Source organism: Syngnathus acus, chromosome 3 (assembly GCF_901709675.1).
Source record: "Syngnathus acus chromosome 3, fSynAcu1.2, whole genome shotgun sequence".
Lineage (NCBI taxonomy): Eukaryota > Metazoa > Chordata > Actinopteri > Syngnathiformes > Syngnathidae > Syngnathus > Syngnathus acus.
In genome coordinates, this window is record NC_051089.1 from 14308339 (window position 1) to 14380427 (window position 72089).

The 72089-nt window shown below is 40.2% G+C and overlaps 3 protein-coding genes and 1 long non-coding RNA gene across 6 annotated transcripts in view; 3 read left to right on the forward strand and 1 right to left on the reverse strand.

Moving 5' to 3' along the window:
• glceb (glucuronic acid epimerase b) overlaps positions 1-7469 on the forward strand; it is a 14298-nt gene extending 6829 nt beyond the window's left edge. Inside the window, exons 4-5 of the mRNA XM_037247301.1 lie at positions 2450-2739; positions 3005-7469. Coding sequence (XP_037103196.1) covers positions 2450-2739; positions 3005-3736 — 1022 coding nt within the window. The 3' untranslated portion in view covers positions 3737-7469. The remainder of the gene's footprint in view (positions 1-2449; positions 2740-3004) is intronic.
• A 6094-nt stretch (positions 7470-13563) lies between these two features.
• On the forward strand, positions 13564-19934 carry paqr5b (progestin and adipoQ receptor family member Vb). The gene is made up of 8 exons (XM_037248093.1): positions 13564-13712; positions 14712-14839; positions 15488-15693; positions 16063-16189; positions 16485-16529; positions 17042-17138; positions 17773-17917; positions 19124-19934. Exons 1-8 carry the CDS (start codon positions 13659-13661, stop codon positions 19375-19377), a joined length of 1056 nt encoding a protein of 351 aa, XP_037103988.1. The 5' UTR covers positions 13564-13658; the 3' UTR covers positions 19378-19934.
• A 321-nt stretch (positions 19935-20255) lies between these two features.
• On the forward strand, positions 20256-31087 carry LOC119120900 (kinesin-like protein KIF23). 3 transcript variants are annotated; one of them, XM_037248142.1, is made up of 23 exons: positions 20256-20361; positions 20818-20884; positions 22086-22214; positions 22477-22582; positions 22666-22802; positions 22965-23077; positions 23161-23331; positions 24083-24195; positions 24491-24612; positions 24801-24903; positions 24968-25047; positions 25125-25244; positions 25508-25667; positions 26326-26487; positions 26661-26827; positions 27016-27189; positions 27272-27478; positions 27699-28016; positions 28728-28961; positions 29107-29195; positions 29412-29472; positions 30168-30208; positions 30617-31087. In XM_037248142.1, the coding sequence occupies exons 1-23, from the start codon at positions 20348-20350 to the stop codon at positions 30630-30632; spliced, it is 2904 nt and encodes a 967-aa protein (XP_037104037.1). In that variant the 5' UTR covers positions 20256-20347; the 3' UTR covers positions 30633-31087. The 3 variants fall into 3 exon arrangements, with proteins under 3 accessions (XP_037104037.1, XP_037104038.1, XP_037104040.1); XM_037248143.1 differs by lacking the exon at positions 28728-28961; XM_037248145.1 differs by lacking the exon at positions 27699-28016.
• Positions 26349-45147, reverse strand: LOC119120901. The gene is made up of 3 exons (XR_005097587.1): positions 45015-45147; positions 31945-32093; positions 26349-26432 (listed from the first exon to the last, which is right to left on the reverse strand). It is a non-coding gene; the product is annotated as an uncharacterized LOC119120901 (long non-coding RNA).
• Between the last annotated feature and the right edge of the window lie 26942 nt (positions 45148-72089).

A 72089-nucleotide genomic window follows, 5' to 3' on the forward strand; every position in this document is an offset into this window, starting at 1 on the left:
GCTATTTTTGTCACCAAAACAACACAGCAGAAATGGGATGTTGTGAAGTCCCAACCAGTTTGAAACCCTGGTCTCTGCAGTGGCAGGCTGGCCGTGATGTTGTCGTAAGACTGGGGCAATACCATGGAGCTTGTGGTAAGATAAGTCTTACAAAAAAAGAGGGTTTAAAACAAAAGGTCAATTTAGAGCAGTGGTTCTTAACCTTATTGGAGGTACCGAACCCCACCAGTTTCATATGTGTATTCACCGAGCCCCTCTTCAGTGAATTTTTTAAAAACAAATTTCAAATTCAAGACATCATTATTTATTACTGGTGCACAAAATGAGCCATGCATGAACATCACCTTGTTCAAAGAACAAAACCAACACAATGCATGAACTCAACAAATTACATACCTGCAAATTAGTGTGCCTCTGCAAGACCAGTTCAGATATGCGTCGTCACAAATTTACACAGTAAATCAAGTGTTCGGACCTCCGCAGTGGAGGCTCTGCCGAACCCCTGAGACCGACTCACCGAACCCTTAGGGTTCGATCGAACCCAGGTTAAGAACCTCTGATCTAGACGTAGCAGTGCATCACGTTGCAAAGGCTGACCAAGGTGCAACTAGTGCAGACCGGTATGTGCCGCCTGCCCGCAAACCTGACTGACGGCATCTGGGAAATAAGTTCCTCCTCCCTGTCTCTCCAGCAGCCATATATGTGTGCATCCAGAAAGCTCCTCACAGCTCCACAGATTTGGCAAAGTGCAGTTTTTGTCCTTAGTTTCCACATTGGTTTCTGGTTTCAGCCAAGAATTTTCATTTTTGATGCAATGTTCGGGCTGTAATGTTAATAACATGTTCACACCAAGTGCCTTTAACACAACAAAATATTTCAACGCAATTACCTCACACCCTGTTGTCTGGGAAACTTGGTCTTGAGACGTCCTTGTATGAGTTAAGCTCTTTTTACACCGCATTTAGTATGACTCAGCCATTCATTGTGTGTGTGGTGAGGGGCGGGGACCACGAAATGGAGCATTGCTGGGCGGTGCGGCGCAGTGAGAGGTCTGCCACCAGCGGCAAGGCGTCCAGAATAGGAAAATATTCTATTTGAGAGTGCCGGTGCCATGATGTCAGACACACGCCTCCAATGAGAAAACTGTAAAGTCCATTTTGTTTTTCTTTCAACAGTGAACGATACGTCTTGTCGAGGTGTGGTCTAACCAGCTGCACAATCTCCCTTTTTAATTCCTGGTAGGCCGCTACCTGTCATTTTGCATTGCCACACGACTTCTTCGTAATGAGCGAGTGCAGTGTGAAAAGGGCTTTAACTGCTGTCATCTTTTGATAATGTAGCCATCGCCTTTGAGTCACTTGACAATACTCAATCCATCTGTCTTGAGCACAGTCATGCATGAATACAGTGTACATTGACCGTTGTCAGTGAGAGCCTCTGCATACTTGCAACTGAATTTAAAGTGGATAGTTTAACAACATGCCATCCCTGTCACCTCCTTTGAACAGCCACATTGAAGGGACACACAGAAAAGGTGGAATCTCGTCTATATTCTTTACCCATCCTTTATCGATGGCCGAGTAATCACAGGGCCAGAGTACAAATCCACTGAGTCTCTGCATTCCCTTAAGTAATGGATTTATGAGTGCATTAAAGAGCTGGAGTCATCCAGAGGCCCCTGCCAGACTGTCTCTCTCTCCTTCATTTCTCCTCCTGACGACTGTCTTTGTGTCTGCGGTCTTCGTCCTACCAACTCGGAGTATGCTACTATGTGACAAATAATCTTTCTGCTTGTCAACTGCCTTCTCTCTTGGCTCATTTTCTCTCCTTTTGCTGTCCGACCGCATTCAGTGTCCCTTATAAGCCACCATTCCATTACTTATCCTCATTTTTGAATCCCCAACCCTCTTTCACCTCTCACCAACTTTTAAAGGGTCTTGATTCTATTTTGAACTCTTTTGGCTATGCAGAGTAAGAGGTGAAAGAAAGGATTATTCTGAGATTTGCTGGCACTTCAGGGGATTGAAGTGAATTCACAAAACCTACTGAAATAATTATGCTGAGCTTCAAAAGACTTAATTCAGAGAAAGAGGTGTTGTGGCAGACTGACAGCAAGCTGAATACTTCACTGACAAAACTGCATTACCACTTGGTGTTGTACTTTACCTATGATTCACCTCCAGTTCTTCCTTCCCTTCTTTTACTTTAAATTATGAGCAGCATGCTATAACACATGTCATGTGCATCCTGAAATAGCTTGACACTGTTGGTTGAAGATACACCGTAATAGTGAAAATTATGTTCAGACATTGTAATAAGGTGAGAGGTTTTTTTTATTTTATTTTTTTATCTTGCTCTATACACAGAGAGTCAGTTAAAAATAGTCTGATTGGCTCACTCCAGAATTGTTGAAATTCAGTCGAATGAACCTCTCTCTCTCTCTCCACAGAGTCAGAGGCAGTATCACTCCTTATAGATAACACCAAAGACTTCATCCTCAGCTTGGACATCAAGTTCACCTCCAACGGCAGCTTGTCTGTGATCCTCGAGACTACAGAGAAAGGCTCGCCCTTCACCATCCACTATGTTACCAATACGCAACTCATCGCCTTCAAAGATCGTGAAATCACCTACGGCATAGGGCCCCGAACCACATGGAGCACCCTTATGCGTGACCTCCTTACAGATTTTAGGAAAGGCGTTGGCTTGTCTAACACCAAGGCTGTCAAAGCCACTAAGGTTGGTGAGCTGCTTTTTCTGACTTGTCACGTGACGATCGTAGTTATACAAGGCTACAGTTGTGATTACTAGCAAATGCATTTGCACTTGATCTACAATTTATTACGTACAATTCCACCTATAAAGCTTCCAACAATTTTGTTCCCATTTCCCAAATGCTTATTGAGTGTTGTGAAAAGGAAGGTGATGTAACACAGTGCTGAACCTGCCCATTTTTTTCTTTGTGTTGAACATAACCTTTTAACCATCATTGTTTGCCCTTTAGATCATGCCCAAGCGAGTTGTTCGATTACTTTTGCAAGGACGGGGATTCGTTGACAACGTCACGGTCTCCACGACTGCCCACATGGCCGCCTTCTTTGCCGCCAGCGACTGGCTAAAGCGGAACCAGGACGAACGTGGCGGCTGGCCCATCATGATCACACGTAAGTTGGGTGACGGCTTCCGGCCTCTTGACCCTGGCTGGTACTCGGCAATGGCCCAAGGCCAGGCCATGTCCACCCTTGTGAGGGCCTACCTCGTCACCAAGGACCGCACTTACCTCAACGCTGCGCTGAAGGCAGTCGGACTTTATAAGGTGCCGTCGGCGCAGCACGGGGTCAAGGCTGTATTCATGAACAAATATGACTGGTACGAAGAGTATCCCACCTCACCGGGTAACTTTGTCCTCAACGGCTTCATCTACTCCCTGCTGGGACTCTACGATTTGAGCGAGACAGCCGGTGAAACGCTGGGCAAGGAGGCCAGGCAGCTGTTCAGTCGCGGCATGGAGTCGCTGAAGGTCATGCTGCCGCTCTATGACACCGGGTCGGGGAGCATCTATGACCTGCGTCACTTCATTTTGGGCACTGCACCCAACTTGGCTCGCTGGGACTACCATACCACGCACATTAACCAGCTCCAGCTGCTGGCATCAATAGATAATTCTCCGCTCTTCAAGGATGTGGCGAAGCGCTGGAAAGGCTACTTGAAAGGCAATCGCGCGAAGCACAACTAGATAGATTCGAACATCTAACGTGTGAATCGAGGCTTGAGTGAATGTGAATGTGAGTAAGCTTGTGATGTGCGTCACTCTGTAGGCGTTGAAGTGTCGAGTGTTTTTTTTTTCTTCTTTAAATCCCAAGGATGTATAAGTAGCTGCAGCTTTCAACATTAAGATGAGTGCGCTCTGTTACGGGTGTTGTGTTCTCTGCTGCACCGTTTGTAGCACGCCTTTTTGGGAGGAGCTCGGGTTATGCACAGTCTTAACTTAACATGCATTTTTTTGTCTTCAGAAACTGATTTGAAATAACTTGGAATGCATTTTTTTGTCTTCAGAAACTGATTTGAAATAACTTGAAATGGTGGGTCCATTTGTGCCATTTTTCAAATTTCATTCTAGATCAGTGGTATTTTTCAAATTTCATTCTAGATCAGTGGTTCTTAACCTGGGTTCGATCGAACTCTAGGGGTGAGTCGGTCTCAGGGGTTCTGCACTACGGAGGTCCGAACACCTGGTTTATCGTGTAAATTCGTGATGACGCATATGGTCTCGCTAAGGCAACAACGGAAGTCACACTGATGTACAGGTATGGAATTTGTTGTGAGTTCATGCATTGCGTTGGTTTTATTCTTTGAACAAGGTGATGTTCATGCACGGCTCATTTTTTGCACCAGTAAAAAAAATCTGTCTTGAATTAGAGTTATATATATTTTTTTCACTGGTGGGGTTCGGTACCTCCAACAAGGTTAAGAACCACTGTTGTAGATATATGTTGAAAACTATATTAAGACATGTTTGGAAGAGGAAATTGCCAAAAAAAAAAAAAGGTGATCACATAGTATGCATTACACTATCACACACAAACGACAATACAAATAACTTGCCCTTGATTTCCACTGCTTTTCACTGAAATGGTGGCACCTTAATTAACCAGAATGCTGCTATAGATGCAAAGGTTAGAGGTCAACATAAAAAATATAGTTGCAAGGGTTTGTGAGGCTCCCATGTTTGTTTAAAAGTTTGAAACCCTTTTTATTTTTAACTACAATCAGCATACATGGAAAGATGTATCTATTTAACAATTTATCTATTTTAGAAAAGAGCTTCTAAATTTGTTGCTTTTTTTATTTTTCCATCACCCAATTTTGTGAGCTGCCGATGGAAGATAAGGTAAATGAACACACTAGCATTTGCACTACTGGCTAAACGGATACAAACGGTCAATAATCAAGGTGGGCAATATCTGCCAAGCCTATTTTAGCATGATTTCAAATTGGTTAAGATTTGCTCAGTTCAGATTATGAGGTTCTTGCAATCAAATATGTCGGAAAGACTTAGCACGGCTGTTTCGATAAAAGGGTTTTTACGCTTTTTTTCCCCAATTGGGCGTTTTTCTTGACTGATTTGGCATGGACACTAAAAGTTGTTCTCTCATTACAACTCACCATTCCAATTTGTAAATTCGGCAGACAAATGTAGTTGGTTGAGACAATTTTCAAATATAGCGATGTGAACGTTTTAAATGCCTAAGAAGCCTGAGGGGACTTATTGAGGGTCTTAAACACCCCCAAGTAGATTCTCATTTCCCCTCAGTGTATCATACATCAAACATCTCAGCTTTTTTTAATTGTGTAGCCAAACTGAAAGTCTGAGTCTTGCCAAGAAACCTGCACTCTTGAAATTCCTGGTATAAAATTGGAATGACCCAGGGGTTATTTTACCGAACAAATTGGTCTTTTTGTGCAAAACGTTCTGAAAAGCTTCTGTCCAATTTTTTACCCTTTAACCCAGCAATGTTAAGGGTGTAACCATTCAATAATGGAATGTGCTGGAGCGCCGGCACACAGTCTGGTATGAGTCAGCAAAACATAAAGACTTTCTGAATGATGTTACTATTGACCTTGCATAATATTCACAGTCGAAGCGCGGTTATCCACTAGCCAGTGAAGCGCCTCTCTGCTTTCAACAGAGACTCTTAAGACACAAAGGTGGATTTGTTTTCTTATGGGAAATTGAACTAAATATATTCCTTATGACAGTAATCAGGAGACCGTGCAGCTAAAAATGTTGTTTTAAGTAAAAAGACCATGTCAGACTAAAGTATATTAATGCACAATTAGGATGGAAATGGCAGGAGAATAGAATATTATTGTGCTATTTTGCCTAAAATAATATCACAATACAGTGATGATGTGATAACCCACATTTGTTGGGCTTACCGAGACATTGATGTTTGCTAATGATGTGATGACTTTTAGAAACGGTGAGACGCACAATAAGCATAATTGAATTTATCGATACAATTTTGACAGAAATACACAAATGGACTTGTCATATTATTACAACAAATCTGGTTTGTTCACAGTTTTTCAGGAGTGAGATAAAACTCGCTTTTATTTATTTTTTTCTAATACATCACAGTTAGCATCATGTAATATTTATTCATGTGTGTATGTCATTTTCAACGTGCCATACTTGGAGAACTTGCAGGAGTAGGCAGCAGGTTTTTTTTCTTTCAGGTTTATTTAACTTTTTTTCCCCCAAAGGCAAAGAAATGTAATTTTCTGACCTATTTTGACCTTCAGACATCAGATTATGTTCCGCAAAATGCCCCTACTTCACTCATTAACGGACACCGTCAAATTTATCCAACTTGATCCAAGGATACCAACACGTCGTAGCTTCCAGTCTTGGCAGTTGTTTTTGATTGTAACTAAATGAAACGGGTGGCTAGTTGTACAGGAGACAGAATGTTAAAAAAAACAAAAGATGACTTTATTGGTTGTTGACAGTAAATAGAGACACTAGTCATATTAACAATGATTCAATTAACGTGGGTGAGATGGTTAAATTGAGGTTAAGTCAGTTGGTTTCCTTTCGTATTGGTGCTTTACCTTAGTCGATAGTTTTCTTTGTTGTTGTTAGCAACACGAAACAGTTAAATCTAATGAGTTTTTTTTTTTCTATGAACGCTCGTGCTTGTTTGTATTTTTGTTTGTATTTCCTTCGAGTGAACTCATTTTAAATGTCACCATTAGCACAGTAGCTCAAATTTTTTGTTTTGGTTATACCAAAGTTGCATAGTAGAGAATACTTAAATGTATATATTTTTGTGCAAAATATTTCCAGCATTTTATGGACTTCAGTCATTTCGGAAGAGAACTCCATGTGACTGTGCCTTTTAACTAATGCTTGTGCAGATTCGAGTAAAATTTGCTCTACTGTTGTTTAAAAATAGAAATGGACAAAAAGCTGTACACTCCCATGATTTCTTTTTTTTCTCAAGTTCATTTAAATGTGGATTTGGGTTGGGTCTATTTGTCTCTTTTGTTTAGAGTAATTTACAGAAGAGTTAAAGGTTTTGCTGTTCAAACAAAAGCACAAGTTCTATTTAAGATACTTAAAAAACTGTCTATTTTTGGCTTTATTATTTCTTTCCCAGACGAGGTGCAACATCTACATTAAGAAAGCTGCTGTTATTATTCAACTATACACTTTCCTTTACCCTCATTTAACTTTTTTTTTTCCTCACTATCTGCTCGTATAGTCAACCTAATTTATGCAATAAAATGTTTACTTTGGTTTGTGTCATTCCAGAGTGGTTCTATAGACTTCCCAGTCCAAGCACAATGTGCAAATGCTAACATAAATAGATGTGTTTATACTCCAAGTAAAACTTTGTGCTTCAAAACTAGTTTTATTTTGTTCAACAAATTTAGAAGGAAGGAAAATAAAGGCATTTTCTTGATCTCTGTGTCTGTTTTTAAGGCAAGAGGAGCATAACTGAATTACTTCAATCAACTGTATTGTTGACAAATATTCAAAATGTTATTCATAAGCTGGAGGAAAAATTCATTATTCAATATTCTATGCTCCTTTTCCGTCCCAGTTGAATTACATATTACTGTCCGGTAAAATTGTGGCATAGTGGAGGTCTGCGTGGTTGTAGTTAAGCTTACCCTGAAGTTATTCTTCACTAGACCAAAAACCTTTTGTCAAAAGCTCATTACTGCCATGTAATGGGCTTCATTTTAACCCCAATTGATTTCAGACTGAAATCAGCAATCGGTTCCACAAAATCAAACTTGCATATACATTCAGGTTGAGCCGCCTCCACCATGGTAACACAACTCAAATCAGAAACCCCCTTAATTGATTATTATGCTCATTCTTCACAATGATGTTGTTAAAGTTCTGCCTGGTCTATTGGCCATTATTTGAGCGACTGTGAAGGTAATTGGATCCATGAAAGTAATCTTTTGGTGGACTCGAAGAGGATAGGCTAGTCTTGAAATGGAAAGACTTGTTGACAGTTTTTTCTGTATGACCCTAATCAGTTATTCTCAGCAATGTTACACATATTCAGATATGCTTACTGCAAGTATTTCCAATGTGTGTCCTCCAATAACAGACATATTCAAGGAGTTAATAGTGTTGTAAAGCTGTATGTTGGAAAAGTGGCTGCCGTTACGCATGGCCCTTCAGCTTTGCAGGGTACCTTCAACAAGGCCGAGTGAACCGCTGCTCCATTCTGCACTGCATCACGCAAGTGAAGTGTGTATGCGTGTGTGTGTGTGTGGGTAGGCCCATTCTTTTGGGGATTTTTGAATGGCATGCAGGACAAATACAATGTATTAAGTGAGTTGACCTTGGTGAGAAAAAAAATGCTCCTAATGAATTTTTGCACTTGATATTGGCTTGCTCTTCAGCAGTTTTGTGCAATCTATGAATGGGGATTTTTATGGGTAAACAAAAAGGTGCATTTTTTTTTCTTTGCTTCATACCTTTTTCTGTTGGCGTGCATCTTTCATACATGCTTTTTAAGCATGAAATATATTAAGAGTGTGATCTACAGTGCATTGTGTCAATGAAAAAGCAAACGTGTATTTTGGCTTCTTAAAAATGGCATTTCCGTCCTATGTTCCTTCCTGTTGGTATTGGCAAAAAAAAAAAAACATTGTGGCCTCCTCCATCATTTAATTTGCCCATCGCTGCTTACATCAAAACGGCGATTGCAATACCATGAGCACGACTGATTCTGATCTGAAGGCATATTAAATTACCACGGCGGAACACAGTGGCTCAAATGTGATTGGATGAAAAATGCGACATCCAGACACAGCATTGAGAAGAGAAATGCTACAAAGTGAACAGAATAAACTGTTGCTAAGAAATGAAAACAAACAAATACTATAACTTCGGTGGTCATAGCTTCTGATTGTCAACCCTGGTGGTCCGCCACTGCTATAATGATCATAATTAAGCTCAATTGCACCTGCACCCAGGCATGGCGATCTGTCAACATGGTCCATTTATCTTCATTGAGCCTAGGTAATTGTATTTGGAAAGCATTTAGCCTTCAGGGCTCAGTGATCTTTTGCTATTTTAGCCTACTTCTGGTCAAGCTGCTTTGCATCACTCGTTCATTAATATTGAACTGTTCTGACTTTACAGCAAACAACATATTCAAATTAAATGTCTAAATGAAGAGAGACAACCCAGATTAATATTTTATCCTAATTACCCTCTTTACATGCAATGAGAAGTGCAGACACCTCAGAGGGAATGCGCCTGCTTGTATTTTTCATTACCGTCTGGCATTTTTTGCTACATAATCATAATGTGTGTAGCACAGCAACACGTTCATCCATCTCCATGCTTTCTTTCAGCTCTAATGATATTACCATCCCTCTTGACTGTTGAGTACAGCCTCCCTGTCCAATAATTATCATAAAGATGATAAGCTCAGTCTCTTCATGGCTCCTGTGCGAGCCTTCCTGTCGCCTCGGCTGCCATTCAGATGCCTTTGAGACGGCCTCTGGCTTTATGGTCTTCATAAATTCAACCACTTGATGAAATTAACACTCTCTTGAACCTTCCTCCACATTATTGACTTCCTGTACCTGTTTTGGGGAGTCTTCACGCAGTGGTCCTCAAATATTGTTACCCTGGGACCCGCATTCTCCCTTGTTGCAGAGTCGTGATCCACTTTTATCGAGGCTAAGAACAATAAAGAACAAGTTTTGTTTAAAGATATCCTCAAACAACACCTGTATATTATATTATATTTTCATAAACTGTTTAAATGTGGTTGATCTACCATCGAAAGCATACCGCTTGCCATATTTATGATGTATGTGGGGATTTGGTATACTTATGTAGTGTAGCGATAAAAACAAAATAAGAATACATGTATTTTTTTTATTAGCTGTCCACAACTCACCTAAAATGGATCCACAACCACATTTGGGTCCTAACCTACCACTTGAGAATCACCGTCTTCAAGGACCGCCACTATGGTGGAAGCCGAGAGTGGAATGACCTTCTTCTCATTTTGTATGAACAGGCTACGTTCTGTATTTTTTTTCCAGAATATATTGAAAAGAAACTTTTGAGACACTCTTCGCATACACTTCTATGTTCAATAAAAAATCCAATATTTGGCAAAATGTACAATAGTGTGCTTTGAATTGTGCAGTTACAATACATACTCTAAGTAGCCGACTAGAGAGTATACCGTCTTTTTTTTTTTTTTGTGAAAACAAAGTGTGTACTGTGTTGAACTGTAATTCACTTGTCAGCCCAAATAGATAGTATACAATTTTCTCCAGGCCAGTGACATCATGGTCTCGCTACAACCCAATTACCAGTTGTACTCAAGTCTCTACTTTGATTTAATGTTGAGACAAAGGAAGCAACATCAGCTACTATAAATGCCCTCAGGTCTCTTGAATTGTCCTCCATAAATCCAAGTTATAGAGGCTTGAGCATGGATGTGTGAACCTATTGAATCTATGATTTCTGCAACATAGGTTGCACTTGTGATCACAGAATTGCCAAAAATGTTATTTTCTCTCAATTCTTTTGTAGTCTATATTTATCTTTTAACTTGACCAACATTTCGTATTGACTCATTTTTGCATAAAGTATACAGTGGTGTGGGTGCCATATTATGTTTAATGTTTTAATTTCCTTATGACTTATATGTCTTTCTGAATAACTACACCAGAACCGTATCTAAGTTAGACCACAATGAGAAAAACAAATATTTTTTTCGTTTGTAACATTTATTAAGTAATGTCAATTTGTATTATGTCTATTGCCAAGAATTCTCCAGATTGAGTCAAAAACAAGAACGGATGAAAGTCAGCAAAGAAAAAGAAGTGCCTGTCGTGAAAATCTATTAATAATGTATCAAAAGCCTGCTGTGCATACCACTCATTTGGATACGCATATGCCGGCAACAGAAACTCAAGGGACACCAATCAACAGCAGCATTCGAATAGACATCTGTTACTTTTTGTCTCACATATGCCATCATTACAAATGGAAAATGTGTAGACATACACAGTTAATTACTATTTTTGTGGAGTAATTAAAAGGGAGGAAGCAGTAAATCATCTATTTTTATTTTCAATGCAGACATTTAATGTACAAAGTACTCCACTAGGGAATGAGTGAGTCATCATATCAGATTTTTTTTCCTCCATTGGTTTAGCTCTTTTATTGAAACACATTTCAAATGACACCAATAATTCCCACAACAGAATGTAATTTCTCATTGATTTGATCAATTTACAAATGTCTGTGGATCCCTCAAGTGCCTCAGTGCATCTGTATAAATAGTTACAATATGTACAAGTAGCCTCAAGGTAGTTATCCCTCATCTAGTACATTTTTCAAACAAATAAATTTTGGTCATCTAGTAGTTCATTCTTTGTCTAATGGTTCTTCTCTCCAAATGTACAATATTTTATTAAATTGTCAAAATTAGTCAAGGATGGGAATTTAGTCTGGCTCACTATGGTGCTCAAGACAACTCGTATGTGTCCACATTGTATTCTATTTGATTCTTAACATTTGCATTAATATGAACTTGACAGCGGCCTACTTTTAATAACACGACAATAATTCTCTTACATGCACATGACTTGACGATTTACTGTAAATTACTGTCTTAATCCTTTATTATTCTTGATCCAAAATAATAGGTTAAGGTTTTCATGCAAGCACCAACCAGTCAGTTTCATGTCATGTTCTTATTGCTTTTGCAGCTGTAACAAAAATGTTTCAAGCTTGCCACGTGAGGCTCTTGGCATACTGTCAAAAGATGCAACATTTGACCTTTTCTTCAATAGCATCCATCCATCTACTGAGCCTCTTGATCTCTCAACGAGAGGCGGTATACTGTATACCGTTGACAAGCGCAAGGAAAACATGTAAACATCACACAGGAAGGTCCAAGCCGAGATTCGAACCTAAACCTCAGAACAGTGACACAGACAGTGCAGTAAGTACACGGCTGGGCTCGTCTGCATTCCATTTAGTTTTAATGCTCCCCTCGGCACACATTAGACATCCATCCTTTATCTGAACCGCTGATCAATGAAGATTAACATCAGAAAGAGTCATAAATATGTTTCCGCCCCTTTAGCGTTTCTCTTGAAAACACTGACATCTCGTGGTCATATGAGTGTTGCCCACTGTTGTCATGGTGACCCTGGAGCTCACATAATTTTCCCGTCCGTCCGTCCGTCCGTCCATCCATCCATCCATCCATCCATCCATCCATCCATCCATCCATCCATCCATCCATCCATCCATCCACTAGGCCACAGGTGTCAAACTCAAGGCCCGGGGGCCAGATACGGCCCGCCACATCATTTTATGTGGCCCACGAAGACAAATTGTGCATCAAATTCGTGTGTCATTACTAGAATTGCAAATTGTCTTCACTTTCAATAATATCTATTTTTTAAAATATTTGACCAGTTTTTACTCGTCTGATTTAAAAATGAGTTATTTGTCAGTTTGTTTTGTAGCTTTTACTGTATATAATATGAGGTGCTCATACATTTATTTGGGTTGACAGTCATAATGGCCCTCCGAAAGAAGCTATGACTACAATGCGGCCCGCGAAAAAAATGAGTTTGACACCACTGCACTAGGCCCTTAGGTACTTTTACTAGGGTCCCAGCTGGGTGAGTGGAGCCTATGCTATCCCACCTGACTTTAAGCAATAGCCCCCATACCCTTCAATATTTGGAATTGCTTTCCTAAGGTTAATATGCTCATGATGTATCATGCAAAGAAACAATCAGTCCATTTTCTGAAATGCCTATAGGCCAATTCTGCCAGGGAACGTGGTCAGGTATCCTCGCAGAAATTACTTGTTGATGGTAACATAAAGTGCATGGCTGAGGTAGTAAGGCCTCAAATACAAATGAATCTGCCATTATCCATTCTCTGTTTTTGTTCTTGTTGTTATATGTCTTCAACTTTCTTTCTTTGACCTTTTTTTTAATCCCTTTGAGTTGCTCTCCTTCAGGAGTACAGGTAATGCATCTCTTGGTATACAAACATGCTGTGTTGCCCCGGTGTTATTTCCCCTGAGCGAGAGAGAGCAGAAAAGATGCTTGGCAATAGTGCTCAAATTAGATCTTAACATTACATTGTTGTGTTTGTTAGTAGTATCAACAAAAATAATGCTGCACAATACCTTAGCAGCCAGCACAATATGGCTTGAAGTTTGAATATGTAGCATCTCATTATAATATTGTGTTAGTAGTCATGTGTCTTTACCTAAATACTACAGTAGTAAGGTATTGAATCAATTTCCCATTAACGTTGGGGATAAAACATTAAATTGGCTACTAAGTTTGACCCAAGCAAGATCGACATGTCCTTTCTGACTTTGGCAGAATAACAAAACAGCAAGTGTGTAGTATGAATGAAGATTGAGGGAGGAGGACGTCGAGGAGGGAGTGGCACAGGTATACTGGATATTCTCGCTGGGTTTGAAGGGGGGCGGGGTGGGGCATGGAATCCACTGGGACGGCATGGCAGCACAACGCTTATAAAGACACCAGGGCACACCCCGACGGCAGCCTCAAATCAGATCACTCACAGACAGCATAGCAGCACTTCGAGGTTAAGCATGCTCAGCCTCATCAAATTGCCAAGAGTCGTCACCGTCAATCAAGTGCCCAAAGTAAGTTTGCTGTACCTTTAACGGAAACATACGGTATTCTTAATTAAGTGGGTGGGAAACTTCAAAGTAACTGTACAAAGAAGCAATGTTTACATTTGTGCTACGTTTGTACTTCAAACATGATTTATTTCACATCAATGTATGACAAAACTCAATAGAAACTTAGAGCAATGAGACGAGAACTCAAACTTGTGCCATGATTTACTGCACTTGCGTTGGGAGTGAAAAGTTCTGTGAGAATTATTTTCAATTCAGTGCATTTTCATTGTTTTCTTAAATGTAACAATATCTTGTATAATGCTGCAAGGCAATATCATGCCAAAAGAGAGTTACGTCTCAAGTAAATCAATGATATTTAAAATGACTTTTTTTACTTTTTGGTAATTCATCAATTTATTTTTAATCGCACATGGCGACCAGTCCAGAGCGTATCTCGTCTCTTGCCTGAACGCAACCGAGATATAGTCCAGCTCACCCGCAACGATAATAAGGAAAGGCTGCTTTGAAAATGGATGGCTATCATAATTATTAGTTGGTTTTGGGGCCTCGGATAAATGTATAGGCTAGAGACCAGGGCCGTATGAATCTCCCCCAAATAGCCATTAAAATATACTGTACCTTTTCCCCCCCAATTTCTTTCTTTTTTTTTTTTTTTTTTACAAAATACTATAAGATACTGATCTAACTTCAGAAATTTAAAGCAATACATCTAGTTTTATTTTGTTGAATTAGTTATCCGCTGTTCTTGTTCACTGATTGATTAACTATTAAGTCAAATACAGTATTTTACAATTATTAGGAAAAACAACAAGTTGTAATATAACAGTGAAATTTCAAACAGAAACTCATCACAGGGTATTGTTGTATTTTGTAGGCCTTTTTACTATCGAGATAAAACATCGCCTAATGTTAGAAAACTATGACAAGTCGTGCACATCTCAACCTGTACATTTTGCTTTGACAGAGAATTTATTTTCTTTTGCCTATTTTCTTCTTGAGGTTTTCCATGAGGACGGCATTATCTCTGGCTACCGCTACCATGGTAGCTCAGCCACTGACTGCATCTTAAGCCTCTTTCAGCTGACCAATGAGACCCTTAACATCTGGACCCATTTTTTGCCCACCTGGTAAGCACCTGCATCATCTTGCCGTCATGTTCCTGCGCTCATTGTTTGTTTGACATGCTCTTACACAAAGTTTGGTATTGGGTTGTTGAAACAATTTTTGTTTGCCTAATATCATGCAAATAATATTTTTAAAAGGCTGTCACAATGTCATCTAAATTTAGGAGAGAGAACATTAATTACACATGAAAAATGGCCCAAGTTTAGTAAAATCACTCAAAAGGGTCACAATCATTTAAGACTGATCCAAATGGGATTTTTGTATATCTTTTTTATGTTGTGCTTCCTAGCAACTGTGTTTCCTCGACCTGTAGCAGTCTCACAAATGTTCCTTGGCAACACATCGCCAGCCTTTAGTTTAACAATGGACACTAGTAGAATAGGAATTATTCTACGTCATTGTACAAGCAATATCAAAAAATTCAAAGCATTATTCAACAATGTATTCAGGGGACAAAATGTTTTATATATCTATATTGATGCACCCAAATTTCTCATGATTGAAGAACATGGAATGCATAGCTTTCCTCATAACTTGATGCTTCCTGATTTTGATTGCCGGTATATTGTAAGCGCTGTTTTTCCTACAATGTTGCATTTAATTTTTTTTTTGTCCGTAGCGCACCTTGACCCATTTGTTCCTCTTTGCAGGTACTTTCTATGGAAACTAGTAAGCGTGGTGCTCATCCAAACTGCATGGCAGCATCCCTTCACCTGGCCTCTGGTGGTCTTAATCATTTCCAGTTGCATATATCCACTTGCATCAAGCTGCGCTCACACCTTCAACAGCATGTCAGCACGGGTGCGACATATGTGCTTTTATATTGATTATGGAGCCCTAAGTCTCTACAGCATGGGTGAGTGTGATACGTGTCCTTACTGCAATACACTTATAAGCCAAAGAAAGAGCTCTTGCTTGGATGCAATGTAGTTGTACATCACTATCAACGAGTCAAAACCGAGCAACATTTGAAAAGGCAAAATTTCTGCTCTGTATTAAATTTTGCGGTTGATCATATGTTTTGGTCGTTCACTGTTTAAACATTATTGGACTAGTTTTATGGTTAGTTAACAAAAGTAAGCAAAGCATTTTCTTTTCACCTTATGTGCAAGACATGGTCTCATGTACATTGGTGGAAAATTACGTCATAGAAAAAAGCTCACCTCAATATAAATTTACAAACTGTTAAAAGTCAAATTTCTAAAACAAATATGTTGAAATCCAGGTTCTGCAATCACGTATTCAGCTTACGTGTTCCCAGACAAGTGGGTAAACAGCATCTTCCACCAGTGCTTCGTCCCCATTGCTCTGCTTAACACCATCATATGCACCAGCCTGGCCTGCTACTCCAGGTATGGTGAGAACTTTATCTCTTGGTATGAGTACGTCATGCTTGTCAACATACCAGCTATCATCTTGTGAATTATGTGACAGCTCCGCCTTAACTATGCAGACAAATATACAATATTTAAAATGATTCCATTGTATTCGCATCCAAGATCGGGCTGTAATATTGTGTGTGTGTGTTTGATTGATTGCCAATGTAAATCATTACACCGAGTTACTAAACACACTTGGGCTGTAGGTAGGAGATGATGTATATGTAACCGCCTCACTGTTTTTCATGCCCATCTGCCAACTTGCCAGGCTTGGATTGCCATTTCTTCATTATAATCACGAGGTTGTAAAGAGGTAAACATCTTTCACTTGTACTATTGAAATGGGTCTGAAATTATGTTAGTTTTACACCCCTGTGTGATTCTGCTTGTTATTCACCTTCAGATAGTCTTTCCAGCAGTGGCATTTTGATCTCGTGGTGTCTTGTTAATGTCACTAGAGAGAGCAACCACAAACAGCGACTTACTGCATTTGTAGTTTCATCTGGAAGTAGGTGGAACAATGAACAGAAGCAAAACTTGTTTGACAGAAACCTCATTTTGATTAAGTGAAATGTTCTTGCATTCTCTCATTTGAATGTAAAAAGAAGATGGAGTAGAAAAAAAAATTACGCGGGTGGGTGAAAGTTCTGTTGGGTAAGCTGTTATCAATAGTATCCTTTCAAACATTCAGCCCCTAAATCCGCTCATCTCCCGTTTTTTATGGGTTATTGTCTCTGTTAGTTGCCATTCGATGCACGTATAAAAATGAATGCCAAATGCAAGGAGCTTGAATATTTGAGCATGATTTATTTTCATTTATTTCAGATTCTCTGAATGCCAGCCTCCAAGGTTCAGCAAAGTGCTCCGTCTTGTTGCTTTTGCCTACCCTTACCTGTTTGACAGCATTCCTCTCCTCTACAGGGTAGGGCCACACTTGTCTCCGAAATGGGACAAAAACAAAAACAAGTTGTCCCCATGCGCATGCAATTCTTGAATTTCTACTCATTGCCCCATTGTCAGCTCATTGTCAGTAAGTTTCATCAACACACCACAGCTACAATATCAGCGGATGTGGAGAAAGTCTAGACTAAAAAACTCATTTTTTTCGCGGGCCGCATTGTAGTCATAGCTTCTTTCGGAGGGCCATTATGACTGTCAACCCAAATAAATGTATGAGCACCTCATATTATATACAGCAAAAGCTACAAAATGAAACTGACAAATAACTCGTTTTAAAAAAAACTGGTCAAATATTTAAAAATATATACTATATATTAAAAGTGAAGACAATTTGCAATTCTAGTAATGACACATGAATTTGATGCACAATTTGTCTTCGCGGGCCACATAAAATGATGTGGCGGGCCGTATCTGGCCCCCGGGCCTTGAGTTTGACACCTGTGGTCTAGAGAGCCAGAGAGCAAAATTGACATCAAGCTGGTTTTGGTTCAGGTACTGAAGTACAAAACAATAATTAATATGATAGAAAGACTAAAGGATACATTTCTTGAAAAAGTGTTTCCAGCTGCTAAAGCTGCAATGTTTATCTTTTCCAGCTGTTCCTATGTGAAGGGGAAGGCTGCACTAATAACGAAGCCAATGTCTTCCACTTTACCCACATTGCACTGGCTTTCCTCACTGGCTTCCTGTTTGCATCACATTTACCCGAGCGCCTGGCACCTGGCATCTTCGACTATATTGGTAAGACAAATGTAAGATCGGCCCGCAAAGCGAACTGTTTTATTCTTGGGTCAGACAGACTTAAGAATTGTGTTGACATTTGCATGTAAACCAAGTTCAACCAAGTCTGTTCCTTGGGCTGAATTTTGCAACCATTTGCACAGTTTAGAAAAGAGAGGATTTCATGGGAAAAAAAAAATCATGTTACATGATCTTGCATCAAAAGTTCAATAATAACAACACAAGCTAATTTAAAATGGTGATTGTGATATTTTTCTCCGCTCAACATTTAACACTATGGTGTTTGATAGTTTTTAGAATGTATTATTATTCTATCAATATGTTATTATTACATTGAATAATATTTTTTTTACAAAACCCTATTTTGTGATTACTTATTATCAACAAATATTTGTTGTTTACTTGGTATCGTTTAGTGGTAAAAAAAACAACAACTAAACAGCAATTAAGCAATATCACCTGAGAGAAACTCACCAAACCTTTTGAATCGGACTCAGTTATTAGTTCAGTCATTGGTTCACCGATTTAGAAGCAGATGTTTGCAAAAGTTTTATTTTGTTTGAACACAAAAGAAAATCTGTCTACTTTTGTGAAGGACAGAAGTTTGAAAACAATTTTTGTCGAGAGGTAGAACAGAGAGGATTTGTGCAATTTGAAGTTAAGCATTATCTCTACAATAATTTATCGATATTTTTCTTAAATCATAGATGCACATAAACCTTGCTCAATGCGCTGAATAATAATGATGATAATAATAATAATAATACAATAATGCTATATTATTTTATATGATCTATTTATTTGGTGTTATGAATTAAGAGTCAGGTTCAGCATCAGAAGGAGTTTTTTTCTGAAACCTCATAGCCATGAATCACAATGCGTAGGACAAATTTAAAACCATCCGTACTCGCACTCACATCTAGGGTCAATTTGGAGTGTTCAATTGGCCTACCAAGCATGTTTTTGGGATGTGGGAGGAAACCGGAGTGCCCGGAGAAAACCCACACGGGCACAGGGAAAACATGCAAACTCCACACAGGGAGGGCCGGAGGAGGAATAAACTTAAAACCAAAAAATGAAAAAATCTTAAAAATCTATCTGGTTGAAAAAAAGTAAAGATGTTTTTGAATCAGCGTGAAAAATGTTAGTGAAAGATGTTTTTGGTCATCTGGCATTATGAACATTGTGTCATAACTCTGTCTGCAGGTCACAGTCATCAACTTTTGCACGTCTTTGGCATCCTTGCCACCCACTTCCAGATGATGGCCGTTGAGCAAGACATGGTATTGCGACGTTCCTGGCTTCTGAACCACTCCCTACCCATCACCTTTGCAAACTCACTGGGTCTAACAGTACTTTGCCTACTGGTCAATCTGATCATCTTCCTCTTCTTTAGCCTACCCCTCTCAGCATCAGTTGGTCAGCAAAAAACATATGAGAGCCAGTTAAAAGCACATTGATACTTGTGTTATGGCTACGTCACATTGCAGAACTCCAAGCTGCTCTTTGGATAAACCAACATTTGTTATTGTGTACAGTATATAACATGTTTTTATTGGAAGCTGTCTATGTGAATGAAAATATGCCATCTGCACTGAGAGCATAGTTAGCCTTCATATCACTGTAATGACTGCTGTTGGATGTGATGCAAATTGACGATCTGCCTAAAACGCAATGGGAATAACTGTTCTAACATTTGTGTAACAATGTTTCCTGAAACCCAATGTACATTTACGCTACTAATGCTGCAACATAGCTCGATTACATTCCAAAATCCAGTGAAACAATCAAATATATTTGATGTCCCTGAATTCTAAGATAGCTGCAGATGGGAACAATGAAGAGCTTGAAGGGAACAAAAAATGAAAATACAACTGGAATACAATGTCTTTTTTTGTTTTTTACAGCATTAAAAATCGACATTTTCATCTACATAGTTCTTCATACAACTTCTGACATTTTACACTGATCATTTCGAAAATGTATTTATTCCAAATTAAAGCCTATTTATACAACGTGTCGTGATTTTATTTTTAAATGAATACACCATAATATGGTTAACTGGTGACATGAACCGTAACTTTCTCTCAGAAAACAGTTTGTGCTTGATTATCTGCTCCACCCCACAGTGGCACTTTTTATATTTATTGTTATTTATCAAGTTGTATATTTGAATTCAGTGTCAGTGTGTGTTTTCGTGCGTGCGTCACATATTTCTCAATTTGGGATGGAACGAAATAACACGCATTGCATTTGAACGCGTCATTACGTTTGAAGGCGGAACCTCTGGACTTGAGCGTTCCATGCGGCACTGTGATTGGTTAAATGTACCGGTAGTTGAAAACCTTTTGACAGGGGGGAAATTTCAAAAATAGAGACAGGGCGCATTGTTCCGCGAAGCTTTTTACCTGGCGTTAAACAGCACCAAAAATGTATAGACCGGGGTATGTATAAAATTCTGTCTTACAAAACTCTCGTGTGAGTTGTAGTTAAATTTCCATTTTCGTTGTTCCTGGGGACTAATGGCCAGATGTATTGCGGAAGATTACCAGTGTCCGTCGAAACCCATCGAACCGGGCCAACCGCATAAGGGCAGGATTGTACAAGACCGTACCTCGGTTGATATTAAATTAAAATTTTGTTTAAATTCACTCACGTATTTATGTGCGAGACTGGATCTTTAATATGTCAACATGTTATTATAGTGCAGACCATGCTATGTCAGCTCCGTCATAAATCTTCATGTGTGTTAAGGTGTTCAACCAACCGTCACTGATCCCGATTAGCAACTCAACAACAGTCTTCGCATTACTACATTTGTGAATGTAAAAACTAAAAGCTGTCACATAAACCTATGTTCAATATTCTTTGTTGTGCATTTTATTTTATTTTATCTGCAGGAAATGCAAGACTCCTCGCAGGCCTGGCATCAGAAAGGCTTCCCATACAGAGAAAGATCCTGTTGGGGTAAGTGAACACAACTCATAACCTTGGTTGATTGTTTTTTTTTTTCTTCCTACTCAATAATATTTCAGTGGAGCTCAAGTGGTTTTCTCTTGATGTAGCTCTTGGGAGGAAGAAAAAAATCCCAATGCACGACACGCAACTGAATGAAAAGCAGCTATATTGATTTTATGTACCGTTTTTTTCCATGTATAATGCGCCCCCATGTATAATACGCACCCTAGAAATGGCATGTCGATGCTGGAAAAAAGCCTGTACCCATGTATAATACGCACCCAAATTTTGACTTTTTTTAATTTATTTATTTATTTATTTTTTTTAAAGTCCCAATGATCGTCACACACGCGTCTGAGTGTGGTGAAATTTGTCCTCTGCATTTGACCCATCCCTGTGTGATTTTGATCCATCCCCTGGGGGAGAGGGGAGCAGTGAGCAGCAACGGCGCCGCGCTCGGGAATCATTTGGTGATCTAACCCCCCAATTCCAACCCTTAATGCTGAGTGCCAAGCAGGGAGGCAATGGGTCCCATTTTTATAGTCTTTGGTATGACCCGGCCGGGTTACTTAAGTCCGTAAACATAAAATTATTTCAGAAAAAAGATCATCTTTGGGAACAACCGGATGTTATTCTGCCGGTCAGTATCACTGCGCATGCAGCAGCAAACTCGATAGCGAAGAAATATGTGAGACTCTCAACGGGATCACCAATATTTGAGTGATGTTCCAGTTATTTATCACAATTATTTATTATTATAATAATAATATGTATAATATATATAATAATTATTTATTTATTATTCACAATTGTCATGGTGATCTTTCTGGTGATTTCTTAACTAGGCTGGATGTATTTTCTTTGTTGGCGTTGATTTCTCCGACTGCCCAGAAAGGCACCACCGCGATCAGTTAGGTTAAAATGAAAAGAGAGGAAAGTGACGTTGTAAAGAACCATCCGTGACAAGATTTTCTTCAAAAATTGTTGTACCATGATTTTCTTCACAAAAAAAAGAAAAACAAAAATATTTAAAAAAATTGTACCCATGTATAATGTGCACCCCAGATTTTAGGACAATAAATTAGTTACATTTTGCGCATTATACATGGAAAAAAACGGTATTTGTATAACCAGGGACACATGAAAAAGCTTTCTTGATTGGTTTTCAATACAGTATGTACTTTGAAGATGTGTACTGTTTCTTTTGTAGGTGTACTGTCGTATACGGCCACTTGGAGCAGACAATGAGGAATGTTGCATTGAAATGATCAGCAACTCCACAATTCAGCTGCATGCTCCGGATGGCCTTAAAGCCAACCGCAATGGAGAATTCAAAGAGGTGCAGTATGTGTCAGTGTCTCAGAGGCCAAGATTATCTGCAGTGTCTCGAATTCGGTTCCATATTTGGACTCTACTTAAACTTCCACCAGACTTGGTGTCAATTTCACTTTGCTATATGTGTCTAATCTGGGAGGCATCACTAACACACAACCAGCCTTTATGTTATTTGAAATTACAAAATGTGTGATCAGTATTTTTGCATACAATTCTGTAGTGATGTTGCATGAGCTGACATCTATTTTTTGTTGACAATATTTTAGACGCAATACTCCTTCAAAAAAGTATTTGGTATTAATACCACTCAAATGGAGCTCTTTGAGGAAGTTGCCAAGCCGCTAGTGGAGGACCTTATTCAATGTAAAAATGGTAAGTGCTTAAGCTTAACTTAACTACATGCGTTCCATCTTCTCCTTTATGGTTATTATTATTATTTTTTTTCTCCCGTCAAGGTCTGCTGTTTACATATGGTGTCACGGGAAGTGGTAAGACCTTCACTATGACAGGCTCGCCTGGAGAGGGTGGACTCCTCCCTCGTTCTCTTGACATGCTGTTCAACAGTATCGGCCCCTTTCAGGCCAAACGATTTGTAAGACCTTGATAAAAATGTATATACACATGCACCGTCTAACAAATGAAAACAATCAGGCTTTTTTCAAATGTAGAAAAAGGTGGTGACAGATCTGACAAAATTTTAAAATGATTTGATTTTCAAATATGGAAAAAAGAAAGATGCTGCTTGTTTCTATAGGTGTTTAAACCAGATGACAAAAATGGGATTGACATCCAGAATGACGTTGATGCTCTCCTTGAGAGACAGAAGCGAGACAATCAGCCTTTAGTGCCCAAGACACCTTCCTCTAGGTACAATTTGTTTTTCTTTCCTTGCCAGTTACATTGTTAACAATTGACTCAACATTCTCCTCCTCATTTTCCATTCTGTTTAGGCAGAAGGCAGACCCAGAATTTGCAGACATGATCAGTCCACAAGAGGCATGTAAAGCTGAGAATGTGGATGAAGACTGTTGTTACAGCATTTTGGTGTCCTACGTTGAGGTCTATAACAACTACATCTATGATCTTCTCGAGGATGCCCCTTTTGATCCCATCAGACCAAAGTAAGAGGCAGTGATTGCTTTATAGAAAAAAAGAAAAAAAATCAATTACTACAGGCTGACCTGATCCCACTCAGAAGAGCGGCGCCGGCGGTCCAATCCGTGTTACTTCATACGATTGTTTCACATATTGGATACGATACAATTGATATACTATATTGGAGACTTTTTTTTCCGGCTGTAAAGTTGAGTCACCCAAAAATCATTCTCTTTTGTTAGGTGGCTCGGTATTGGCACACCTGTCAAGAACACTGACTTTGTGTATGTGGTCCCAAAGATTTTATTTGTATCCTTAGCTTCACTGTATAGAAGCTGTTTGTTATCTGTTCATGCTGTCGAGAAGGCTTGTGATTTTAACATAGCTTTGTGTCATTCTGGCTTACTACTGTAGCTCTGCTTTGAGCTGGTACTACATTTGTACTCACTGAATGGCTTGAGCTTTACTCCATATATGAATGGACTAACAATGCCGCTTACTCGCCGTCGGAAGAAGTGAAGCCACTGGCGGCCGTCTTGTGTTGCCACTCGCCAAGGTCATCGAACTCGAATGCGTTGATTTCTCTGCCATTTTCATGTTATTTTCAAAATAAAATGACTGCCCTCTAGCGTCAGCCACGAGGGCCTTTTATGTTCGTGGCATGCGCCTGCAACACAATGTATCTTGTTGTGTTTTCACCTTTGATTGTCTAATGTCTATATCATTGTACCACTGTGTTTCGGTGCATCAATTTTTGTTTGCTTTTGGATCCCTCAGAGCTCCTCAATCCAGGATTCTACGAGAAGATCAGAATCATAACATGTATGTTGCTGGCTGCACGGAAGTTGAGGTCAAATCGACAGAAGAGGCATTTGAAGTCTTCTGGAAGGGTGAGTGAAAAGTGGTTTAATTACTCCTTGGGAAATTAGCATCAATGAGAGCCACTCTCTGCTTCTAACTACCTGAGATGTGAAAATGGGGCCAAGATGAGACCTCTAAATTTTAGGGACACAATACGCTATGATTTATTTTTGAGATATGAATATACCGTATATGGTACTTAAAATCTTGCAGAAACCACCACGTGTCGTTGTGGTCTTTGTCTTTTTATCCTTTGAACTTGGGTAGTTCAGTGTTTTCCATGAATTGGATCATTCAACATGAGTGAATTACTGCTTCTTGTAGGTCAAAAGAAGAGAAGGATTGCCAACACGCAACTGAACCGCGAATCCAGTCGTTCCCACAGTGTCTTCACTTTAAAGCTGGTTCAGGCACCCCTCGATGCTGATGGCGACAACGTTCTGCAGGTAATATCCCGCTCCAAAAGTTACTCGATGGAATCTGTATTTAAGATTTCAAGCCACCTTTTAGTTCACAGAAAACAATGACGATTAGCGTTAGTTCGCTTCAAACTAACGATGATGTGACACAAAAGCAGGCAGATAAATTAATCCAACATGTTTCTGGTGATATTCAATCTGTGGGTGCATTCTAGGACAAAAACCAGGTGAATGTCAGCCAGCTGTGTTTGGTTGACCTGGCAGGGAGCGAGCGCACCAGTAGAACGAGAGCAGAGGGAAGCCGTCTGCGTGAAGCAGGTCAGTCTCTCATTTTGTCAGCGATTGTCAGTGAAAATTATTCATCTTCCTTCATATATTCCAGGTAATATAAATCAGTCTTTGATGACTCTGCGAACGTGTATGGAAGTCTTGCGAGAGAACCAGATGTGTGGAACCAACAAGGTGGGTAGTCTTGCTTCTCACAAGAGTTAGTGACCCCCCCCCCCCCCCTCCACTATCACATTGTCCTTCTTTTCCAGATGGTGCCATACAGGGACTCGAAAGTGACTCACCTTTTTAAGAATTACTTTGATGGAGAAGGAAAGGTTAAGATGATTGTTTGTGTCAACCCAAAAGCCGATGATTACGAGGAAACAATGGTAATTCGTATTCCATGCAGATCGCACTACTAACAGCCATTGGGGGCAACTCAAAAGATTGACTTTACTTAAACTGGCCATTTGACAGACTTCACTGAGGTGTCTTTTAACAAAACTATAACTGTCTCAACCGTCTGTCCCGAGTCTGCCTCAAAAAATTGTTTCTTTTTCTCTAATAGACTTTCTGTTTCGCAATACAGTTCATAAGAAGAGTTCAACTTTGCTACGTCATAATTTTGTAATCGTTGCCTTTGGTGCCGCAGCTCGTAATGCGGTTTGCAGAGATGACACAAGAGGTGGAAGTTGCGCGGCCGGTGGACAGGCCGATCTGCGGGCTCGCGGCTGGACGCAGGCAAAGAAATCAAGCATTCAGGGATGAGCTGTCACATCGCCTGGATGATCGAGGAGCACCCTATAATGCTGGTAAGTAGAGCTCAAATGATCAATCACATTTTAATTGACATTGCAATATGGTAGGATTTTGGACAAAAAACGGCTTCGCTTCAGTCGGCTGTTACCATTTTTATTTATTTCATATATGTATCTTGTATTGAATAATTTATACAGTGTCCATATGAGTTTAATACTTAAGAAGTGCACTCCACATATTTACATATCATGAAACATGAAATGTTCAAGTGATACAGCTACAGATGTGTTTGCACAAGTACTGTGGTCTGACTTGTTTACATCACTCTTGTTTGGGGGAACTGTGTGAAGTTGTCTAAGCAAACGCTTTAAAGACTGCAAGCTGACAACTCAATGAAGTCGCATAATATTATTCATAATCATTCATTTGACTTTATTTGAGCAAAATGCTAAACTATCATACATTTGGTGTTGTTTATTGTGATATAGGTTCAGATATTTTTTTCAACTAACATACTAGAAAAAAACCTTAAAGAAATAATTGTATCTTAAATCATTATCACAATTCAATTGTTTTTCAAAAATGTCCCGCTCTATTGGTACGACTTTCGTATTTCTAACTATCGCTCTCTTATTGTGCCATGTTTATGAGACTTTGCAAGTATCTCTTGACCAATGCCCTGATTTTATATGTTCACGTTTTCTATGGTAGATGATGCCGCTCTGCTCAATCAACTCATTGAAAGCTTTCCACCTATGCCATCCTGTGAGCTGGTGGACCCAGGAGATGATCAGACACTACCACGCCTGATTGAGGTCCTGGAGAAGAGACATCACATCCGTCAGCTGATGGCAGAGCAGTTCAACAAAGCTGGTACATTTACACAGCATTGAATGATGATCGAGAGAATTTAGTTACAGTTCCGATTTAGTATGGTTTAATAGTCTATCTGTGGCATTGTCAGTGTTTTTCTTTACCACAGTTCAGCATTTGAATTCTTCTCAGGTTTAGTGTCATAGTCGCTCACACTGTGCTTTCTTGCGCAGCCAATATGCTGAATTCCATGCTTCAGCAATTTGATGGTCAATTTGGCAATAAGGAGAACTTAATCCAAGACCAGCAAAGCAAACTGAGCGAGAGGGATAAAGTTATCATCAACCAAAAAACAGAACTCGAACGACTGGAAAAAAAGTCCAAGACCCTGGAATACAAGGTACATTTCTCCCTCAACTGGGTTTGGCCCCGGGGTCAAACTTTTTCCTGTAAATTGTCAATTGTAACCCTGTTTCTCCTAATAAAAATATATTACTTTATTTATTTAAGTCATGTCTTGTGGGCCGGTCAATTTTAGTAAAGCTCTGTCAGTGACATCACATTAGTTCAAATGTCTCCACTGTCTAGATTGATATCCTGCAAAAGACAACCGACATGTATGAGAGCAACAAACGCTCACTCGAGCAAGAGCTGGAGACTCGTGCGCAAAAGCTCCAGCAGGAACTGTCGGAAAGGAGGCGAATGGAGCAGCACATGCAGGGCATGGTTACAGACGCCAAACTCAAGTGGGAGAAGGAGTGTGTGAGTGGAATTATCAAGATGTGACACTATGGTCATATAAACGTAGTGCCACCATCCTTTGAGAGCCATTTTGCTTTTCCAGGAGAGACGGGTGAATGCCAAGCAGCTGGAGATGCAGAACAAGTTATGGGTCAAGGATGAGAAGCTGAAGCAGCTCAAAGCGATCGTTTCAGAGAGCAGCCGTGGCAGCAGCAGCAGCAGTAGCACAGAGAGACCAGAGAAACCAGAAAGGCCCTCAAGGGACCGAGATCGCAAGTATGGACAGAAGAGGTCGGCCTCTCCATCACCAGTAAGTGATAACAATAAATACGTGGTACTGTATTGACGTGTGTTTGGATGTCTATCAAGCAGACCTTCACGTTTTTTTGTTTACCAGAGTGTAATCGATCCATTTCGCAGACTTGCTACTTATGGCTGCTGCTTTTATCCTGTATGTGACCTTGTGTATTTCTAACTACCTTAACTAAGCACACACCATGCTTTGGCCTGGTTCCCTCACCACTTTTCAGGATCTTCGACAAACACCTTCCCAAGAGAGTCAAGCTAAGATTAGGGCAGTTCAGGACAATGCCGCCGCCACCGCCTCCTCCACTTCATCTTATCCCTCAGTAGCATCTTCCATCTCTGAGTGGGAGCAGAGGTGTCCTGTAGACTCAGCAACCTCCCAGTGTAGAGAAGCGGGGACCCCTCAGTGCAGGAGCCGGACTCCCGCCATGTGCAATGACGCCAGCAGAGCGAATCGCAGGAGAGGCCATCGCTTTGCCTCGGAAACAGAGGCCCCTGCAACTCGGCTGGTCCACGGACTAGACCTAGAGGCAGGCATAAGGGTTAGTGTGTGCTAGCCACCTAGATGTGTTTGTGACGTGGGTTCTTTTTGGTTGTGGCAGGCCATAGTGTGCACCAGCATCTGCTAGTTAGAACTGTTAGTGGCTTTGTGTGACATTCAGAGACATGTGCCATATGTGCTTTTTGGCCTGGATGTCAATTATGTTTTTTAGACTTTAACCCCTGAGCTTTTGCCAAGTAGTGCTTTAGTTTATGTATATCTTGCTTGTAGAAATTTTCCACTCCAACTTTTCGCTCTCTCAAAATTGGTTTACGCTATTCATCTTTAAATGTGCAATACTGTACAAATTCCATTTAAATCGTACTCATGCACTTTGTTTTAAATGTGCATGCGGTTTCACATTCTGTCGCCTTTGCATGACAACTCACAAACTCCTGGGATGCTTTCCTTGCAGTGGGTGTTTTCAGCTGTAGCGTTGAATAAGTGTATATATTACTGGAACAGTCACTGAATTTTTTTTGTTATTCTCCTCAATATCATTCTGGGTTCATATCCGTTAATTTGTATAGTGCCGTATGTACGGTGCTCAACAGTGAGTGTCCACAGTGTTCCCCGTGACTTCCAGTTGTACAATTATTCTTGCCGCACCTGAACGACCCACTCGCTTGATGGGGAAAAAAAAAATTCTGAATTTAATTGTCACAAATCTGAATAATTTCTTGGTTTTTCTCTTTTCCACTGGGATCACCAGCCGGCTCAGCAAATTAATCCAGTGCACAGACGCTCACACTCTGCAGGTGGGGAGAAATGGGTAGACCACAAACCATCATCTAATGTCGACCTAGGCACTGTCATGCAGCCTGTAATACCCAATGCAATCCAAGTATCTTCCCCGAGCGAGAAAGCTCTGTCTAAATGCCACAAGTATGTGCTTAGACATCAAGAGCTTGCCTCTGACGGGGAAATTTCAACCAAGTTGATCAAGGTAAAATGATGATAGTTCACTCATCGATCCTATGCATTTGATTTGAGTTGACACTTTGGTTATTTCAGGGATTAAAGGGACACCGTTTTTGTTCCCACTATGCTGTAATTGGACCCTGTTATTCTTCTCTGTTTTACCCCCACAGGGCAACGTTTTTAGGACCAGAAGTGGTGGCCAGTCCGTAGAATTTACAGATGTTGAGACACTGAGGCAGGAGTGCCCAACTGCGCCGAGGTACACTCGTCTTTCATCTTGAGCCTCCAAAGTTAACCTCGCAGCTTTCACCATGAAACTTGCCTTTGTCATGTTTGTAAATGTTTGTCGATCGTAAATATTGAACTGAAGCTTGATTTGAAGAAAATTGTAAATTGAATCAAAAATTGCACAAACTGGCCTAACGATTTCAGCTCTGAAACCTGACTTAGTCTAACCCAAATGTTCTTGTTCCAGTCGCAAGAGAAGATCAGGCTCTGCAGAGGCACCGCATAACAAGGAGGACCAAGAAAACTGGGTACTGTCAATTTTCATTTTTCAACAAAACACAATTATTTAGAGAAGTATTTTTTCCTCCTTTTCCAATTGGATGTTAAAACTAGTTAGTAGACTTCTCTGTGCCACTCAATACAATCCTCAAATTCATCAGCAGGGGGCAATATAAACCAAATGTTAGATTCATTACGCGGAAGAAGCAAAAGCATGCACATAATCTACTGTGCATAAAGTATGCACTTTATCATAAAACTATTAACAATTTTTACGGCTGCTGCTGTTTTGCACCTGTTGACATGTTACATGGATCAGATTTTGCTAATGTTCACCCATGTTTACTCAAATCAGTGTTGAACATCAGATACGTTTTTATCTTTTTCAACACGATACAACGTTTGTGTTTTATTCATGTTTTGCACAGTGCCTCATTTTCTTTCAGCCTGTATCTCGCTGAGCTGGGTTGGCAAGAGTTTGCGAACAGCCTAATTTTTTTTCCCTCCATGGTTCATTCAAGTTCATGAATGGTCTCAAACACTCACCATACACCATCGAAGGTTGCAAACACAATTTCCTTGAAGAAAGACTGTTTGCAACTATTGAGGAACCCTCACAACAAAATACTAACGTTTGCTACATGCAACAACACTTGCGGCTCAGTGGGATTCAGGTTGATATACACACAATGAACGTATGTCCTTGCTATTTTGTCTGCCACAGGCTCCTGTTGCAAGCACAAGTGCTGTACTTGGGCATCAAAAGTAAGTGTGCACATACAGCATTTGTTACCACGGTTGCTATTTTTGTTGATCTGCATCTTATGTTACACTACCATTCAAAGGTTTGGGGTCCCTTAGAAATATTTGTTCTTTTTTTTTCTAAATTTTTTTTTTTTTTCAATGAGGATGAAATTAAACTAATCAGGTATACACTATATATTTCGCTTATGTGGTAAATGACTATCCTAGCTGCGAATGTCTGTTGTTAATGCAAAATCTACATAGGTGTATAAAGGTGTTCTAATTGTGTTAGAAGTTTAATGGATTATTAGAAAACCTTTGAGCAATTGTTAGTTTTCATGGAAAATACTAAATTGCCTGGGTGACCCCAAACATTTGAACGCTAGTGTATATTTGCTAAATTTCTCAAAATTTCTCTTTGCCCTGTAGACGCAGGAAGCCGTGAAGATTTTTTTTTTCTTCTGAGTAGCAACAAAGCAAGCTGCCTGTTTGCTCAATGGGACATTGACATGAAGGAACAATGCACGTTTTTTAAACACTTTATTATATTTTGACAATTTAGAATAGAATTATAATGGAGTAGTAAGAACAATTACATGAATATATATATATATATATAATCACAACATGCTGGATTACTGCTCCTTTTCTTTTTCTTTTTTCCCCCCACCTTTTTTTGAACACCAAATAGTTGAGTTCAAGCCTTGTAACCAGGAGTGTTTACTGCCGCACAAATTGATATACGTAGATTTTTTATTTTATTTTTTTACTTCAAGGCTGGTGTTGATGTGCTGGAAATAAGTATAATGATTTGTCCCCCCCCCCCCATCTGTTTAGAAATATACACAATAAGACACACTACAGTACTAATTTTGGTGGCATTAAATTCATTCAACTCAAGTGACGTGTAGTTTATTTATTAAGAGTAAAGGACCATCCTTTTAACTCTATATACAGGTATCGAAATGATAAAAGGAAGCTGCACATAAAGTACAATTAAAAATCTAGATTACAGAATGAATAATTTACTGTAAATTACTTGAAATTCTGAATGAAGAGGGAAAAGTCTTTATTGAATAATTTGGATGTGAAATAAAATATTAAATGGCAAAAAAACAATAAAAAATATTGTATAATTTTTAAATTACAATTTTTGAAAGTAAATAAACTCATAATATGCCAACTCAATAATTGCACATTAAATCCAAATACAGTGGACCCACGCATCCTTGTGATTTGGCACCATTGATTCAGTCACCTATTTGCCAGGGAGCTAATGGAGGCGGACATATTGAACGTGTTTGGGGCGCGGGGCTCATTCCCGACCAACTTAACTCTAGACCACAGACATGAAGCTGTAAAAAAACTATTTTCCCCAAAGATTTCAGTTTTTTTTTTTGCATATTTATCACCCAAAAAGTTTTCATTTCATCAAATTAATATTAATTACACTGAGACTAACCAAGGATATATAAAATGCAATTGCTCCCTACATCTGATAGCGACCTGTGCCATCTTTGGCAGCAATAACTGAAATCAAACGTTCTCGATAATTGATGAGTCTTTCACACCACTGTGAAGGAATTTTGGACCACTCTTCTTTGCAGAATTGCTTCAACTCTACCTTATTGGATGGTTTTCTTGCATGAATTGCTATTTAAGGTCACACCACAGCAACTCAATTGGATTTAAATCCAGACATTGACTTGACTATTCCAAAACTTTATTTGTATTTAGACATTCTGAGGTGGACTTACTGGTTTGCGATGGATCTTTGTCCCTCTGCATGATCCAAGAGCGCTTAAGTTTGAGGGCACACATTGATGGCCGGACGTTCTCCTTCAGGATCTTCTTCTAAACAGCAGAATTCATTTTGCTCCATCAAGCACAGCAAATTGTCCAGGTCCTGAGAAAGCAAAGCAGCCCCAGATTATCACACTGCTATGCTTTACAGTGGGCATCATTTTCTTGACATCATTAATATTTTACAGATAAAAAAATTACTCATTTTTGCTTTCCAGGAAATTAAGATATCTTACGTATAATTAAAGGAACCTATCAAATGTGAACTGTTGAACAGTAGAAGAGGTAACTGTCACCCTTTTTTGACAGTAATTTGACAAAAAAAAGTGAATCTGTTATTTTTTCTTGCTGGTTTGTGATGTCCACAGCTCTTCCATCCTGTGTTGTAGACTTTTGCAAGTGATAAGAATGTGGGAAATGGTTTCATCAGGCATGTCAGCCCTTGGCTGCTTGTGAAAATATTGACCCTTCCTTCCTGCCTTGTTTAACTAACAAACCTTCACGTAGTGCATGAGCAAATAGCACATGACGGCACCACTTTATTAACGACTCCTTTAACTCAAACACACACTAATGACTTTTTAAACAAGTCTGAACCAAACCTGTCGCTGAGTCTTTGCTTTAGAAATTGGGAATAGTTTGTTCACGTTATTTCTGAATCTTTATAGAACACCATTTGTTGTGTTCACAATTGACATGTGTGTATGGTGAAGGTAAAAAAAAAAAAAAAAACTTTTTGTTCAACTCCTCATTTTATTTCACTTATATGACAGCATAAAAACTGCTTTTGATTTTAGAGTTTTGTCTTTATGCATTAATGATAACTATATCCAGGAATTTATCATCACCATAGCTACCTTGTTTTATTTATTCTCTTCTATTGATTGAAGCCATTTCCTCTAAATGACTTCTCCATTGTCTTGCGAGATGTGTGTGGCAGTCCTGTTTCTCGTGAGCCCTCACTTATTTCAAACTCCCACTCTCGTCTGCTCCGGTCAACAAACGCTGTTTGGACAGCGGTGTGTGGGTTTGTTTGTATGTATATTTTTGTGTTCAAAGTCAATAGAAATACTTGCGCTCTAAGGGGTCCTTTGTCAATTTTCCGGTCTCACCTTTCATGGTGCCAAGGATAGTTTGTGTGTTTAATAGGTGTCACCACATTTTTATCACATGTAAAACCACAACAAACTGAAAAGGTTTTGCCTTGGCTTTCTCAGCTGTGCTTAAAGTCAAAAGTCAAAGTCAAATTTATTTATATAGCACATTTCATACACAGAGGCAATTCAAAGTGCTTTACAAAACAAATTATTGAAAACAGGTGAAGCTGAGCATAGCATTTACATAAATTCATTTAAAAAAATAGATTACAACGTCATTGATAGATTATAGAACAGAATCACATCAGGACAGAGCCTGGCATAAATTCATTTAAGAACATTTAAGAACATTTTAGATTATAATAAACAAACAGAGGGCGGCTCGGTGGCGCACTGGGTAGCACGTCCGCCTCACAGTTAGGAGGGTGCGGGTTCGATTCCACCACCGGCCCTCCCTGTGTGGAGTTTGCATGTTCTCCCCGGGCCCGCGTGGGTTTTCTCCGGGCACTCCGGTTTCCTCCCACATCCCAAAAACATGCTTGGTAGGCCGATTGAAGACTCCAAATTGTCCCTAGGTGTGAGTGCGAGTGCAAATGGTTGTTTGTCTCTGTGTGCCCTGCGATCGGCTGGCAACCGGTTCAGGGTATCCCCCGCCTACTGCCCGTTGACGGCTGGGATAGGCTCCAGCACGCCCGCGACCCCCGTGGGGACTAAGCGGTTCAGAAGATGGATGGATGGATAAACAAAAACAACATCATTGCTTTAGTAGCAGCTAGAAAGCAAAAGAGAATAAAAAAGTTTTAAGTCAAACAAAGTTGTGATTTTTGCTGTTTGTATTTTATGGCACTACTTATTTTAGAAGACAATCAACAGTCATTATTGGGGTTCAATTTTGTTTTGTTGTCTGACAAAATTAATCTTAAAGTTGCATACAATAAAAGTAAGGGTTATTCTGCACAAGTGGTAAGTACAAAATTAATCTATAATCTCCATTTACGTATAAACCCAACACCTGAGAGATTAACTGGCTAAAGCAAGTCCACAACGGAACGCATGTGAGCTGTTAAATCTTTCTGTTGAGAGGCAAAATACAAAGTTTAAGCTTTCGTCCATCACACATCAAAGTCATGACGCGCTGCTTATTTTAAATTATTATTATATGCAACTTCACTTATTTTTCAGCTGTGGTAACATTACATGGAGTCAGCAGTCCTCCCTTCCCGCTTCCCATTATTCATGGACTACTGTACATCGAACGGTGAGTACAGTCTTTAAAAAACAAACTTCTTTTTACACTTGTGTGATGATTAAGAATGTAAAATTGGTGGTCGATTAATATGCTGGAATGAATTGTGTTCCACTTTTGGGGCTACATTGTAACGCACTTCTTGTGATCGTCAGTAGTCATAGTGTCCCAATGTACTATAAACACGATGTATTCATTATATGCAGTGCGATTACCAGCTGATACTACAAACCACTTGAACAAGTCTGACATTCCCCAAATAAGCGTTATCACTATAAAGGCAGAATATTTGTTGCAGCTCCTGTTTTGTATATCACACGATTGTGCTAATATTGCCCAGTGAGTATAACCACCTTAGTATGTACTTATGAAAGCAGTTGAGACAAAGCTTGTGCTGTTTCTATTTGCAGCTGAAGGCAAGCAAAGCTGTAATATCTTGAGAGCCACTGTTGAGCTTGTTTGCATACTTTGCATGTTGATCTTACTAAAAGCCTCTCACACTGCCGTCATCCACACATAAAGCATCAGTGTACATAGCTTAAATACACACATTAATAACAACTGTAATGTCATTCTTTGTTGAGTGCTTTTAACAGGTTCACACTGACCTTTTAACGTTTAAACTTCCTTCACAAACAACCGTCACCTGATACGCAAACAAATCTTTATTGACGGACCTCCCATGATCCTTTGAGAGAAGCTGAAAACAAGGACAAGCCATGCACTCATCTCAAAAGTATTGGAACACTAAATAACACTGTCAACCAGCTTATTTTTTGTGCTGACATAAAAAAAAAAAAATGAATGTACTGTCAGACAAAAGATCAACATCATTTATATCTGGAGTCCGTACACAACTAGTAACATTATTTTTACCTGAACATGAAATTTTTAGGTGAGGAAAAAATACAAAAAGTAAATATGACTTAATATGGATTTCCAAATATTTTTCCCTGCAATTTTTAAATACTATTGATGTAATGATTTCACCAAATGATTGAATTCTTCTAATGTGCTGGTCTAACGTGCTTTCATTCCAGCCTCGTTCAATTGTTTGTTTTGAGTGAGTAACTCCTTTCATTCGCCTTTGTATTGGGTAGAATGCATGTTCTGTAGGCTTTAAGTCTGAAAACTGACTTGACTGGTTGGAAACACAAGTCAAAAATGAACATTTTGAGTCAGGCATCTGGGTAATTTTAGTTACAGTGATTCTTGAACAAAACACAAAACGTGACTGCAGACAAGCACACGCCAGCAAATACACCCCACCCTCACCCCATCTTTCTCTTTTGCTATTTTATTCATTAACTGAAACTTTAAATGGCATCATCGCCCACTCACCCAGCACAACTGCCTGCAATACCACCTGCTGCCACAAGGCTTCACTGTGGCCTGCTTCTTTCTGAAGCCTCCAAACAAGACTTCTAGGCTAGGACAGGCTGACACATGGAGCACATCATTTCTCATTATCGTGTCTGCAGAATCAGTTTTGTCTGTGTCGTCACCTTAAGTATTTGTTTTTGCTCATTTGACCACTGCGTGCAATGATGTAAAATAGTCTCTGTTCTTCACTTATCTTACCAATCGAATTTTAATACTTCTATCTGACACTATTAAAAAAAAAAGTAACATCATGTATTATTTGTAATTAAACAACTAAATGTACGATAACTATACTCTTCTTTAGTTATAGCTATCCATTGACAACCGTAATACAAGGAATGTCTTAAACACGTCTTTACAAAGACAATTAATAAAAACAATAATGATTTTTTTAAAATACATAACCACAAAGACACATATGTTATAGAACTTCACCACGGTAAGTGATCATGTAATGAAATGATCAAATTTAACATATTCATCATCCCAATATATTAAAACTGCTGTCATTTGGTGTGTTTTGGTTGAGCTAAGTGTGGTCTGAGCGCTGTCCTTTTTAAGACCTACTGCACTAACTTCTCCCCAGTCATCTCTCAGACAAATCCCCAGTCCTATTTGAGGCAAGGTCTGGGAGGCCAGCACTTTGAATGGAATATAAATGACATCATTATGTAATATTCAATCTGTTGCTGCTGCAATATCCTATCCCACAGATAGCGGCCCTCCCCTCCCTCCCTCGCTCCCTCCCGCACTTCCCACCCACCCCATATGCTCTGGCCTTTCTGCTCACTGGTTCTTTTTCATGAAGAATATTAAAGACTTATTAAATTAATCTGCGCCCGTTGGCGCATGTTATTGCATTGCAGAGATTTGTGAAGCGAATGGAGCCATTAGGCTGCACCCTAAGCTGATTTATTAAGGGGAGCAGGGATTCACCAAATAGATAACCTGTTTTATTTTACATAAGTGAACACTTTCACTCAAACCCGCTTAGGTCGCTCCTATTTCCCTCCTTTTGTGCAAGTTGGATGGACGATGGATAATGTGTTTCTTGTTTGTTAGTTTTTTTACCCCCCTTATGTCATGAGCCTGTGATGTACCGAATCATATTATGGACATCTTCTTGCTCATACACGAATCAAAAGAACCTCTACCGTATTTTCCGCGCTATAAGGCGCACCGGATTATAAGGCGCACCTTCAATGAATGGCCCATTTTAAAACTTTGTCCATATATAAGGCGCACCGGATTATAAAGCGCATAAAATAAATAACTCAACGTTGCTCAAACGTTAATGCAATCACAATATAGTAACACTCGAAATAGTGAAAACAATATATCAATAACTCAACGTTGCTCAAACGTTAATATCACACAACACACAAAATAAACACGTAAAGCTTACTTTAATAAGTTAGTCCTCATCCACGAATCCATATTGGTCCATATATAAGGCACCGGATTATAAGGCGCACTGTCGGCTTTTGAGAAAATTGGAGGTTTTTAGGTGCGCCTTATAGTGCGGAAAATACGGTACTTTTAAAGAAGTGAATTGGCCAAAACAGCCTTGATATCATTACTTTTGGGTTTACACCCTCTCTGAAAAAAGTTACTGAATGTTTGTTGAAATAACCTTTTAGAGTTCTTCAGCATGTGCTTGTGGCTTAGTATGCCAACAATGAGGGTATCAAAAAGAGGATGAGAGGTGAGATGATGCTACTTAATGAGCGTCCTCTCAATTCATGTGTTTGTTCTCTAACTGTAACCGAATCAACAGATTTAGAAGCAACTGAATCCGACCCAGGTGCATAACATTACTTAACAGAGTGTATGCCAGCAGTTTACAATTTTTGGGGGGACGAGGGGGGGCTCCTTTGGGTCAACGGTTTAGTGGATAACGTTTTTCTTTTTTTAGTTTAAACCAGTCTGCTCTCAATTATTTCCGCAGAATTGCTTTACAGGTTATACGCTAGATTAAACATTCATTATGCTAAATAGGGGCTTTTTTTTTCATCTCTCTCCATAAATCCCTGTTAAATTTGGCTGGCAGGTTCCCCAAAGCCACACGAGGTGGTGCTCCGACCTGCTGGTTTGTTTTTGTTTCTGTTTCGGTGACGTGTTCATTTTTTCCTACCTTTGTGTCCTCTTGGCCCGGAACAAACAGGGCTTTTCAGAAAGGCTGAAAACCTGGAATTTAAAGAGTGTACAGGAAAAATAAACAAGTGTTTCTGTTGGCCTCATGGCAAGGGACCAATACCCATCAGTCCAAAATGAAATGGAGTGAAAAGATATTTGTTTCTGCGTGTCCGTACAGTATGTTTGGAAAAAAGGAGGGCAGACTGTGAAGAGGAAAGAGGCTCCATTTCAAATATGACCCGCTTCCCTGAAAATATCTATTACCTAATATTTGTTTTTTTCTTTCTAAGCAAAACTGACCTCTATGATTGCAAAGGTTGCTCCAAAGACCTCCTGGAAAATAAATTTGAAATTCCTGAGTGGATTGGCCCGGGCTGCCCAGAATAAGCCCGTGTTTATTTGTTTTCAGATTGCACGGGAGGGAGGGTAGAGAGGTTGTGTTGACACAGAAGGCATTTGCTTTGTCTTCTGTTCACATTATGAAGGGCTTCTTAGTGCAGATGGCCCGGAATAGAACAAACCTCAAGCAGCTGTGTACCCGTCTCTTCTCCCAGACAAAAAGTCTTGTTTCTTTGCCAACTAATATGTTCTAGCATTTGCTACTGTGGCATTACGTCTTAGAGGTTTTTAGATCTCTAAACCTGTGTTTCTTAAGTGCAGCCAACATTCCAGCCTGTGGCCTCAAGCTGTTGTAGCGGGGGCTAAAAGTGTGCAGAATCGCACCAATCAAATGTGAAGCAGCTGTTTTCGAGAGGAACATCTGAAGACAAGTCAAACTTGAAAGCAATACTATCACTTCAAGCCTTCGCGATCACATAATAAACTCCTGCAAGGCCCCAAAAAGCTATTTCGAGGTGGCAGTGGAGAAAGAAAAACAGACATTGTGGACATAAGCTTGTTCTAGCTATGGCCAATGTTTGTGTGATGGATCTCTCGAAAGCTCTCTGGGTTTCCTTTTGATAAGTGTAAAGTATCGATTGTCTTGTAGGCAAAACTCCAATTAAAAACTGATCATTGGTATCCAGCAGTTATTTATTCAACATTATGAAAAGGTACTGCAGCATAATTGAAATAAACTTGTAATCCCTTTCTGGGGTTGCAATTTCAAATTTTATGGATGCCTAAGAGCAATGGCAATCAAAAGTGGGAAAGTGTCTTTATTAAGGAATTTGTGATTATGGATTTCATTAGATTGGTCGTCTGTCTGGTCAATATTCTTCGGTCTGTAATCTGTGGATGTACATGATGCTCTATTTGTCTTCTATTTGTAAAGCGGAGCGCTTCAATTTAACAGTGATTAACCTTTCACCGCAGTACTTTCAACTAAAAGATAATAGCCAATTATAGTCGCAGTTTTGTGTCATAACATCACTGTGGTTATTCTTCCAATAAAACTAAATCCTATATGAGGAATTACTCATTACTAATCTTGAAAAGCTCCAAGACACCATGAAATTATAACAGAAAAAAAACAACAATAATCCCCTGAGGCCAAATTCAATTTTACACTCCATTATTGAACATGGTGTGGATACATCATATCAGAAATGCACAATGAACTGCCGGATCTGCTCCACAATTATTATTTTTTTTACAAGCTGACAGGAGAATTGAGCCCCATTGTTATTAAATCATAAGGCAGTTTAGGTGGCATAAAACCAGAGAATTGCAGTTTTAACTTGGTCAGACTTTTTAATGAAGTAGCTTATAGTCATCTTTTTTTTTTACACCACTTGTTCTCTCGGGGGTCGCATGTGAAGATTGATACACCCTGGAATGAATGCCAGACACTCACAGGGCACATAAAAAGACACCTATGAACAATTTAGTCTTCAATTAACCAATTATGTGCGAGGAAGTTGTCTTATTGGATGTAAAACCCAAGCAAGCTTGGTGAACATGTCACGCAGGAAGAACTTACCCTAGCTACACCTTACTTTTATGAAACTAAAGCTAACAATAAAATATAGAGTAAATGTCCTTCATTTTGTATTTTTGTCAATAATCTCACATGAGCTATCAGGATTCATTTGAAATTTCCATATTGCTGCATTGGAGAATTGTACTTTCCTTCTTTATATCTTGCACTGTATTTCATGTATTTAAAGATAATAATGGTTAAAAAAAAAAACTAAACCAAATTCAAAAGATACAACTAAAAACCAACCATGAGGAAAAAATCCACAGCTATTATAGCCTTGGTGACAAGTCATCATCATACTATTGTTGAGTCCTGACAGTGTCAAATTGACTGACATCGTGTTGTCTTTTTGTTCAATGTGAAAGCTCGTCAGAAGTCGCAACAGGCTCCTGGCAGGAGGAGGTGATGGAAATAGAAAATGGAGGAAAAAAGTGCTCGTCCATTATGAAAATAAAGCGAAATGCTGCTCTACCTGCGAGCGAGCTTTGCTAATGGGGCTTGTGCAGTCGATTATCTTAATTGTTCCATTTGCTGTTGGATATCTGGGAGCAGGGCCTGTAAAATCCGGAAGGAAGGTGAAGCACTCTCCATGATTGTAATTGTCACCAGATTCACTTGTTAACATCCGGGTGGCCCTAACGGTGGCGAGGGTAATCGCAGGTCATTGTGATAATGAGACGGGAATGGTGCTTTAGTGTTAATGGATCAGCACCTCTGATGAGATCACGCCTTTGATCATCTGAAAGGGTTACATTTAGCGATAGCTCCCTATCCTAGCTGCATATCATGTTGATACAAGGGTTCACCTCCAAAATACACTACGTATACAAAAGGACCTTGACTATTAAGAATTAAATCAAATAATTGCTCAATCTGAAGTTCGATTGGAGTTTGCTGTGTCACAGTACCTCTTTCTAGAGGTTGTGCAGTCCCACTAGTGTAGACATGGCATTCAGATACTTTGGACACGCCTGCTATAGTGGCTCAATATTGGTCCATATATAAGGCGCATCTGATTATAAGGCGCACTGTCGGCTTTTGAGAAAATTCGAGGTTTTTAGGTGCGCCTTATAGTGCGGAAAATACGGTACTATTGCTTTTGTAGAATATGAGCTACACGACAAAATCCATCCATTTTTATCCCTCTCGGGGGTGGCCATTTTGCCACTTACTGTGCCCTGAAAATGACATCACGGGGCTCAGCTTGCTAAAGTCACATGACCAAACCCAGAAAACAGGTAACCCATGATTAGTGGTTACCTAAGCGCTGTGATGTCATTTTTAGTCCAAAGCAAGTGTGGTAGCTATGCTAGGAGGTGAGCCAGACTTTGATTTTCCGGTATGCCGCACTTGGAAGAAAAAGTTTGCATATACCTTGTATGGGTTAGTCACGCTCAGATGTATGGAAGAATTTGGTTTATGTTGCCACTGTTGCCGCAAAACAGAGAGCACCTGTCACTTCCTGAATGCGTAGTGATCACATGGGCCGATTTGCTGTGTACTCCCCCACACAGATCGCAGCAAGAATGCAGTTGTTGTGAAAGATGAGGAATTACAGCCACACAGTGGAAGATTATTTTTACCTGCTGTGCTATGATCTGCTGTCACTGTGAAGATGAAATCCCCGTCTCCGGCAGAAGCTCAGCTCCCGATTGCCAAAAGCCCCCGTGTTAGGACTTACTACGCTTGATGGAGTCGTTAGAAATGGACAGTAGAGCTCTGCTAACCCTCCTTCTCCTCACAGCATTGCATCAAAGGACACCATTTTAGGCAACCTCATTCCTTGTCACCTGACTATTCAATATTTTTTGAGAGATTTAAAAAAAGCAATTTACAACATCCGCCAATTATATTTTACATTTCTGCCTTTGCCCCTCACTGCCTGCGCATGTAGCGATGTTATAATTTGAAACGAGTGGGGAGTGACTAACACGGAGGTCTGTAGAGAAGGTCAAGCACTGGCAGCAATTAAAGTCACTTGTCTGCCATATCAAGTGCTTGATGAGCTACATCGCAATAAAAAGCACACTGAAATGCTTTTAACACTGCAGCCTTACTAAAGGGGAAATAGACATTGCCTATCTTTAGCAAATGAGGATCAACTATTAACGGTGTTATGGAAGAGTGGTTAGTACAGCCCCCTCTCACAGAAATGTTCTGGGTTCAACTATGTTTGCGTGTGGAGCTTGTATGTTCTCCTGGTTTGTGTGGGTTATCTCAATCCGAGTTTATTTCCCACAGTCAATTACAATGGAAGTTGGAAGCCACCAAATTCATACAATAGGAGTTTATCAAATCATTTCTTGATTTTGACATTTTGAATTGTGACATAAATGAGTGCCTCACTGTTCTGTACAATAAGAGCAGAACAATTAAATTCCATTTACATGCCCACATTCATTTTGCTAAGAAAGCATGTACTCCAAACACAATGGCTAATGACTAGCTTGAAAACAACTTACCCGGTTTTATGATCTTTTTTTCTCTTGTATAAGTTATGAACATTACTTTAAAATTCCCTGTTCACTTCAAGATTATATCTTTTTTGATACAACCTTCTGCACAACATAGTTGTTGATACAATTGAAATATATATTCCGATACCAGTTTAGTACTAGGTTAGTTTACAACAACTTAACCTGAACATGTATTAAATCTAAGAGCTCTATATTTGTGGACAACGCACAAGGATTGCTGAGCGTGCATTTGCCGGTTTGTAGGGAAAATTTCGTGGCAGACAGTCAATCTAAGCCTCAAGGCTGCTCAGATCACATCTAACAGCAGCCCAAGTGAGACAGCTAGCTGATAGCTGCTCTAAGGCAACATATTTTATTTTGCAATATGTAAACGACGGGAATCAAACTCTCAGAAGCCGAGTATTGTTATACAGTCTGAACCAATTGTGTCATCCTTAACGGGGCTGTGAATATTTTCACAATAAGTAATCAGCAAACTGGCCAATTTAATTCAGTTTCTTCTAATCAACCTAGTGGGAGAAAAAACTAATTTAAGTATATTAAATCATCAAATAAGCTCAGGTAAAGCGAAAGTCGATTATGCTACAAAATAATGTCAGTCTTTGGGGGGTGGCAATATTGTCATTTATGGGAGCCACGGCAGCTCTGCGTACGAGCTGTTAAATTGTGGCCCACACATCAGCGCAATTAAACCCGTCAGAGGAATAGAGGCTTTCTGCTTGAATTCACAATGTTAATTAGCCGGCCGGGCTTTTTTTGAAATAAGTTATTGCAATGCTTTATCTTGCGCTCTGGCTGAGTGATTCTTGTAAAGACTGTAGCCTCGCACTCTCTGCCTTTCTATCAGAGTCCACGTGTGGCTTTAACTAGCAAAAATAATTGCAAGGAAGTGTGTAACTAACTGATGATTTGCACACCGTATAAAACGTGTGGCTCTTTTAAAATGCAAATATCACCTTGTTTATTCAAAAAGCATAAATACCATCTTGCAAAGCTTGTATTATTTTCAACCTAAGTAGTTTATTTTTGTTTATGATATCCTCATCCCTTTATAGTCGTGGTCAAAAGTTTGGGTTTTGAAAAAAATTCTGTTGTAATAAGAGTAACTCATTCAGATAGTCCAATACTATTGAGGCAATAGTAGCTCCAGTTCTTTATGACTAACCATGTTGCTAGCTAGCACTCAGTCATCACTGTGACTTTCCTCTTTGCACCATTATATATACACTCATGGCGGAGCAGCAGCTGCCATTAACACTCAATTAGCCCTGCCGTTTTTCTAAATATTACACCATTAGCCGCACTCTGCCTGCATGGCGCCCAGAGCTCTGTTTGAGTCAAGTGCTTTCTATTCTTGAATTCATTGCATATCCGAGGGAAGAACACTTGCGGGAGCAGATTTGGACTTTTTATAAGACTGAAATCTGGCGTGCATATTTCCCCACAATTAATCTACACACTAGGTAGGTAGGTAGGTAGGTAGGTAGGTAAGTAGGTAGGTAGGTAGTAGGTAGGTAGGTAGGTAGGTAGGTAGGTAGGTAGGTAGGTAGGTAGGTAGGTAGGTAGGTAGGTAGGTAGGTAGGAAGGTACTTTTTTTGATCCCTGGGGGAAATACAGTTGCCAGCAGTATGAATTAATAATTAAATACATAACTGTGCTGTGCGCCCACAACAAAACCCGCCTTCCGCACCAGTTTGTCCAGGCGGGAGGCATCCCTCTTCTTGATGCTGCTCCCCCCAGCACATCAAGAAGAGGCCACTTGCCACAACAGAACGATAAAACCTCCACAGCATCACTTTGCAGACATTGAAGGATGTCAACTGCCAGGAGGAAGATTGTCGTTTCTTGCTCAGTGGGATAGGGTCTGTAGTAGGTTACAGGATGGTTGATATGTTGACAGCCAGTGCTATTCTCATTTCAAATTTACAATACAGTATATTGCATAAATTTTTTGCATTGACTTCAAATTCAATCACATTCACCTAGTGTACAATGCGAGAATTGTCCCTGTCGTGAAAATACAGTGTAAGTTCGTCGTGGGTGTCAATATGTTACCTGTCATTGAGTGATGACACTAGTTCAAGGCATATCCTGCCCCTGACGACAAGCGGATGGATGAATGGAATAGTGGCAGTTATAACTGCTTAAGTTCCCTTGAGCCAAGCGCCCAAATACTCTAGTGTGTCAGTAATTATGTGGTAGCCTACAACATTCAAACACAGACAGGGGACTAGAGGTTTAGCACAAAAGTAGTGAGCAGTAAATCAAAATCAAATCAAAATCTGTAACCAAGGCAGTAACTGAGCGTGTTCTCGGGCTGTGTGACCAAATGTTCTTATGCCACGCTTCAAATTTTTATGCCATAAACCGAGGTCTCTCATAAAAGTAAATTCATGATTGTTGTGTCGTATTAGAACGTTGCAAGCAAATTGTGCAGTTGTTCCCTACTACAAGTACGATAACAGTAACAAAGTTATTATTAAATTCATCTTTGAAATTGTCAATCCCAACTCTTTATAAAGGCTATTTTTGAATACCTTGCCAGGTAGAAAACCGAATGTTTCTGTTTTATTCTTGCTATGAAGAGGTAACCACATAATTGGTAATGTATTAATTATTACATTTCTCAGTTAAGTGAAAAAATATAGACAACTGAAGTCTGTAAAATTATTGTTAGTGCAGTCCAAAGCATTGAATATTGCCGCCAGCAGATGGCAGTACTAACAACGAATATTGGACACTTTCAAAGCTGCCTTACCTTCACCTGTAATAGTGGAATAGATTTTGCATGTAGTGTTTGGAAGCGTTTTGATAAGAAAAAAAAAAACATTGCTCTATGTCCAAATACCCTTTTTCCCTCGTCAATGTCAATCCATCCAATTCAAGGCTAATGGAAAAAAAAGAGCAGGTCGTTTTAGTGCAGAGCAACTACATGGGCAGCCTGTTGGCTTTCCACTTGAATACGAGACACTGATTAACCAGTTGGCAAGCATTTACGACCTGCTCCAGATGATGATAATGGCAGACCTATGGACAGTGAACTCAAAGACTGTAAACACTTAACCTGAGCGAAAACAAACTTGGGCTAATGTTTCACACAGTCAAAAACAATTCCTCTTAAACCAGCCCTTCCACAAAATTTTAGGTTCCAGTCAGGGGAAGACTGAATGTTTGTCTGGCGTGATCTTCTTTACATTGAACTGTTTTCTTGTCAAACAAGTGAGTTTGCACATGTCTTTACGTTTGTACACCAACTCCAACAGAAGAAGCCTGCAATGGAAACCATTTTTAATTACTGTGACTCACAAAACATGCCCACACCTCCACATGTGCACAGTTGCTCCAAACAAAGACAAACATTGAGAAAGAAAACAATGACGAAATGTTTAACTTGTGCGAAAAGACGCCATCAGTCAACAACCCTCCTCCTTCTCCTTTTTATCTGGGCCACAACCGAGGGCTTCTGGCCTTATTGCCCAGACACCGTTCACCCACTGTTGTCCTAATACTAGTCAAACATTATTTTGAATGGCCAAACTCAATAGCGTTCAGCCAAGCAGTGTAAATATTAGTCGAGCACACAGAGAGGCTGGAGTTGCTATGCGTGTATCTGTGTACCAAAAGGCGTTTCTCTGTCAACTACTTCTGCACAGTACACAGCAGCAACAATAAAGCTGGTGGAGGCAGCACACACCAAAAGGGCGCAAGAAACAAAGAAAAAGGAATTCAGGCTTTTTCTGGCCAGAGGTGCTTTCTTGTTTGACAAAGAACGACATGCCATCTATTATTAGTGCTTCTGTGCCTGCTACCACCACCAAACAGTCTTGCTACTTTCTAGCCTATGTTCCTCAGTGCGACAATTCAGGGCAGCTGTTTTATTTATTTATTTATTTTATTTCTACCCAGTCAACTCTTTGCTGATGAGCTAACCTCTCTGCTTTTGAAGTCAACATATTTTGACAATGGTGTCCCCAAAATATGCTTTGTCCACCCCAGCCCAGATAATTGACTTTTGGATATTTTTTCGATTTAGCCGAGACCCCCTGGAAATGTAGCGGCTCGGTGGCGCACTGGGTAGCACGTCCGCCTCACAGTTAGGAGGGTGCGGGTTCGATTCCACCTCCGGCCCTCCCTGTGTGGAGTTTGCATGTTCTCCCCGGGCCCGCGTGGGTTTTCTCCGGGCACTCCGGTTTCCTCCCACATCCCAAAAACATGCTTGGTAGGCCGATTGAAGACTCCAAATTGTCCCTAGGTGTGAGTGCGAGTGCAAATGGTTGTTTGTCTCGGTGTGCCCTGCGATTGGCTGGCAACCGGTTCAGGGTGTCCCCCGCCTACTGCCCGATGACGGCTGGGATAGGCTCCAGCACTCCCGCGACCCCCGTGGGGACTAAGCGGTTCAGAAAATGGATGGATGGATGGATGGATCCCCTGGAAATGAGTGACCCGGGACCATCGTTCCGGTCCTCCCGGAATCGTTCAAAGTTGTACATTTCTCGCACAACTCTTCACACTCTCAGCTGACAGGCAACCTTCCATTTATTGTTCTAATGCAACCTATCAGGTCAGTGATGGCAAAAACACAATTGGCGACAGAATTAGAAGGCTGTTCTCTCTTGTCTGCCATCATTGTACGGAATGTGCGAAGGAGGGTGGCAGGGACCACATTCTGTGTGGTCCACATTTCCAAAGAGAATAGCAGATGCCAGTGGGATCATTGTAATGCTGCGTGGGCCTGTGGTGTGGAGCTGACGCTGAGAGATAATTGCATCTCAAAGGGACAGCTCTGGAATTGTCTTCATCCACCGGTGCCAGCCACCTAGCTGTCCATCATATATATTGTATGAAACTACTTGATGAGTGACATTCTCGGAGGACAACCGAAGGCTATTAGCGGTGTGTGCTGAGAGTGGCTGGGCAAATTCAGAATTTCACACCAAGTGCGATACACTGTCAAAATAACGCTTGTTTTTCCTTCACTTCCGTGCCCATTATCATCCTTCATCCCCTCCTCTTCCTCCTCCCGTGTGTTCTAATCTCACTTCACACTTGCTGGCTCTGACATATGAGCATGTTTCCCCTGAGAGAACAAAGTGAAGCTTGAGCGACAGGCGGAAGCTTACAGTGTAGGAGGTGGACTGAGCCTTTTTTTAAGACAACGCCTCTCCTATTTGAGGCCTCGGAAAGGCAGCCAGTGGTGTAGCGTCAACTGGCAGCGACTCGAGTATCCTCCAAACCTTGAATGTTGAATCATTATGGCCATTTAGGGTCCTTTTAGTTCTTTCTTCCGCGCGTGCGTGTGCATGCATGTGTGTGTGAGTGTGTGTGTACATGTATATGTATATATATATATGTATATATATATATATATTTTTGTTTTTAAATATTTAAACAGTTTTTACTAGTCTCTGATTTCAAAACTAGCCATTCATCAGTTTGTTGTGTAGCCTATGCTATATATAATATACAACGTTGACAGTCATAATGGCCATCCGAGGGAAACTATGACTACAATGCGGCCCGTGACAAATATGAGTTTGACATCCCTGAGCTAGAGTTTGTTTGTTTGTTTTTATTTGTTTGTTTGTCTGTTTGCCTGTTTGCCTGTTTGTTTGTTTGTTTTGTTTGTTTGTTTGTTTGTTTGTTTGATCCACGCTATTTTACCTATTCAAACTTGGCAACGTGCAATAGAACAAGAAATCCAATGAAACAAAGTAGGTCAATTGTGAAAAAACTTTTTCAGGTCAAATGGATGACATTTTTCTACTGTTCCCATGTGCTGGATTCAATGAATTACTCCTTCTTGGAAAGGTGTCTTTCATATATTGAGTCACTCTCCCTGGGAGTCTGGTCTTATGATTTTGTTTTCATTGCATGGTTCATTTAAAATTGAATTTTAGGCCCTTATTTCCTTCGCAAATTAAGGGCAGTCATGAAAATGTCAGCATGTGCCTGTCATATGCTTTCAATTACTCTGCGATTAGCCCATTGTTTTGATAGATTTTAACAGCCATTGTAAAAACAACCAGTTAGTCTGTTTTAAAGGCTTTGTATAGATTTACTGCAACAGTGACCTATTCCTGACCTCATACTTGCTATTTATTAGTTGACTCCCAATCAAATCTTTTGGTCCATAAAGATAGTTATCAAGTTGCTTTTATAAGGAACTGAAAAATCCTTTCGATTCACATTGCTCAAAAAATTAAAACACACGATTACATTGTAAAAAATGTCTTGTATGTATTTATGGTGAATTTCCAAAAGTATCTGACTGTTTTTAGAATCATTTTAAAATATTGTTACACATTCATCCAGGTTTGGTTAACAAGAACAGTAGATCACTGTAATTTATCAGCGTTAAAGTATGAATAGCTGTAAATTACTGTTGTTGGAACCGTATCTCACTGTATTAAAAAAGGAAAATTCCTTCAAATATTTATTCCCGATGTAAATTAACAGTTAATGCTAGGTTAAGAACAAACTGTAATTCAACAATAGGCACCATGCACATTCCTATCTCCACCATTTGACTGAGAATACAAGACAGCCTCCACACAAAGATTGGGAACACCAGATAGTATGGCAGTATCGGATGCATTTTTACACTTTAAAATCTCAAGAACGTACAAAATTTAAGTGAAAAACGTCAAGCCACGGAGCTGTCGTGGCTCAAGAGGTAGAGTGGGTCGTCTGGTAACTGAAGTGTCTGCTCTTGGATTCCTGCTCTGTAAGAATAAGTATCATTTTGGCAGCATATAGTATATTTCACTAGAGTGTGGATGTTTGAGTACATGAATACCCATATGGATGCTTTGTTTGTTTGACACAAAACCGACAAATAAATCTCACGTATTGTTATTAAATAGCACTTTATTATCTATTTGTATAGTGTTTAAATGAATAACATTAGATGTGGTGTAAAATTACCACACCACCCACTATTATGCTAAAGTAATTGCCTACATTTTCAGTCAGATTCAATACTAGATGGTTAAAATCAATTATAGTAGATGCATTGTAAAAATACACCAAATTACTGGCGCTCTTGCTGCCAGTAATTTGTTATTCAGTAATCTGTTATTTTACCAAGAAATTCTTAACAGTGTAGGAAACTACAGTATATGGGGCTATCATCACAGAAAAGTTGTACTCAGTGTTCTATTAATTATAATTTTCTGATAATGGTTACATAACTGTCCAAAGACCTGTATTGAAAGTCATTCATTTTTTGACAATGCTGGCAAATGTGTTATGGAGTAATACTTGTAGGTGTACTACCTTACTGAACTGCGTAGAACAAAACAAATTTCCCAGCATAAAATAAACCCCGGCATCACCTTGAAAGTAAAACTTGAAAGATTGAATGGAATATAGAAAGATAGCTGGCATCCAGATCTCGGTGGATTATTGATAATCCTTCCTCTAGAACCTGATCTTGTTTGCAAGAGAAAGTTGACAGGTTGAGTAAGAAATTGATTCGTCACTGTAAAATGATCTCTTCCCTAAATGAGACACAAATTCTGTCTGTGGGTGGGCCTGGTGAAGTGAGACCAAGGTTCAGTCAAGGATTAATTTGAAACAGTAAGAGTGACAAACTGAAAGGAGGTCGAAGTTGGAGTTGAATGTTGTCAATTTATTACATCATCGACATCATTACTAGAAGCACCCACTTAGTTTTTTTAAAGGGGGAAGTCAACCCCCCCGAAAATCTTTATAATAATTAGTTGTATGTGTCCCCACTCGTCTAAACACAGCATTCTGATTGATATTGCATTTGGAATACAAATTCAGCAGCAAAATGTATACTTTTTTATCCATCTCAGGGGGCGGACATTAAGCCACTTGCTGTCGACTGAAAATGACATCACAGTTACTTGATCTCAGGTCACAACCAATCACGTTTCGGCGTCAGAAAATTGGTGAACCGTGATTGGTTGTGACATGAAACCGGCAACTGTGATGTCATTTTGAGTCGACAGCAAGTGGCAAAATAGTGGTGGATTCTGCCTATTTAATTCAGATTCCACAAAATGAAATATTAATCACAACACTGTGTTTCAAGTTGGGATGCACAGAACATATTATGACAAAAAAAATTTGGGGGTGACTTTCTCTTTAAGGATCATTTCTTTAGTAAAATAGCACTTAAGGTTTTACATTTCACAATAAATTTAATTCTAAGCGAATTCCTTCACTGATTGTGCCATATGTTTATAAAATCATTTGTTTTGGGTTTTTTTTCAGTAGATGGTTTATACGATCTAGATTATTTTTTGCTCAGGCGTAAATCAACCAACTATACCCTCCTACTGCGAAACTCCAGATAAAAAGGTGCTTAAAAAGTTGGACTGTAGTGGTCTGATATTTTCTGGACAATGGAAAGGCAAAAAAATGAAAGTTAAACTGAACCATACTGCTTAGTAGAGACAAGTCTCCCTCTTCTCTCTGACCCTGGCGAGGATAAGTGCTAAAGAAAATGGATGGATGGAAATCGTCTCACTCTTTCACCCTGTCTAACCCTATTTCATACGCTTCTGGGCTTTAGCTCCACTTTCCTAAGCTCATCACAGTTTGTCACATCGTTTTGGGGTCAGTTGGTTCAAACGCTCAAAGCAGGAACCCACCGCAGGTTCTAAAAACAGATGTGACAGACGTATTAAATTGAGTGATCTGGATTGCCCAACTCCCTTTCATCACTGTAGCCACACAATGATGTCTTGCCTAGTCGGTAGAAAGAGGCCTTAAGGACAACAATGTCTTATTTTTTTTCCCGTGATCAGCCAGGGGTATCCCAAGGTGATTTATTTTGCGTGTTTATTTTTTCATTTTCATATTTTACATTAAATGTTTATAAAGAGTGTCCTCTGTATACGACAATACCAACATACCATCTTTTGAGGTAATGAACAACTAAGTCGTTGCAAAGAGTAGGAAAACGTCTTGATGTTTCATGTTAGGTTACTGTCACTTACTGTTTTCATTTGATTGTTGAATAAATATAGCGCAGTCTTTCATACAAATATATTCGGAAGTTAGGAATTTGCGAGCATTAGTATGCTCAGTCTAGTGAAAGACCACGGCGCAATTCGGCGGACAACTTCAGGGTGCATCACCGCCGTAGGAAAGAAACTGTTTTTGAGGTTGGCTGTATGATTTTTGTTACATTTCATTATACAGTTGTCATTCTCTGTTTACATAAACGACCTTCACGTTACCCTTTGGGGCCTTCAATTTGTTCTGACAGGACATACAAAACCATTTAAGAGAAAGGGGTTTGACCATTGTTACCACTCTTCAAAATGGATCAAAGCATTTCTTTTTCCATCAACGCCCTGGTCCATGTTTGAATTGTAAATGTGTTGACATGAGGTGAAGCTGGAGCTGCTGTTCCAGAATTATCTATTCTGTTGGAAGAGCTGCCAGGATGGGAGCGTCTTCCTCTGAGGGCTGCTGCAGTGCAACTGCTGTCTGCCGCGATCCAGCCTGATCAATGGTTCCCTCTGATGGTGGTGCAGCTCCCTCCCTGGCTCAGGGGCAAAAGGAACAAGGTGAAAGGAGATGAATTTTTCTTCACGGCTATTAATAGGAGATCAAAGTATGTAGGATTACATGACATATTCTCATTTTCCAACTTCTTCAAACCTTCATTTCATGTGCTCCCTGGCTGCAAATCAGATCAGTTACCCAGTATATGCATGAGCAACCTAACCATAAAATAATGTTCATTCAGCTTTTGCAAAGCTTGGTTTAAATATTCATTCACTAAGATCAAAGTTGCAACCAACCTCCAACTGTGTGCAAGTGAAGAGGCAAAAGTTATGTTGTGTCGTTTCAATGATGCTGACCCTTGCACTTTCTTTGGGAGATGAAGAAAGAGGGGATGAAGGAGGGTGAGTGTATCAGTCACAAGGACTTGTCTGGAGGAGGCCTGTGGAAAGTAAACTAGCATGAAACTACCTCCCGTCATGGATAACCAAGGCAGCGCGTTTTATTCGTGGCAATTCATTTCAGGATATTTATGGAAAAAAGACGTGTTGATAAGACACATGCAACACATTTGCCCCTGAGATTGCAAAGAGAGAGAGAGAGGGAGAGAGAACGAGTTAAATGGTGCGGAGAGGAAGTGAATTGTGGCGGGAAATGGCTTTGGCGATATGCTGTTTTATTGTCTATTTCACACTTGTATGAGTTTGCTGACTGGATTGTTTGAAGGCGTTTGTAACAGGGGGCGTGTCTTGGTCAAAGAATGTGATAATTTGTAAAATCTTTGCGTGCTAGGTGAGCTTAAAATTATTTCAGCTACCTGTTCCACATCCTAATATCGCATATGATTGTGCCAACATCAACATCAATACAATACAACTTTATTTATAGGGCTAATTTATAGGCCTAATTGTGATGATTTATTTTGCTGATCAGTCAGTGGATAAATGTGGTGGACTTGAAGAAGGACAAAACATACCACCTATAGGAATAATAACTGTTGTGATGCCTCCAAGAGCAAAACAAGCATGTCCGCCATTTTAGTTCTGTGATGCACCATTAATCGTGTGTGCATAGGTTTCCAATCAGAGGACAGCTCAGTGCCCTAACGCTTGAAGGCAGCCATCTGTCAGCTGATGCTCGCTTGCCCGCAGTGATCCGAATGCGCTGTGGTTGGTCCAGTCTGCTCCACCACAGGTACAACTGTGGGAGGGCCCCATCCCCAAAAAAGGACACGTGATTTTTTTTTTATCTGCCACATTTCTGTGTACTAGGTCAGCCTCATCAGTCTCACTTTATCTTGGATAAGTGCTCACTTTCATTCTTCTGTGTTTGAATCATTGCTCACATGAATCATTTGGCATTTTTTCAATATTTGGATGGCTCCTGCAAAGAAATGCTCTTTTGACTTTGCAAACTTGGCTAGAGGATCATATTTTCTTTCATTAGCATTTGTTATTATTATTATTTAAATGGCATGCTTTGTAGCGAGAAGAGCATCATCATATTACGGTACCAAAACTCAGAGATCCTCATCAGGTGAGAATAGTATCCAAAGGGAATTTAGTCTGTATTTTATTTTCAGTTTGAATGTCCCAGACGTACCCTGCCTCTTGCACACAGACAGTAGGGATGGGATCCAGCTCACCACGACCATATTGAGGACAAGCACTATAGAAAATGGGTGGATAGATTTGGAATTAAGCACCATTATGATGACACAGGAAATAGAAATTATACGACAAGAATAAAGTAAACATTTTGTAGAATTACTCAGTTATTGATTTAGAAAAAAAGGTCACTGAATAGCCAGAGAATTTTCTCAGTACGCTGAATAGTAGTCAGACTGCTGTATTATTATTATTAAATACACGGCTCTAAATTTAAGCCTGACGTTTCGATACCAATGTGAGGTGCTTTGTTGGTGGCTGGAGTCCCTCCTCGTCTGATGTCATCAAGACGACCGCATAGCGCATCAGTAGTTGCTTCAAACTGGTAAATGTGCCTCGCCGTATGTGAGCCATGCCAGACATGTTTCTTCAAGCTTCTCACTTGGCCCAGGGCCCGGGTGCTAATCTGATCAGAGCCATGATAATGGCAGAAGGCAGCCCTTCTGAGCAGGCAGCAAGCCAGGCCAAGAGGCCCGCATCAGTAATAGAGGTGACATCCTGAGAGCTACACTCCAAATTAATTATTGAACAGCACCCAGAACGCTGCTTTAGAGCCGACTCATTTGGCTTAGTCTTCTCATTAAGACCATGAAACAAATTTGCTATCTGCCATAGCTTGATTATAGCTACTCTGAAAATAATATGGATTTGGATTGTGAAGATACATATACTATTTGGTAGGTGACTACACTAGATCCAGTATCAATGTCAAATTTCATTTGGTACTGTGTCGATTTTCTGAGCTGACATCCACGGGAGCACAGTAACTACAACAGCTGACAGTTGGTGACATGCATTGTCCAGCTCCCTGAAAGAATAAGATGCTTATCGTGATGCCGCTGTGCAGAGGTCTGCTTGGGTTACTTGCTGACTTTACCCGTCATGCTCAACAATAAGAGCCCCGACCGTCGACACGGGAGAGGCACAGCGCGGTATGTAGTGTTTCTCACCATACACCTTCGAGAGATAAACCTGCTGTAGCACATGTGACCCTGACGCAAGAAAATATCAGTCATCAACCTCAACCAACTGTCTACATAAGCCCCAGGGCAATAGAGCAGAACGATATCTGAAGTGATCAGTCACTCGGCTTTCACCACTTTTTTTGAAGATGACAAATGTTTACTACTAGTAATGCATTCAGTAAATCTCCTCAATGGTTTCTTACTTTCTGATGCCAGCTAATCATGAACAACACAAAAATAAAGAGGCCCCAATTTTTGAACTCAAACGCCGCTGTGCTGTCTACAAAAATAAGTCCAATCTTTAGCAATTTATAGTTGAAACAAACTTGGTCTTGGTTTTACACAGACTACGATATTTTCAATATCCTGTGTAGCCTGAAAGAGAACAGGTGATTAATAATCTTACCGGACACAGTAACAATGCAAGAAATGCACACATTATAAACCTGAACGTGTTCTGTCATCACTTTTTTGACTTCTGACGTACTTGGGCATGCCCAGACTCAATACTTAAAATAAACATATCCTCCATTTTTGCAGCTTCAGTGTAGTATTCGGACACTGAGAGATTGTATTCAAACACATTTGTTTTTCTCTCAAAGTGCAGTGAGTTTTCCAACTAAACTATTTGGGTACCTTTTCACTGTTTCATTTCGTTACCTCAACTCAGCTTGCTGTACGACACTAATGGGCGCATAGCAAATGTTCAGTCTAAGACCGACTGCTTCGCAGCATAGCTTTGTTTCCCCTTCTCCGAGCCATATTAGTTCTATTTCTATCCTCCAATTATAACTTGGCCTGCTGGCCTTTCATCCAATCACTTGTACTGTCACTTTTTTCTTACATTCATTACTCAGTTTTATTCAATAATCATACTTTTATTTCTACTTCATACTTAAACACTGTAGTATATAAAAAAGTACAATGACTTTTCACCAATATATATTAACTAGAAAAGACATATAACATGGCTTTACTCTGTTGTTTTTCCCAGGGTAGAGTATTATTATATAGCATTACGTTTTTTTATAATCGTCCTTACACAAATTATTATACCTTTGACAAATTTCCACAACCCTTCACACAGTTTGCACATCAGTGTGTGGCAATTCGTTTTCTGCGCTTGATCTTGTTTGAATGATCTATTTCACTCTAATGAAAACCATAAGTGTTATGTATATCTGACAGACGTTAAAAAAAAGTACGTTTTTAGCACTCAACAGCCGCCGTTCGTAACTCCACCCACCATTCACCCATTTCCCAGAACATTCTTTTTTTTTCTGATCCCAAGTACTGCAATCAGATTGAGACAAAAGACAAAAGACGTCACGGTATTACATAACACGACATTTAGTAACATTCGTCATCTCGATATGGTTGACAAGAAAGAAGAAATATTTTAGCATAGTTTTTACTGTATTTTGTAGACCTCATTAACAGTAAATTCAGATGCAATGTTGATGGGAACATGTGGCCTAACCCTGATGATCGCGGGGATCAAATACAGTCATTTTGTGGGTTTTTTTTGTTTTTTTTTTAGTCCGCCCTTTTTATCTGGGCTTGTCGGCACACAAGCATGACAGATATAATCCACAACTTCCACTGACTGATCATGAAAGAATCTAGAACATCATAACATTGACACAGGCCGTACATCTTGTTTTGACACTGGAAAGCGCCTGTGGCTGATTTCCAACCGTTGTAATTTTAAGACTTTGCTCGTGATGACAGACGACTATTAGGCAAGTAGCTGTGAAGAAACAAATTGCGCCAAGACGGCGGAAAAACAAGTTCCCTCACCTGAGCATTCACAGCTATGTAGGTGTGTACATTTTTGTTTGTTTTGACGTTGTACAGTCTCAATGGTTAAAGAATAACTGGAACCACATACTGTTTCCAAGCTGGTCAAATAGAAGGTGTACATTCTGTACAGCACAACAACAATGGTTCAAGATCTTATCCGTTATCTCCACCGACTTGACTTGGACACAATGAAGAAATTCTGACAATCAGAAAATCAAAAGAAACACAATGATATGAGGGATCTTCTGAGGCAAGCAGATTGCTATCAACAGACCTCCATGCACGTAAACAGTATGTTATTGTATCGTGCACTGTGTGTCTAGCCAGTGTAATCACAGAACACCAACAAAGGGATGAACCAGAAACTGCCCTGTGCCCCCAACAATCAATTTCCCCCCTGAAAATTTCCAAATTTTAGATCAGGTTTCATGAGCGGAAAATTCTCAAGCAAAGCAAGCTGATTTATTTATTTTTTTAAATTGTGTTGTGTTTAGCATCTTGCATATGTATATGTCATCCGCCTCACATTGAGAAGAATACAGAACAAATAATTTGGATACACTAACCACTTGGCTACCATGCCAACCCATCTGGTTACCATCCGTCCATTTTCTGTAACATATTCTCACCAGGGTTGCAAGTGAGGCCCGAGCCGGAACACTCAGAACTGGTCTACAGTATGTGTCACGCTCACATTCACACCTATGAACAATTTAGAGCAGAGGTCACCAACATGTCATGTACCCCAAGTACCCCCCTAAGACCACATGAGTAGCTCATGGGCCAGCTTTTAAAATAGTTCACCTGTGAAGTGACGTTGTGATGTTCTTGGTATGTCATAGAAGTGACCATGTGACCTGTACCTTTTGCTCATTGGTCTATATCTGTTTTCACTAATTATTGTGAGAAATCATTAACATGCTCAGTGACTTCACATAAGCTATTTTGAGCAAAGAAAAAAAAAAATTCAGAAGTGTGTATGAAACCAGTTAGAGTTTCGAAACGGTCGGTGACCCCTGAGTCTTCAATGAAGCCAGATTTAAACCCTTGACCTCAGAACTGTGATGACGATGTGCTAACAACTGTGTCTCCTGTTACTATCAAGTGTAGTTAATGTATACATTACATTAGTTGTTTCCAAGGTGTCAATTGATTTGATTTTTGGCCATCATGTCACTTGCAAACATTTTCATTTTCACTTTGATGATTTTTCTTGAGCACATTTCTGCTTTTGTGTGTGTGAAAAATGTAATTAAGATACCTCCAGAAGTGACAGCACCACCCTCCACCTCCCCATAGACTTTGCATCAGCTGCTCTCCTCCCACTCGTGGTTGTCACAAGCGGAAGGAGACCGGCATTGATATTTTTAGCAAGCCAGAGCTCTACGCATGTGATAGACGTCACCTTCATGGCGCTGCCTTGGAGACTGTACCAGCAATCCTGCCCCACTAACAAGCTGCAAAGTGCTCTGGATGCTTCGGGGATGGATAGCGGAAGCGTGCGGGTGGGTGTTGGAGGGTGTGTGATTCCAGATTGTGCGCGGAATAGAACATAGCTGATGCTGACAACAAACAACTCTGCTTATCATGGCTTTGGATTTTTCACACCTGCTTGCCTCTTGGTTTTTTCGCCTCTTAATTAGCGAAGCACTTTTTGTTGTTTGTTTGCTTGGTACGTATTTGTTTCACTGTGTTCCCTCATTGAAGTTGTAATTGATGATGGATGTGAGGAAGGGAGGATAAGACAAGGCTGAGAGCAGAATTCATAAGAGGACATCCAGTGTTTCCTTCCTACTTAGCGGTTCAGTTATTGTAGCTCCATGGGTTTGCATTTGTGACCATAACTTCATCTATTGAGGGTTCAAATCACTATCCTCATGTTTTTTTTCCCATATATCAAAAGACGAAAGAGTCATTTGCTGTCCAGGCCATCATCTTCATCTCCATAACTGCCTGCTGGAGCTCGGACTCGCCCCCAAAATCTGTGTTTACTATTTCCGATGATGTTAATGAGCGACTATCAAATGAACTGGAATCAGTTACTGGTTACTTATTGTATTTTCCCCCCAAAATGCTCTATAGTCCATAAAATGAAAATTCCAATTTGACCACAATGGTAAATTGAACACTATTATTATTATTATTATATAGCTACACCTTATGATGTCCAAAGTGCTTTACAAATTCCTATTCATGAACTTATTTGAAGATGATTCTATGTATTGAAGTGGAGTGGTGTGTTGACACAGCAGCGTCGCCCTATGGAAAGATTTTCATTTTTAGTTTAAAAGAGCTTACATTGAACTTCCAGGATCCCTCATCGTACCCTGACCAACAGTAGAATCCAGGGTGTTCTTGCTTTGGTCAAGTAAGTCCATCTGTGTTACTATATTGACCTTTTTATTCACAGCAGGACTAAAACCTGTGACAAAATAGTACGCGAGTTGCAGATATTCATCCCCAAACAAACTTTTGGCTTTCATCATATATCATTATTTTGGGTTGCCTGCACTTGTAACATTAAACTCAATCCCCAAACAAGTCAAATCGCATGTTATTGGTTTAAACGGACATATAGGGACTAAATGGAACTCCATTGATTGGCCAAAATATTAGGTAAACCTGCAAAAGCTAATTAGATCCAATGCAATACAACAACAATAATAGCGCCTTTATTTGGCTTGAACTTTTCAGTGGTATATACATTTGTTGTATCTTTCTCAGACGCTAATTAACACCTCACAATATTCAAAAATTTTTTATCTTTTATCTTATGAATCAAATTAATACTTCAACGCAGCACTTGACCTTATGGTGAGGTAAATAAGCATAAATAACTTATTTGACTGAGGTTATTTTCATGCAGACAAGTTTGCTATTTTGGTTCATCTGCGACAGGTCAAAGTGCAAAAGGGTCCAAGCATGTGTAAGTACTGGGGGGTATGTAGACACTCCCTTCACACGCATACACTTCTCATCTTGGTATGTACCTTTTATAAATGATATGACCTAGCATATAAAGGGAAAACCCGCATATATTATTCATGAATAGCGTTCCGTACCATTTACTGTGCAAGACTACAGTGTGGTCTGGAAGTATGAGTGTAACAGTGTCAGTGAACATGGTGGCACACATTTATGAGTCTTGTAAATATCCAGGCATGCATCAGGGAGGGGCTGATCCAGAGTCAACCACAGTGGACATAGTATCTCCCCGCTGGCAGGTGTCATCGGCTACAGCTGCTCGGGGCTCTTGTAAGGGGGCGAGGGGAGGCGTGGGGTGCTAAGTGCTGCCGGGGGGGGAGGTGCAGTATGTAGTGGGTTGGTGGGTTCAGCGGTTGATAGTAAAAGTATTGGGGCGGGGTGACAACATGACCATATTGAAAGCAACTTGAAGCAATCCATGTTTCAACACCCAAGTCGCCACCTGTCATTTCCTCTTAACCCCCTTCAAGCAGCCTCTTACACCCCTTCACACCACACAAGAGGGAGACGGCTGATGGGGGCCGCATTTAAAGGTCAACGGTACCAACCTAAAATGAGGCGCGACATAACTCGGGCATGTTTGCTTGGATTAGATTTGCATTGTCAGATGATTTGAGGTGGCCCGATGCGAGGCATTTACACTTCCATATATAGCACAGCACGCAGACTCCACCGCAAGCCAAATGACACAGGCTCCTTGTGTCATCTACTTTCACAGCCATCATGCCCCGTCCGTCTATTAAAGTGCCACCCTGGTACATTTCAACTTGACCTTGTTTAACAGTGCTGACAAGGCAGAGAGCTGGCTGAGAGAACCCAGTCGAACAAAGTCTCTGCAGCTTGGCTCGGTTCTTGATAATCACATTGCCATGTGACCATTAAATCATCATCAGGGGTGTTGTGTGCCGTTACGACGCCTTTGACTTTTAGGATGAATCATAATGGCATCAAATGACCCCTCATCAGCAGCCCGGCTGACAAATGGTTGCCACAGGAGGTTCCGGCCTCGCTTTGTGGAATTTGCATGTTCTCCCGATCTATGTATTTCAGTTTCCTACTACATTCCAAAAACATGCATTAGTTTCATCGAAGACTTTAATTGTGCATGTAAATGGTTTGTTTGTATGTGTGCCTTGCGAATGGCCCGTGAGCAGAGCAGGCCTCTCATTCATCAGCAAACTGAGATAGTCACAATCCTAATAACTCCAAATAAAGAAATGGATGCAAATTTTAGGCAAGTGACACTGTTGCTGCGTTGAAAGTATTTCGAATGAACATGTAAGGAAGCTTGAAGCAAATCAAAAACAAATCAGCTTGATTTTTCAGGACTTCCTGGTGTCCTTTGTCCAAAGAGTGTGGTCTCAATCCCCGCATCCCATGATCCACATGGCCTCGCGGTAATCTGCTTGTCTGTCAAGGGTGAATTGCAGCTGGCACGGATGTATCATGCTCACACCAGGAGTCAAGTTTGCTTAGCGTGTGAAAAAATGATCTGCCAGCTTCAATAAATGCTTCTAAGCAGCATGATCAGTCACAGGCTTGCCTGCTATGTGGGGCCTCATCTGACTAAACCATCTCATTAGCCATAGGGGAGCTCATATTTACAGCACAGTTTATCACCGACTACATTTAGACTTTGGAGGCTGCCTTTCCAACCAGATGAGGGCCACAGATCATTTATCATGTGTTCTCCATTTGCTTTGCCATTCATGTGGAAATAAGCAAGTCAGAAGTTGTTTGTGATATTTTACTTTTTAGCAGGGAACAAGGACCATTTTTTCTTAACGTGTATGTGTGTGTGGGTGTGTGTACCGGTTTGTTGTGACATTGCGTGTAATGAACTCAGACACATTTTAAATGTCTTTCGAGGACTTTTGGAGTCCTCTTTGGAAAATCTCCAGTATTAAACAAATGTGTGTTGGATGTGTCATTTTCATCACAAACCCATTTTTTCCACCTCTTGGATTGAACTTGGGGTGAACTCTGCCTAATATGGAATTTTATTGACATTAAATGACTGCAGCGATCACGTAGCTCACCATACTGATCTCGAAACTGGAGGATATATGCATTCATCCTAGCCTCTTTCCATATTTTTTCATTGGAAATTGATGAATATGATCTTGACACACTGAAATATTAAACTTGGTAATTAAAAGGTATCTGACAAAGCCAGGAGAAAGACATCTTTTCATCATGATATATCTATCTATGCTTTGCCAGCCATCATGTCGATCTAACAAGGATGTGCCGCACTGCATCTCCATTTTTGAATCTGGAAGGCACTCCAAAATTCAAGGGCAAGCATTAGTGTGTATAAAATATTCTGCACGGCCATTAGCAGGTACAACGTTAGAGGACAATGCCAGCCGTGATGAGCACGGCCAAGCGGCCCTGTCCAGGTGGCGCTTCAGGAGATAGTGCCAAAAGATGAAACCGCTTCAGTGTCAGCATTTTAATTTGATCTGCCATGTGCACATATGTCTTTAATGTCTGCGGGGAGTCCCTGATCCATTGATGTGAGTCTCCGACGATCTGCAGTCATACAGGTTTGCACTGCGGGCTAATCTGTAGTGAGTCGCACGCAAACCTTCACCGAGTCGACACTACCGTGAGTGATCTTCTCTCCTCTGATCCCTTGGCCCTCAGATGCCCACTGCATGCCAATTTGGGAAAATCTTTGTAGTAGCTTCCAACATGCCCATAAGGGGAATGGAGGAGTAAAAAGACAGGCATAGCCAGACCGGGACTGGAAATTGTTGTTGGGGAACAGCGGCCACACTGCATGCTGGCTTGAATGAAACATTCTGACGCTGGCATATCGCATGAGCATCAATTTAGTGCAGTGCAGGGAAATAAAGTAACATGGAACTTTACTTTTTCCATTCATTTTACTGTACGGACATATACATTGTCTCTTTACAGTGCCTTTTTGGAGTTATTTCCTTCAAGTGTTTTTCTAACTTGCTTTTCCTTCTGTCTGTCACCTGCAGGGTGAACTGATATGTTACAGTCCCGCTTCTCAGGCAAAGGTGTCCAATGAATAATCTACTTTGTTGATTTCAGTTTTGAAAAATGGAAAGTGCTGTAGTTTTATGATCTAAAGATGGGTACCCACATATGGTACTAGCAATCGGGCCAAATTTGAGCATTTATTAAAGTCCATTCATTCTCTGACGTCTCTAAAAAAATTATCCTGGGCAATTCAGTTATGGTGTTGACTGTGGAGTGATTTTTTTTCTCCCTGATCTCTTGGAAAAAAAAAATCTGCTCAGCAATTATATGTCAAATCAATATTTTAAACTGTAAATCGTCGTGTGTGGTCAACCTCGAGTCATACTGTGCCACGAGCCCCACGACTGGGACATGAAATGGAATCATAGTGCGGTACATGACCAAGCAGTTGTCGGGCACTAAAAGTGGAGCAACTGGTTTTGTTGAGTGTTTACAAATTGTCACACAAGCCATTTACCACAATCAAAATGACAATGAGAAAAGTTTGCAACCGCTAAGTATTTCCCAGCTAGGCTTAACTATCAGCCTTGTTTTTTTTTGTGGGTTTTTTAAAACTTCCCTTCCTCATATTTACTGGCAGTCTGGATTTGCCGTGGCACGCTGCTGCCTAACAGGTCAGCCATGGTACAATGATAGTCGTCTTCTTTGGGTTGAGTGGGATGAACAAATGTCGGAGGAGATATTATTATGCGTGTGGTGTGCTGTGTTGATCACCCTGAGTACACCCCAAAATATAACAGAATTAGTTTTTTTCCTTGCTATATGTGTTAAAAAAAAAAAATTCATCAATTTTTCATTATGTGTGTATTCCACTTAACAGCTTGATGCATGCAGGCCATGTCTGAGTCTCTTCCTCTGCTGCTGTTTGCTGCTGTTGAAATTTTGATTTGTTGAGCTGCTGGCTGATGAGAAACAAATGTGCATTTCATGCACATGCATTTAACAAGTGTGTCATAAAAACAGAGTAATCTGCATGAAATTAAAATGCATGCGCTCATACCCTGTAAACATTTAATTCTGCATAGAATAGGGGGGGAAGACAATGAGCAGCAATAGATGGAACCACATCTTTGGAGTGAGTCATTCAGGTCGCGTGTCTATCCAGTATCTGTGCAATTTCACCATTTGAGTTGTGTGAAGAGCCCTCCAGAGCGCTACACTGACGATGGACTTGTCGCTCCTCCTCTCTCTTCCACTCCACAGCCTACCCACATTAACTCTCCAGCCCATTCAGCTGTGATTAGAAAAGCCTCTCAGCTCCAGAGTTTAAAATCATTTGACCATAATGAATTCCAATCACTCCTTTCTTCTGCCCTCTGCTCCCACTTGTGGTTGAGGACCTATAACAAGGAGTAAAATGGAGAGTCAGAGTGTAAGGCTGTCAGACAAAAGTGTAGTTTAAGAAGATTTGATCAGGAATTAAAACAGGAATATGTTGTCATTTGACATGATAAAAAATGCTCCTCGAATTTCAAAATTGACTCCTCACATGAAGTCATTACTCCTCAAAGGAAAAAAAAAATTTTTGAATCTTGGTCTCTGCTTAAGCCCACGCCCTACCCTGCCGAAAAGGCACTGTATTGTTTTTGTTGTGCATATTTTGTTAGCGCGTTAGCAAAGAGCAATGGGCCTCCTTGTTCTTTTGCATGGCTCCTTCATCACAGTGTAGCGGTGATGCTGCTAGACAGTGCTGCGTTGATGACCTTTCCCCATTGCCATGGCATGCTCCCATCTCCCTGTGGCCAGCAGCACCCCTGTCACCTATAATCAGCGCCGCACTTTGACCACCGAGCTGTTCTCGGAGTCTTACCAGTCGACACCAAAACACACGTGCAGGTTCTTCCATCTTCACCTACATTTGTACCTCTCCTTGTGGTTTACAATAACACAAAGGGAAATTTAAAATTTAGCATTCCAGCTCTGGAGATCATGAAGAATAAAAGCCGTGCTAAGTCTTTTTTTCTACATACTGTCACGTCAAAAAACGACTGAAATCCTTCCTTGTTTCTTTTAGCCTGCACTGGAAGCATTTATTTCAAAAGATGTCTGTTTTTATTTTGCTCTGCGCTGTTTGCTCAGGTTTGCCCGAGCTTTGAAATGGGCCTGGTGACACTTTGACCGGACTCAATCGTTGGTACAGCGATGACTCTGGATTTCCAGGCTAGGTCTAACGGATACTAACACGTACGTTTACACATCCACACACTATACACACGCCATACAAGGAGGATTACGGGGGATATTGAGTCATGTATGTATATGGCTTCTTGATCTGAGCACAGTGACCGATGTCAAACTGAATGTGTGCATTGAGGTTATGTGCGTGTTTGTGATGTCTGACCGAGTCTGACAGTCCAACTCGCATCCTCCAGGGGGAAGTTTGTTAGTGACGGAAGTTTGTTAGTGACGAGTGACGACATGAATAAAAGGCACGCACGCACGCATGCACACACACACACTGCTTTGCTCGTGCAAAGAAAGTAAATGCACTTGTACAAAAAGAAATGAAGCATGCTGCGTGCTGTGGAAGTTCAAGTGGGGATAAAATGAGCCGTGTTAATCAAATTATTCTCGATGATGAAGCTTTTTAAAATGTAATGGCCGAGGCCTGTGGGTGTTTTAGGGTCATATACTGTAACATATATGCTTCTCTGCTACAGTCTGCCTACCATCTTTCTTTTTGAACTTCTTTCTAATTTTATGAGAATCTTTTTATCCAGTCTCTGAGCTCACATTTCTTTAGAAGTGTAGATAATTGTTCATTTAGTTGTAGACAGAAATGTCTTTGTTCTCCTCTCGAGACAGCTACAGTAGAAAATGTAGCGCCAAGACTATGTGGGTGTGTTTCTAGCAATGTTTGTGACTAAAGATTTGCCTGGTACATAAGCCACTAAGAGACTAGATGAAAATATTTGCCAATATTGGGTGGTGGAGTTTAATTCACAAAGTTGGCATTAATGTTTTAATAAGGAGTTTATTGGTGTAATAGTAGGCTTAATCAGGTTAAATGTTAAATGCTGTATTGGGGTTTCAGCAAACTGTTCCGGGGGAGTTGCAATTGTGTTCATAAGAGGGCTGCAGAATGAATATAAATGAATTTCTTATTCATTGAAATACTACCCATCCATTTTCTGAACCGCTCAGTCCCCACGGGGGTCGCAGGAGTGCTGGAGCCTATCCCAGCCGTCATCGGGCAGTAGGCGGGGGACACCCTGAACCGGTTGCCAGCCGATCGCAGGGCACACAGAGACAAACAACCATTTGCACTCGCACTCACACCTAGGGACAATTTGGAGTCTTCAATCGGCCTACCAAGCATGTTTTTCGGGATGTGGGAGGAAACCGGAGTGCCCGGAGAAAACCCACGCGGGCCCGGGGAGAACATGCAAACTCCACACAGGGAGGGCCGGAGGTGGAATCGAACCCGCACCCTCCTAACTGTGAGGCGGACGTGCTACCCAGTGCGCCACCGAGCCGCCTCATTGAAATACTATGAATACAAAATTTAATGTCGTCATTGGAGCTACAGTAAATCTGCAAATGTTGTTTTTAAGTACTCAACCAATTTCAACATTCAGCTCGTAACCCTGAACTGCTAATCAATGATCATTTTGCTGGATGATTACACACCATTATTTTCGACTTGTTACACAGAAACAGAGGATGGGTATTTGATTTTAGTTGTGGAACTGTGTCTAGAAGCCTGCATGGACGTGTATGTCCCTCTCTCTCTCTCTCTCTCTCTCTCTCTCTCTCTCTCTCTCTCTCTCTCTCTCTCTCTCTCTCTCAGAGAGAGAGAGAGAGTAAGAGAGAGAGAGAGAGAATCATTGGTTGCTTGGCAGCAGTGGTGCTGGCTTCATTAACCTCCTAATGACAGGCTGATGGAGGTGCCTTAAGAGGCACTCTTGTCTCTCCCTCTTTTTCTCATCCTTTATCTTCAAGACACATCTCCAACTGATTGCCATTTCTCAGTGCAATACCAATAACACGAAGAGAAAAAATCCATCTATCCATTTGTTATCCTGCTTATTCTTTGCAGGAGTCAATTCCAGCAAGCAAGACGCAGCACCCTTGATGGAAAACCAGTCAATCACAACAATTGATAGGGCATGGATGAAAGCGTTTAGTGCAAATAAACTTGACTGACGTGCATGTAGTGCCAAACTCAACCCATTAGAACATCTTTGATATGAATTAGATCAAAAACTGAGAGCCAGTCACAAATGTACTATGGATGAATGGATGATATAGACACACATGACTTGACTTGACTTGATTTTCTGTAATGCAATTAAAAAAAAAAAACATGTCATACATTCTGGATTCATTACAAATCAACTGAAATATTGCAATCCTTTTATTAATTTATTTTTTGTTTTTTAATTGCATTACAGAAAATAAAGAACTTTATCACAATATTCTAATTTTCTGAGACAGTCCTGTAACCCTAACCCTAATAAACTAAAGACATTTTACACGCAATTTATTTTACTCAAGTTGTATGAGGTTAGTGAGTTCATAAATGTAGAAGTCCAAATTGAAAAGAATGCTAATAATGTCTATCTTAGACAATAGTCATCTTGCTAGGATATGGTGAGTTGCTAGCCGAGGAAGAAGTGATATCCTCTGTATACCTAATGTGAAAAATGTTTCAGGTACATGTTTGTATTGACTGTAGGAAACCAAATAATAATCCATCCATCCATTTTCCGTACCGCTTTTCCCCACGGGGGTCGCGGTTCCTATGAAACTAGTCTGCATTGTCGCCATAATGCCAAATGCCTTCCTTTTAATATTTTGCGCCTTCTGACTGTGCTCAGAAGCCCATTTATTTCTGCCCGCTTTCTTCTCCACGTGCAAACACAATGGATTGTGTTTGTAACCATTCACCCACACTCATCTGTGTGATATGCAATTCTTCCCTCTTGTTATCTTAGCCTAGCTGCCTCCTCTCATTCCATTAGTAAGGGATTTTCAGAGTCCTGGAAGCAAAAGCCCATTTTCATTTTCCCTCACTGGCTTCATCAACGGGATTCAGGCAAACAGCCTGGAGCTAATGTTTTTAATTCAATTCCGCCAATCCATAGTCAAGCACCCATAAAGACTCAAATGAGGAGGGGTGTTATGATGCATGTGTATGCATCCATGCAAGATTGTCTTTAACCTCAGGGTTCACATCTGCCACCCCATGATAAGAGCAACCGAATATCACACCATGGTCTGTTACAACCCACCAATCAAAACCACAAGTACATACAGTACTTATACGACCACGGTGGTTGAGAAAAAAAACAAAATATGCCTCATTTCTTCTACCAAGGAGGTTATGTTTTCGTTGGTGTGGGTTGATTTCTTTGTTGTGTGCAATTTCTCCCAATGGAGCTAAGCACTGCCCCATGCTGGCAGCGGCATGATGCTTTCTTGGCTCGCCATGAAATGAGCCGTGATTGGTTGTTACCTGAGCCTTAAGCACATGTGATGTCATTTTCAGCGGACAGCAAGTGGAAAAAAAAAAAAAGTATGAATTGTACATGGGAAACTAATGAAGTTATCAAATTAATAATAGAAACAATATTAACTTTTTATTGCTCAATAATATCTTCAAGATTTTTTTCAGACTTGGAGTTATCCTGTTTACATTATTCAAGGTTAGAAGTCCTTCATGAGAAAAATGAAATGTTTCGGGACCTTGCTGGGGGCTGTCAGTCGCACAGAGCTATCAGGAAGACGTAAACATCAAGAAAAGGATGCATGCCAAGGGCTACATTAGTGGAATAAATAAACTCGTGTGTATGGTTGAATTATGCTCCTGAGTGCTCCATGCTATAAGAACTCATTATAAAGATGCAAAACATTATAATAGTATATACTGAATAATCAAGTAGACAAGAATATAGAGCAGACTTGAGGGGTGAAAAAAAAGGAAACAGTAGCGAAAATATAGTATTAAAAAGCAACACAAGAGCAAAAATTGAGAGTGAGTAAATGTGTAAGCAGCCAAACAGAAATGTAGCCTCCATGACATTGTGTGCGACACTATGTTGTGACACCCCCCTCCACGCATACACACACACCTTAGAGAACAAACACACTCTCTGTCAGCCCAGATGACTATCATTACCCAGCTAAATACATCTGGCCTTGGGAGCAGGACACACTCCCATGGCTTCCCTCTGTGATGATGAGATTTTTTTTTTCCACAAACCTTTTTCACGCTCTACCTCCTGCCTATTACTCCCCCACCCCTATGCATGCACACACAAATACATGGCACACAGACAGACAGAAATAAAGGTGGACAGCTCGGCGTAGTGTTCCCCCTCTTCTGAAGGCTAATTATTTCAGCAGACCCAAAAACAATATTCTCTGCTGAACACACTCATGGAAATGCACTTGTGCTAGCTCGCTCTTTTTACTACCTTTATATTGATTGTTTTCTTTGACAGTCTATCTCTCTGAGTGTCTGCTCCACAGTTTAGTGCCCCATACATCACCACTTATGGATTTAAAAAATTGCTGCAGGCAACGAGACAGATGTGTGCAACAAAAAAAAAAAACATTTTGCCTGCACGACTTCTAATGACACAATGAAATGACACCCGCTATTCAGGGACAAGCATTTAAATTATATACCTAGTAGACATTGACACGGATATAATTCTAACCCTTTTACTCAACCTAGTTTTACTGCGTTTCAGTATTTCATGTCGTATGTGAAGAGAATTAAAAATATAGCATGGATACAGGACATAGAATGGGCAATTCTGAAAGAGCACTACGTCTCATAACTGGTCAACGAGATGGAGGTAAATCACATGCCCCAGCCACCACTGTATTCAACAATTTCAATCTTGTGTGATTAGATGTAGTACTTTAGGTATGAATTATATTTCTAAAGAAATTTTAAAAAGATTAACAAACGAATGAACCAGATTCAAGAAATATAAAAAAACAAAATACATAATTCATGGAAAAGAGGAGACGAGACAAAAAAGGGAATAAAAACAACATCCTAGCCTAGGAGTGAGCGGGACGGCTGTTGAGGTCATGAGAAGTGACTGGGAGGTCAACTTTGTGAAATATTTTTGTGCATTCATTGCAACGCTCCCAGTGTGAAGACCAAAGAACCATTGTTATTGAGGACACTATAGTATGGTAGGACACTCGCCTACCAACTTGCAGTATCAATGCAAACTTTTGGAAAAGAAACACCTTGAGCATTTATGTGGGAATAAAAGTGATCGCAGACTGGACATTTAAGACTTTTGACTGACAGAGAATTTACAATGATTTGTTTTTTGTTTTCTTTTTGAAGGGCCCAATTTATTTTCTTGAATTGTTCAAATTTTGAGACTGGACATTCAAGACTTTTGCCTGACAGAGAAATTACAATGACTTGTATTTTTTTATTTTTTTATTTAAAGGCCCAATTTAGTATTTACTTGAATTGTTCACATTTAGTTGTGCTATTGTTGTTGGTGACATATTGTCAATAAAGCGCTCTTGTTAAATCCTCTGATGTGCTCATTTCTGGTCAAAGCCCACTACTACATTTATTATTCTGTGTATACTGGCTGATTCCATTTTTAACAGTATGAACGCAACATATCGAACCATGTTGTGGTGTCGCTTAAGACACTGGCATGGCAAAAGAGCGAGGGGGGGGCCTTAGGGAAATGGTGGCGGTGAGAAGGGGTTAGATTGTGAATTATTCATGACAGCAGTGTCGTCTGGCCCTCTTCAGATGGATTCATTATAGGGGCTGGCCAGGAAATAGAAGAACTGTCAAGAAAAAACATCAGCGACACAGTGGATAATAGCATAATAGCAAGTGAACGCTGTGTATATACTGTGTGTGTGCGTACGTGTGTGTGTGTGTTTGTGTGACACCAGCTCCTGCCCTGAGCAGTCGTGGAGAGGTGACCCTGCCTCGGTAATAATGTGCTGAGGATTACAATTTGATGGAACCAAGCCACAAGGGTTCTCTCTGCCCGCTCAAATGACAGCTTGTTGCTGCTGGGACTGTACAAGGCCTACATGATACACACGCACACACACGCACCTCTCCTCCTCGTTCTACGGACAAAACGTGTTTCAAGAAATACAAAGCAGAATCGAGAGAATTAATTTGATGAGTGATTAGAATGAAGATAATCTCAATGTGTAAAACGAACACAAACGCAAAAGAGCTCGAAAAAGTGATCATCAAGCCAATCAGTGATCATCCATCAATGGAAAGTTTTTGATTATAGTGGTATGTGCTGCCTTGGGTAAAGCTTTGTGGGCCAACAAATGCACATCCACAATACACACATCTGAAACTACTCTAAGTCACGATTGCACTTCCCTTGGTCTAAAAGTGCCAGAAGCTTCTGCAAATGAATATTTCACCTCCTCTTCAATTACAAAGGTGTTAATCTCACTTGTGCAAATAGAAGCAATCCCCCTGTCTCTCTACTGCTGTAGTAAACACGTCTAATTAATTAGAGAAATGTGATAGTGGCATTGAGGTTTGTAACGCGCAGGAATGAGAACAGTCAATCAGACAAGCTCAGAACAGAGATGTTCATTGATTGGCTCAATGGAAAAGCCATCCAATTTCTCCTCTAAACATTCACATAAATTAAATGTTCATCCTTAAACACAGAGATTCCATTCAAATTCATTCAAAGTAACAGAATTGTATCCCATACCCTGTGTAAATAAAGCCTTTAGGGGCTGGACTAATGCGTTCTGATGAGCTGTTGGTGATGTTACATATTTACGGATTTCTGTAAACCTGAAGTCAACGGCTTCAACACTTTTGACAGTAAAAAGTGTGTCGTCATTTTCATAAAGTACCGTTTTTTTCCATGTATAATGCGCCCCCATGTATAATACGTACCCTAAAAATGGCATGTCGATGCTGGAAAAAAGCCTGTACCCATGTATAATACGCACCCAAATTTTGACTTTTTTTATTTTTTTTTTTTTTAAAGTCCCAATGATCGTCACACGCATCTGGGTGTGGTGAAATTTGTCCTCTGCATTTGACCCATCCCCGTGTGATTTTGATCCATCCCTTGGGGGAGAGGGGAGCAGTGAGCAGCAGCGGCGCCGTGCTCGGGAATCATTTGGTGATCTAACCCCCCAATTCCAACCCTTAATGCTGAGTGCCAAGCAGGGAGGCAATGGGTCCCATTTTTATAGTCTTTGGTATGACCCGGCCGGGTTACTTAAGTCCGTAAACGTAAAATTATTTCAGAAAAAAGATCCTCTTTGGGAACAACCGGATGTTATTCTGCCGGTCAGTATCACTGCGCATGCAGTAGCAAACTCGATAGCGAAGAAATATGTGAGACTCTCAACGGGATCACCAATATTTGAGTGATGTTCCAGTTATTTATCACAATTAGTTTACCAAGTCTGTGTTTTGAGTTCCTCCAATAAACCCTGGTCCAAGCTGCACTTGGTCGCCCCGCTCCTTTCCACACTCCATCCGTGACAAGATTTTCTTCAAAAATTGTTGTACCATGATTTTCTTCTTCTTCAAAAAAAAAAAAAATTGTACCCATGTATAATGCGCACCCCAGATTTTAGGACAATAAATTAGTTAAATTTTGCGCATTATACATGGAAAAAAACGGTACCTTCAACATGTGTTGTGTTTTTCATCCAAATGACAATTAATCACAATGTGTTTGGTTTACATCCAAGCATGGAAGGCAACCACCATCTGGGGGGGAAAAGAAAACGAGTTGTCTGGCACCCTGAACGTGTGAGTCAAGGGAACATTGAAGGCAGAAGGCCTGGTGAATAGCAGTAAACTTACACTCATGATTGGGTTCATACCAAGGAGACAAGCCCTTAAGCCCTTGTAATCAGTAAAGAAACAGACAAGGCCTGCTTGTTTTTACCTTCTTAAGCCTTGGTGGAGTTTGG

Bases quoted from the DNA above. Each gene is read 5' to 3' on its own strand.
- paqr5b (XM_037248093.1), top strand. From the start codon at position 13,659: ATGCTCAGCCTCATCAAATTGCCAAGAGTCGTCACCGTCAATCAAGTG. The intron at 16,190-16,484 runs GTATGGTGAGAA...CCAACTTGCCAG, and splicing joins AGCCTGGCCTGCTACTCCAG to GCTTGGATTGCCATTTCTTC. The intron at 17,139-17,772 runs GTAGGGCCACAC...TATCTTTTCCAG, and splicing joins GCATTCCTCTCCTCTACAGG to CTGTTCCTATGTGAAGGGGA.
- LOC119120900 (XM_037248142.1), top strand. The intron at 25,048-25,124 runs GTGGGTAGTCTT...CTTCTTTTCCAG, and splicing joins AGATGTGTGGAACCAACAAG to ATGGTGCCATACAGGGACTC. The intron at 29,473-30,167 runs GTACTGTCAATT...TGTCTGCCACAG, and splicing joins AGGAGGACCAAGAAAACTGG to GCTCCTGTTGCAAGCACAAG.